This window comes from Leopardus geoffroyi, chromosome C1 (assembly GCF_018350155.1).
Source record: "Leopardus geoffroyi isolate Oge1 chromosome C1, O.geoffroyi_Oge1_pat1.0, whole genome shotgun sequence".
NCBI classification, from domain to species: Eukaryota; Metazoa; Chordata; class Mammalia; order Carnivora; family Felidae; genus Leopardus; species Leopardus geoffroyi.
In genome coordinates, this window is record NC_059328.1 from 153,149,306 (window position 1) to 153,218,544 (window position 69,239).

The window sequence follows — 69,239 nt, forward strand, 5'->3', positions numbered from 1 at the left end:
AATCTGAATAATGCATGCAACATATTCAGTACTCAAGAATACATGGCCTGGTTGATGTGTTACCTACCTCTATTTTTAGGCTGAAATTCCAAAAGACTTGAGTGAGTCCATGCAGTTTACACTGATAACCACCAACATGCACAACTAATAAACAATAAAGATGATGTGAGCAAGCACGTTTTGGGAAATGGTTTTTATAGAAAAAAAAAATCTTTCTTTCCCAAAGAAAAGCGGATATGTCACCCATATAATGATGATAGGAAACAGCAATAAAGGACGAAAAGAGAAGATGAAAGGAAGAGGGCAAGTCTAAAATTTGAATGAATGACAACTCCGATTCTCTGCATATTGTTGCAAAACCCCCTCTCTGAATAATTTTCCCTTTAAAACAATCTGTTTTCAAATCGTCCCTGTGGACCAAGAAGCCAGCTATAAACATGTAACAACTATCAGTTTATGAAGGCTAGGCTTTCCCCTTCAACCTTTCAACTCTCATGTCCAAAAAAACTTCACACATAGTACAGTACTAACAAACAGATCTTGTTGGTTCCAGGAATCTTTTTTTTTTTTTTTTAATCTATTCTGGTCATAATATCCTTGCTTTTTTTGCAGTTGTATTAAATTTAGGATCAAAAACATCAAAGCAGCTTCCACCTCGGACCTAACTTTTAGAGAATCAACGTGACAAGGCAGTCCCTGATAGATGTTTCTCTTGATAAACGACTTGTTCAAAAGAGACATTGTAGCTTTCATTTCCTGACCACAACACACTTTTAATTTGCAACAGCAGAGCTGGCAAAGTGTGAGCACTTGCCCCTTCCCAGCCTTTTAGGTTTGGAGCTCTGGTTCCTTTAGGCCACACACTGGAGACCAACAAAATCCAAAAATAATCAGAGTAACAGAATTACAAAATAGGAACCACTAATGCACTTTATACATATACACAAGGATCTACTTTATAGGCAGACACAGATAGAGAGATATAAACTTTTCCTCCTCAGAATTCTGGTATGTGATAAGGCTCCTGCACGACCATCATTTGCACAGCGAGCATTTAAACGCAGAGAAATAAATGATGTGACTATTATTTAATAGTAAGCAGGGACAGGGGAGGGGGGCAATTTACACACTTAAATCTGCTGTTAAATGTCGTGAATTACATGATTGCCTACCCCAACGTGTTTTTTACATATTACTGCAATGATTATTATTACTACTACCCAGAAATCACCTTTAAGTATCAATACGGTGAACAGTCAAACCATCCAATTTCTGCTTTCAGCACATTGTCCGAGCTCCGATTTAAAATTTATAAATGTAATATCCTCCTCATCACAGGCAGCAGCCCAATCTGCTCTGAATATATATTACAGCTTTAACATCACAGAGGGAAATCGCCCATCTGGCAATCCCATTCGCTCCAACAGCTCCGGGGGAAAAAAAGCTGTGCTCTCTCCTCCTTAAAACATTTCTCAGGGCAAATTATGTGCATCTAAAATAAACAGTCTTCTTATTGATCGCTTCAAAGTCAACAAGTTCCAAATGCAAAATTCAAATCCTTTCTATAGTGTGAGAGCAATGTGTGTTTAGCTCAATAGTCACCAGAGTCCAACCAGAAGTGCATGTCGCGCAACGGTCTTGCAGTGCCTTTCCTTGCATTCACATTTGTGTTATGAGAGAGCAGTAACCACGGCCACATTATAGACCCCTGGCAGCTTAGCCCCACTGCTATTTCTTTCTTTCATATTCTCCCTTTCCTTCTCTGTCTTTGCAGGGTGAATGCATGGTGGTGGGATAAATGTAACCAAAAAAAAAAAAAAAAAAAAAAAAAGAAAGAAAGAAAAAAGAAAAAAGAAAAAAAAAAGAAAAGAAAACACACACACACACACACACACACACAAACAACAACAAAAACCAACCCAGTGTAAAGTGGACATATCCTGTGGCTATGCAAAATACTTTTAACATCTTTCTGCTGTTGTTGTTCTCTATTCGTCTTAATTGAATATCACAAAGTGTACCCACAGCACAGTCACAAGAGCTATTGAAAACCCCCTCTCACTCCATTTATCTGACCTTTCTTTCTTTTTTTGTCTTTTCTTTCTTTCTTTCTTTCTTTCTTTCTTTCTTTTTTTTTTGTGAAGAAAGAGGAAAGAGCGATTTCAAACAAAGTCAATTTCAGTGCTTGATTATTTAATTCTGTCACAGGTTAAAAGTAAAAAGCGCTGACAGGCAGACAAGTGAATGGCAAGGAAAAAGAAACTAATACTGTTTCAGGCATTAAGGACTTAAAGCAATCAAAAAATACATACTTTTTATTTTTATGTAAAAGATACCCCTTCACTCACTCACCCAAAAAAACCACACTCAGAAGAACTGATTACTCCACAAAGTGTAATCATCCAGAGAGCAGATAGTCAAATTGCATTAATAGGTTGAGAAAAAAATTTTCATCCAGCTCTGTGTGTGTGTGTGTGTGTGTGTGTGTGTGTATATATATATATATATATATATATATATATATATATACACACACATACATACTTTCATTAGTAAGCAGTCTTTCCCTACACTCCAGCCCTCTCCCCTCTCCACCCAGCCTCCTCCCCAAAAAAACCCACACTGAGTTTAACTAATTTACATACCATTTGACTTCAGCGGTTATATAGTGTATTACTAGTAACACGTAACTTTGAGATTACTGCTAAAACCGATAAAAGTGGACTCCAGTAATCTATTAATCAAAACTGATATATAAACAAGTGATAGCAAAAGCAAACAAGCATTTTGACAGATTAAAATATGCATATATATATATATTATATATTAGAGGAATTATACATGATAAGCATCTGCTTCCCAAGGAGCGTCTTCAACGGTTTTTATCATGCTATTTAATTTGTCTTTCCTATTTAGATGCAAAGGAAGTAAATTCCAAAACTGACGTACCATAAACACTGGTGCTACTGATCATTTCTTGCTGGCAGCACAAAAAGCTGAATTGGATTTCTCACAAGCAGGAATTCCAAAGGTTGCTTTTCATTAAAGCCACTTTTCCTCTCAGCTATCAAATGTCACTGCCTTGAAACGTGGGCCCTTTCGTCAGGTATTCATTTAACCTACATGCATATAATTAAGGGGGAAAGCAACATCAACAAAAAGGGGATCTCAGATCACAGGAGAAGAAAGAAAGGAAAAAAAGCACATGACCAGGAATGCAAGTCCATGTCAATTTCACTCACTCCCATTGAAACTAACAAGAGCTCCGGGGAGGACGGTAATAGGATCAGTGGATTGTATATACCATTAAATTATACATCTTTCTCTCCCGTTCCTTGCCAACAATACGCCCACCACGCTGTACCCCCTCCAAGATGATGTGCTTACATTTTTCTGCAACCGATCTTCTGACATTCTCACGTTCCCCCAGCCACGAGACTGTAATTTAACCTCAACTTTTTGTGTGAGCAAGATTCTTATTTACACTTCTTATTTACTTAGAAGTTAGTTCCCGAAGAAAGTCTAGCCCCACCCTATGGCTCCGCTTTCTTATTTTTTTTTTTTTATTTTTGAAGTAAAAAGATAGTAATAAGTAAGCCCAATATAGCGGAAAACGAGATTCTTGCTATCGCGAACTCTTAATCCAATACTATTGTTACAATGATTAAGCAGCAAAAATATGCATTATAATGTTTCAGGGCTACTTTGTACAGAGAAATTAGACAGCAGGTTGGCGTACAGAATAGAAGCGAGTGCAAATCAAATTTAATGCTTACGGCACAACTCGGAGATCTCTTTTTATTAGGGGTCTTGCATGTATTTATATTCTTAAAAAATAAAACAAACAAAAACAAAAACAAAATTTAAGCCGATGGTGGAAAACTACGAAGCTCCTCTTACCTGAACGCGCGGAGCAAAAACCCGATAGGTTAGCGTAGCATCGATCCGATGTGTTTGCTGATGAATGGAGGCTAGGGTTAAGTGAAGGTGCCTATGATTTGAAATCATTCCAAGTTTTTGAAGGGAAGACGGACTGCAGCCTCTGCCATGTTGGAATTTCAAACCCAAAACAGCTGCTTGGAAGGAGCCAGCATGCCAGAGGCTGGGCGCAGGCGCAGAGCGCCGCCGAGCCAAATTCAAATCACTTTCACACTAAGAGCCAAAGATCAGTTTTCAAAGGAGAGAGGGAGAAAGAGACGGAGGCTGCCGAGAGGGAGAGAAGACGGGAGGCAGTGGCGAGAGGCGGGCAGTGGAGAGAGACGGGCAGCGGGAGGACCGGGAGGGAGAGGGAGAGGCGCACGGAGCCCGCGGAGCTGGAGGGGGAGAAAGGGAGGCGGGAGGCGAGCGGGCGAGCGAGCGAGAGACGCGCCAGAGATTCATGGGCAGGGAGGGCTCAATGGCCGCGCCGCGCTGGCCGGCCAGCCGCTCGGGTCATGTTACACGGCCGGGGCCGCGGCGGCAGCCCAGCCTCGCCGACGCGCTCACGCGGCCCGGAGGGGGCCCCGAGGTCATGATTACGCGCGCGGGGACCCGGAGCTCTCCCTGCCCGCAGACCCGGGCGGCCCAAGCTGGGGAAAGGGGAGCGGTGCCCGGGGGTGGGGGTGGGGGTGGGGTGGCAGGCGGGGGCGGGGGGAAGGGGCCTTTCTTTCCCACGCGTGACCGGCCGGCCCTTGCGCGCCCCAGCCAGCCTGGGAGGGCCCGGGACCCGGCTGCGCGGCTCTGGCGCCCGCGGGCCCCTCCCTGCCCGCTCCCGGCCCTCCCGACAGCTGCGGCGGGTCCACCCTTCCCCACCCGGCCACGACTCCGCGCGCAGGACAAGATCTGGCCCGGGGAGCCGGGACCTCACCCGCACTCTCCCCTGGGCCGCCAACACCAGCCAGAAAATGACTTCATCTGCCAAGAAGAGGCAACTTCGGGGGGGAAATCCGAATTAAGCCAGTTCCCCTCCCCCGCCTCCTTGTGAATAAATAAAATCCTAAGTGTCTAGGTGTGCGGTCCACTCTGGCGCTCCCTGGCTCCCCTCCCTACCTCCCCCAGGCGGCTCGGGCAGGGGAAGGCAGCGCCTGGGGGCCCCCGGTGCGGGCGGCTGGTGCGCCAGCATAGACGTTAGCCTCCTGCTTTCCCAACCCCCTTCTAGGGAGCAAGCTGGGGACCCAGGAGTGGGAAGAGAGTAGGGGCTTTGTGGTGCTGGGAGCTGAGGAAGAATGAAATGTGCAGTTGAGTGTGTTGCTCGCATCCCAGGGAGCAATGCAGTGCTGATTGTCTGTTGCTGAGATAGCCTTTTGTTCGGAACATAAGGTTTAAGAAACACACACACGTTTTCTGGGGTCTCTTGTTAGATGTAAATGTGCTGCATCCAGACGCTTACTATGCAGTGTAAGCTCAGTTGGTTTACTAATCACCCCGCCCCACCCCCAAACAACCAGGATCATTTGAATGGGAACCTCATTCAGACTTCTAGGCTGCGAGTATTGCCTTCAACCTATTTCATTCTAGACTAGCCAACCATCCAACTGAGATAATAAAGCAAACAATAACATTTGATCATGATGTCTATGAGATAATGTGCCCGGCAAAGTTCTTTAGGAATTGTAATGAGAAAGTGAGTGAGTGAGGTAATAATTTCTCTTCGTTTTCATTAAATATGACTTTAATAGATAAATGGTAAGTTTATACTTTGGCCTGGTGGACATCCAGTCCGCTCCATTTCAAGTAAGCTAAGAATGAAAGAGGCAAATTACATATTCGACCAGGAACCCATGAGGCTGAAAATGTTACCTTTGAAGGCAGGTTGGAAACGAAAACATACTTGTTTAGGACTGACCCTCCTCATAACCGGTGTTCACATTTCCCCCTGCTTCTCTGCTACAGATTTAATAGACTAAGTAGCAGCTCTCCAGATGATGAAATGCAGCCTTTAAAAGATACCACACTTATACTTTGAAATTAATTTCATTCTCCTTTTGTGATTTTCTTACCTGTGAATGGAGAGCCATTGAATGGATGCATTTAGCTAACACAATGAGAAAGAAAAATTATTTTAGTTAAATCTAGGCAGATGACAGAATCTAAAAGACAAAAAGAAGTGATTCAAGATCTTACCAAATATTTCTAAAGAATGAGATTTCAATTTGGAATGGGTTTGACCTTTCTGTGCATTTTTTTTAAACCGGGTTTCAAAATAAAACAGAAGAACTTTATTCTGATGTAACAGAGAACACTGAAGCCCCTTTAGTTATATTTTACAAGATAGCTTTGAAAACGATAGTAGGAAAAGTTGCCCATTGGATTTCACCACAAAGAAATAAGTGTAGAAAAATAGCTATGGGTCACTGTTGGATTGAGTACAGATGAATTAAAAAATAACAACTGTGAAGAACTTAAAATTCCAGTTATTGCCCATTTGGAGAATGACGAGAAGTCTGCTGGACACAGAGCAGATGCTCTGTGCAATTCAAGCAAAACTGCTCAGTCCTTATTTGTAAAAAAAAAGAAAAAAAGAAAAAAAGAAAAAAAGAAAAAGTTCCAAGCTCATCAGCCTTTAACACTAAATTCCTTGTCCTGGATTTACAGTCCCTTATGTAAACTGAAATACCAAATAAAGAATATATGCTGCAATATCCACTAAGTAAAAAAAAAAAAAAAAAAAAAAAAATCATGATCAAGTTAAAGCAATTCATTTTCAATATCTGAAAAACAGAATAAGCCCTGCTTTTAAAAAGGGGCAAGAGAAAGTGTGGTTGGCAGTTTATTCATCGATAAGTACTACTTTTTTCAATGCCTTTGTATATTCATTTGAAATACAGATTATAAAATTCATCATTCAACATACAAATGAATATAATTAACTTTGGAAGCAAAGAAAAGGAAACTATTCAAAAGAGCAGTGCATGTATTTACACAGCATTTCATAATTGTCCAAAAGTACATATACTCTGGGGAAAAATATTTATGTAATAGAATATACATTATGGGATTTGCATGACTAATAAGATTCACAATGGAGTTTGTCACCGTACTATTTCTAGCTTTTTTTTTTTAAGATATGGATAAAGCTTTTCTCCAGTTACTTTTTTTTTTTTTGCAAAGGAAGATGAAACTTGACTTTGTTTTTCAAAACGATGCATTCTTTGTAAACCTAGCACAATGTTTATGGGTTTTGTTGTTGGAAAATGATCTTTAATGACGTGGTATGATGAACATTTTAATGGTCACCATATTTATCCACATTTATTTTTAAAATTTTTCCTCAAAAGAAATGTTTCTGGTTGTAACTGATATCCATCTCTACAATGTACTTTATGAAGCTTTTCTTGTGACAACATGAGAAATAAGAAATTGAGTGTCTGAAGAAAGTGGATTGGCTAGTCAAGAAAATCGTTAACTCAGTGAAAAGCCTTTGGGACCAACTTTTTTTTTCCCACTGCATTAAGCCCATTGCTTATTTCTTTTTTCATTTTAATTTCTTTTTAATGTAGAGAGAACACATATAGTGAATTTCTAATAGACAGTGTATACTGACTTGAGCTTTTTAAGTAAGCCAAAGAAAAATAAGCATCACTATTTTTTTCCCTTCAAAAGTGTGTGTGTGTGTGTGTGTGTGTGTGTGTGTGCGCGCGCGCGCATGTGCGTGTTCCTCTTAAGCTAATTCAGGGAGGAAAGATTCTTCTACTTTTCCATTCTTATTCTCAATACACAATAAGCAACAACAATCACAGTGGAGGGTAAGAAAATAAGCAAGGTGATATTGAATACAATTCTGCAGATGACCATACTCTGGCGTGCCTGGACTGAGGATCATTTGACCCAGGTTAGTTGCAGAGATGTGTACCTATGTGACAGAAGAAAAAAAGAGAAGGAAAATATGAGGGTAGACAGAGCATAGCAAAGATAAGAAGATGAGGGTGACAAGATGTTTTAAAGACAAAAACAAGTTTGGGTGGCTATAATGTTGAGTTTTTCATGAAATGCTAAACACAATTCAATTTAATTTATACATTCTGCTTGTTAGCTTCAAATTCAATTATTAACTATTTTAACAAAACATTAAACAACTAATATCTTCTTCCAAACGATCCTGTTTCCAAAACATTCCATGACTTACTAGCTGTTTATCAGACCTGCACATTGTTTTTCCTATCGCTCACAAAATCTAAAGTAGATCTTATCATAATGCAAATTACTGCTATAATAAATTTTTATGCTTGCATAAAATTGCAGTTTATTTAAGGATCTTCATTTGTGCTTCAGTTCGACTAAGAATACTAAAACATCCTTATGGCCCTTCCTACCCCCCAAAAAACTAGTGACGACCTTGACCTCATTTTATTAAAATTACTCAATTTATTAGATTTACACTTGAATACAGGTAGAGTGGCCCATATATCTCCTTGGTGGCCTAACCCTGCAAGAATAGAGACAACAGGAAAATCCTGTGAGGGATTCACATGAGATGTTTTCTTGGTTATACAAAAGTGTTTTCTTCTAATCACTTGAGGATTACACATTTTCATTCACTATTTTTTAGTGTTTATTTATTTTTGAGAGAGACATAGATAGAATCAAGCAGGGGAGGGGCAGAGAGAAGGAGACACACAATCCAAAGCAGGGTCCAGGCTCCGAGCTGTCAGCAAAGAGCCCGGCAGTGACGCAGGGCTCAAACCCACACACGAACCGTGACATCACGACCTGAGTCAAAGTTAGACGCTTAAGCGAGCCACCCAGGCACCCCATCATTCACTCTTAGAATGGTGGTAGTGATCATTATTTGTTGCACCCTCTGCCTGATTCTGTATGATTCTCAAGTTCATTTAGAAAGTGCATATAGGGGGCGCCTGGGTGGCTCAGTCGGTTATGCATCCAACTCTTGGTTGCAGCTCAGGTCATGATCTCAAGGGTTCATGTTCTCTGCACTGACAGTGCGCAGCCTGCTTGGGATTCTTTCTCTCTTCCACTCTCTCTGCCTCTCTCTCTCTCTCTCTCTCTCTCTCTCAAAATAAATAAAAACAGAAAGTACATATAGTTCTGAACACGTACTGTGGTTAAAAGTATTGTACTAAAAATTGCAGAAAATTTAAAGAAAACTGACATTAACGTTTCATGGATAAAGTCAGATAAATATAGTTCGAAGTGAATAAGTGACTCATAAAGGGGTCTGTCTAGAAGATACGGGTTCTCTGATGAGGGAGAGGACCACTTTCCTGGCCTCTGTAGTCTCAGTCTTCAAGCTTCAGTACAACAAACTGCTTGTAGTCTGCACTCTGCGTTTGTCATGTTGTCTGTTCCCTCTGTGCCTTGCTTTCCATTGTTCTCTCCCGTTTCCCTCCTCTTCTGTGGGGAACTTACCTCTCCTCTAAGAAGGCTTCCTAACCTTTGAGAGAGGGGCAGGGGCTAGGGGCGTCACTTCAGCAGCTTTTCCCTGGGTCCTCCTCAGACTCCATCTCTCTCTCTGTCTCTCTCTCTCTCTCTCTCTCTCCCTTAAGGTCTTATTTAAAGTATCTTTCTGTTTGACCTCTCTGTTAGATTGTAAAGCTCCCTGAAGGCAGGCAGTCATTGTAACTTCCAGCTTTGGTTTTGTTTCTTTGTGTCCCTGCCCCCACCACGGGTGCTTGAAATGGTGACAATCCTGAATAAATGTTTATTGAAGAAACTAATGAGTTGAGGGGTAGAGGAAGTAGGTATGCCCAAAGGCGGTGATGAAAGAAATCATGAGAGCCTTTGCAAAAGAAAACAGCATTTAATCTAGTTGGGTGGAACCTTTGCTCTACACAGGCACAGAAGGGGAAATGGGGAAAAAATGAGAATTGGGGAGACATTGTGGAGAAATTCATTCGGTCCCTGGGTGAGAGGTTTGCATTTCAGTAGGTAGGCAACAGGGAGCTCTGGAAGGTTTTTAAGCAAGAGATTTATGTGGTCCGAGACCTGCTTTACGCAGATACAGCTAATAGAACTGGAAACGGGGAGCCCGGCTGGGGAGTGATTGCAATGGTCTATCATTTTCTGGTCCCTCAAACTGTCAATCCTTCTTGTAGGGTTTGGTGATATGCTTCCTTGCCTTTTTTATAGATGGGTTATTTGTATTGATTGCTCAATACAGCACGTTCATTTTGTAATATTACAAAATGTCAGTGTGTTTAAAGGCATTCATTTAATGTCAAAGATATAAAAAGGGACAATACATTGGAATCGAGTGGGGTTTTTTTTTCCCCCTCCGTCTGAACATGGTCTTTCTACAGTCTCTCTTCTCATTATGTGGCCTCCCTCCTCCCCCCACCACTGCCAGTTTACAATTAGTTCCACTCAGGCTGTGCTTTTAGCTTAGCAGGTATTTCATTTTCGAGAGAAGTAATGCCTGAAGATAAGAAAAGTTCCTCCCTGGAGTATGTTTGAGCAAGCAAAATAAGCCAAGTGAATTTGGTTTTTCTATACTGCATAAAAATATAGACGCACGTTTTCTTCATTTAAAGTATATTAAAGTTTCCTAAACAGGATTTTTAATTCATTTAAAACAGCATTAGGTTAGGTGGGCTGTTGGTGCTTTGAATTAATGTGCAAGCTGTTAATCTCCATAGACCTGGATTTAAAATTAGACAAAGCAATAATTAGTTTGGCACCATCATTTCACTACCCAGAGGGTAATAATGTAGGTCATAAAATACTACAGCCTGGCACAAGTTTTTTTGTACAAAACAAGGATCCAGTATTAGGTGGTGTGAAAAAAAAAAAAAAAAAAAAAAAAAAAGATTGTCACCGGGAAGTACAATGGCTCAGCTTTTGATGTATGTCCCCCTATTCCTAAAGAGACCTAAATTCAGAAATTCTTATCAGGTTTTCCTGTTTAAGGTGAGTCTTTCCCTTCTAAGTGCTACAAAGAAATCTTCATAGCTTCTCCTCTCAGTAGCTGGCGGGATTTTTTTTTTTTTTTTTGTAATATTTTTCTGCACAGCATTTGTGTTTGAGTTACAGAATTAAGATTTTTAATTTGCACCGTGTTTTTCTTTTGCCAGAGTTATTTTCCCCACCAGTTTGCCAGTTTGTTAAATTATAAAATTGGCACACTGTAAACATTTTTAAAAATATAAAAGTGTTACACTCAGGGAAGTGCTTACCATACATAACTTGATTTGTTTTCATGGCAAATGACTACTGGCAATATCAATAATTCAAGAACAGAAACAATGAAAATACAGAGGAATTGCATTTGGATACTTCTTCCTGTCAATCATCTTTGCCATATTCCTATTTGAACACACTGAAAATGAGGAAGACATCAGATCTACCCTTAAGTATGAGTAATAGTTTTCTATTTCCTTATACCGTTCACCCCAACTGAGCTTTTAAAGCGCAGGTATCTTGGGTGTCTCTGCGTAGCTTAATATTTCAAGCTATGGAAATAATGTTTTAATATTGCATTGAAAATATATTTCATGCAATATACATGTACAGACTTTCTATTTTACATAAAGCAATATGCAAGCACCTGTGTGTATCTATAGAGAGTATTCAATGTATCAGATGAGTACATTCACAAATCATTTAAGTTGAGCTTTTCAAGTGATGTGAGCTACTGATACAAACTTGCTAATGATAATTATAGAACTGATGCTGATTTAGTCATTTCAAAAAAGCCACGGAGGCATAATTAGTGTCTGAATGGCCTCAATATTGCATTATTAGGAGGCTAGGGTGAAACTTGAAATGAGAACATCAAGGCTGATAACAGAAAAGAAAACATGAAATACATACATAATTCATTCTGAGATATTATAAAGGTTTATAACCAGAAACAATAATTTGCAGAAAGCATCTCATGTACTGGAGCCAACTGCAATCATTTGGTCAACCTGTTAAAGATCAAATAGTATATTCTTAGCTATTCTCAGTGGTGTCTTTGTAATAAAGTAGCAGCAAACAGACACTGTTTGCTTCTGGTCACTTTTAAAGAATGTTCAGTTTATCAGTAGGGACTTTAATCTCAACCTTAATAGAGTACAAAAGCCGCCTTGTTCCTGTGCTTCTCTCCTCAAGGCCACAAGCCATGTGCATTTTTTAAATTCAAAAGAAGAAAAATAAAATTCTTTTCCTGAGAACCCTAAATACTGTGGGTTTTTTTCCCCAGATAGTAATTTTCATCCACCTTTCCTTTTTTCATACTTTTCTTCTCCGTGTGTGTGTGTGTGTGTGTGTGTGTGTGTGTGTGTGAGTTGATACATAAATGCTCCACCATACTTTATAGTCATCACTGGAGTGAAGACATACAGAATATCTATGAAGTATCCCCTGCATTGGACGCCTGCCAGGCCAGCCATTATCAAGTGACCTGGTGTGCTGGTTGACTAGAGCATTCTAACTCAAAAGCCCTCCTTTTTTGGTACTCTTTCCTGTTAGGGGGCAACAGATGTGAAGAATGACTCCCAAAACATGTAAAATGGAGAAATAGTCTGCAATCTTAGTCACTCTTTCTCATTAGCATAGGTACACAGATAATCAGACAAAGCCATCTCCAAATAGAATGCGTCTGCTATCTCAAATGCTTCCTACCGATGTGGTGGCCATTGTTGTTATTATCAGTTTCCAAAATCAGGTTGTACTGCGTAGGAGAAATCTGGGCTGTAGTTGACTAGTTATCATTGATAAGCATAGCTATTATCTTTCATTTTCCAATGAGGTCTGATACCCATGAAACAATCAGATTTGCAACTATCTGGGTGAAGAGAGGGTGAAGAGAACCATAAGCAAGCCAGGATATGAGTTCTGGAAGAGAGGAATGAATGAGCCCTTAGGAGGACATAGGATTGTTATGTGGGTCAAATATGGTTGAGGAGGCTGGACTATCTTCTGGTCAAGTATTGGAGCCAATTAGCTTAATAAACAACAATCAAGTTAATTTATTGACTCTAGTCTTCCGACCCTCCCACGGTAACTGGCAAACACTGAATGTTTACTATGTCATTGGTAAATTCAGTCATTGACTTGCAGTCCAAGCGTGAGACAGCTGGCAATACCAGAAATCTGTTTTTGGGTTTTTATTTTAAATGCTTCCTACTCACTAATGTCAAGAAGTTACAGAGCTTTTCTATCCCACCATTTCCATACTGATGAATGGAGTAGCCAAATTCATGACTTTCAATAAGAATGCTTTGGGCTCCTAACAAAAGAAGGAACAATCCACAGCAGCTTAAGTGCTAATGAATTTATTATCTCCCATTAGAAATTTGTGAGTAGGGCAGTTCTCAGTTTCTGCTCTACTATCTTGAACATTTTGGTGACATTTCCTCCACATTATATGTGCAACGGTTTCAGATATCACTAGAGACAAGACTACATGCCATGGACGAAGAGGAGTGTTGTTTTCCATATCTCCTCATTTCTAAGGAAAACCCTTTCCCAGAAGCCATCAGGGGATTTACTCTGACCATTATTGGGTCACATTTCTGTGTTTAAACCATGATGAGCAGGGGAGTGAGATGCTGGGAGTGGCTGAGATGAATCATAAACCAGTACCTATTCTGAGAAAGTGGTCACCTATTGATAAGCACACAAATACATTTGAAGTCCTCTCATCAAGAAAGAAGGAGCAGAGCTGTGGCCGCAGAGTTTATAAAATGGTTGTATAGGGCCACCATTCTGTGTAATGCCCCAAATCCCATTGTTACCCCAGTTGTTGTGAATGGTGCTCCCCTCACCCCCCCACCACCCCGGGGTTGTTACACGACCGAATGAAAGTGTTTGCACATTACAACCTGTATATGAACAACAAATAGACCCTCTTTTACTTCCTGTACTTTCTAGCCCAGCTGTATGGGTAGGAATCAGTTTCTTACGATCTAATTTATATCCTTATTTTTAGAACCGACTTTTCCTAAGTTTCAAAGGCTCATAGCACAGGTATGAGGCCATCATTTCAGAAGTGATCAGGAGTCTGGGATGTGGGAACTCCTATTCTGAACATTAATTAAAACATTTAAATGCTTTCCAATTTAAGCAGATAATAGAGATGGTGATTGGTCAAATATAATAGTAAAATTAATGAAATATCAACTTTCTTTTTTTTTTTAATTTATTTTTTTTCAACGTTTATTTATTTTTGGGACAGAGAGAGACAGAGCATGAACGGGGGAGGGGCAGAGAGAGAGGGAGACACAGAATCGGAAACAGGCTCCAGACTCTGAGCCATCAGCCCAGAGCCGGACGCGGGGCTCGAACTCCCGGACCGCGAGATCGTGACCTGGCTGAAGTCGGACGCCCAACCGAAATATCAACTTTCTTTAAAAATTTTAACTAATAGAGCACGTGACAGACTCTCAATAAATATTAGTTGAATGATTGAATGAATGGAGTTAAGTCCACTGAGCTGAGAAACAGCAGAAGAGGTAAAATTAAGATACTCCCTGATAGTCCAACTAGCTATCCTTAGCACCTGGAGAGAAGAGGGAATTAAAAACTGCAACAGAAAAAAATTGCAACAGAAATAATTTGGGATAGACACTCTTGCATCAGCAAAGAAGTAAAGCATTGGGCCGTTACAAGTTCTGTTATGGAATCTGGAGATTTTATTTTATTTTTTTACTTTAATTGTACTTTTTAAATTTTATTTTATTTTTTTTTTGGAAATCTGGGGATTTTAAGGTAAGACTTAACTTTTACCTGTGATGACAAAGTATGGATAGTGAACTCAAACTTGTAAAATGTCATTGTACTGTATTGACAAACAGAAGAACAAGGACAGCTTTTACTTGAAACAATTTTCTATGGAATCATTACCAATGTTTACCTCCCAGAAGGAGGGAGGGAAAGGGGACGGAAAAGTGGCGGGAGAAGAAGCCATGTATGAATACTGAATCATTTTAAATGTATTGGAGGCATGATTTCAACTTTAAAAAATGCCTGCCTACAAATACCGTGTCGAAAATAAAAACTATACTTTTAATTATTATAAGTATACCTTTTAAAGCTAAACAATTGAGCATCATGTTCTTGTCAGACGCCATCGTGAAGGCTACTTGTGCCTCTCTTGCCACAGCGAGAGCAGCGTTTTTCCTTCTTCCCTTTTCCATTCTTTCCTGCAATATTCTTGAATTTTATCTACCTCTATAATTAAACATGCATTAAACCTACTTTCAGGGTAATAATATTCCACAAGATTGCTGTTGGCTGTGTGTCTTAGTGGGTGTAGTATTGAAGAACAACAAAATCTAGACACAAACTGTATGAGATTTTTCTATAACTTCTGTGCAGTCAAAACAGTCACCTTGCTCAATCAAGCTAAACTCAGTCTTTTCAATTTCTCCTAGTCTCTTTTGGAGATGCGCTCAGTTAATTTAGGAATCTTTTTTCCTTTCTCTTTCCCTTCATGTGGGGGGCATTCTAGGGCCTGTTTTTGGCATGGAAGCCTTGGCCCACAGCCACACTCTGTCTTCACTGAGGCTTAATTCATTCTACTCAGCCTTGGTGCCTCAACTCTATCTCAGATATATCTGCGGTAGCATCTATGATCCTTTTGTGTGGCCTTCAGCTTGTGTGATCCAAGTTACATCTGGTCAGGTGTCCTGTCAATACATGCACATGTGCTTTCTTTTCCACTGAAATTCTCTCAGCCTTTTTTGCCTCTCTCTCAGAGGCTCCCTAATCTTTTGGATATTTTCCCACACCACTTTTGGTGTCTGCCCTCTGAGAGTCAGTCCTTAGGCCTATCCTTACTCATGCATTGCTCCTACTGCACAGGCATTTGTGAGAACAGAGGATGGGAAGGGGGCAGAGGAAGCCTGTGTCTATAACTCAGCCCTATCCTCTCACACTCCTTTTATGCCCGAAGCCCTTCCCTTTCACCACTATCTTCTTCCATCTCTTCCCCTTCCTTCAGTCCAGATGGAATTTTTAATTTTTCTCTGTATTGGAAAAAAGAATCCTTTATTTTATCTTGTATCCTTTTCAACTCAATAATTTTTGGCATACACTTTCTTCTTATCATTTGTAAGAAGACGCTTTTCATTTGCAATTTTCAGAAATGTACTCCCTCAAGATCCTTTGTCTTTCCTGTTTTTCAAGATTATTTGTCTCTATGATTGGAACTCAAAGCGGACTCTTTTCTGCCTTCACTCTATCTTCCCTCCCCTGGATCATGGTGAATGGTGCCATAAAGGTAACAGACATAACCGCAGAGGACGCCCAGAGGAAGAAACATCAGGTAATGTCTCAAAACACCCAGCATATTCACATGCCATAATGGAAGAAATTGCCAGAGAGAAACATCTCAAACCTCTCAGAAAATAGGTAATTATTAATTGTTCTCACACAGTTTGCCAACATAGCATTTAGAACCAATTGTTGGATGATATTTTCGTTACCAAGCAGCACTGAACATAACAACAGACATCTCCGCTATGTTTTTTTTTTTTTCCTCATTTTTTATGTGGGCGTTTGTGTCTCCAACATTCTTAAAGTAATCTCTGCGGATGAGCAAATATGAATTCGTTATGGGATATCCACTGAGCTAGGGTTTTTATGTAACTTAGTTCCTATAATTTGGGGGGAAAAGTTATTCTCATCTCTATTTTCAGGTAAGAAGACTGAGTCTCAAAAAGGATAAATAATTTGCACCAAGGGCAGAAATCTAGTGAATGGTGGGACTGTATGGAACATATTATTCCCACTTCTATTTTGTTCCGAAGTCTTTGTGCTTTTTATTACATCTTGCTCTTATCCCTCTCACTTGCAGTGCTGTTTTATGCCCTTGTGCCTTGCTGAACTTAGCTCTAGTATGTACATACCCAGAATCAGTGTCATGACTGCTAGGAAATTGCTCAATACTTTTCAGACTTGTTCAGGCAAAATTTCCCATCCTAATTAGATTTGAAGTTCCTCATGCTATAAAGCAGAGCTGAAACACTGTACAGCAGAGCTCTGCTTGTTTATTGTTCGGTTAAACTGCTAGATCTTGACTACATTTTTTTTTCAAATGTCAACCCCTTATTAAATGGATGGAGGCAAGGGGACAAGTCGGACCGATGTGTTTCTATTTTTTACGTTCATTTTCCTTCATTTGCTTGAGAAATGTTCACGATTCAAAATCTGTGAAGTTTTCAATAATCCAGTTTTCACTCGTTTCTTTGGCCAAACTGAAAATAATAAACATTGAGGGGGCGCCTGGGTGGCTCAGTCGGTTAAGCGTCCAGCTTCAGCTCAGGTCATGATCTCACAGTTTGTGAGTTCAAACCCCGCATCAGGCTCTGTGCTGAAAGCTCGGAGATTCTGTGTCTCCTTCTCTCTTTGCACCCCCTCTTCTTTGCCCGCTCCCCACTCGTGCTCTGTCTCTGTCTCTGAAAAATGAATAAGCCTTAAAAATTTTTAAAAATGACAAACATTGAAAATGACTTCGACTCCTCTACAGGTATTTTTTTCTATTTCCTCTTCTGCTTCTCTTCTTTTTGTTTTCTCCCTGTAACTGACTTTTTCTCTTACATCACAGTCATCCTTTTCAGAAAATAAAGATATGCAATGTGGAATTTATTCAGGTCTGAGGTTAAAATTGAAGCAGAATTATATATGTATATATAATGTATTATAATATACATATACAAATTCAAAGCATGTTTCCAAGAACCTTGATAACTTTAATGTGCTTTTGAAAAGTGAGCACTTCTTTGTCTCCACCAAAGCAAATGTGGAAATCTAGAACTAAATCTCTATCTATGGGTAAATCATAAGGCTGGAGGGGGTATTTAATATTCCTTAAGGCAGCATTTCTCAAAGTGTGGTCTCAACCCCCTATGTTAGATCTGTCTAGGAGAGGTTATTGGTCCCTATTCCAGACCAACTGAATCAGAATCTTTTGGAAGAGAATCATGGAATCTACTTTTAACGTGCCCCTGTGTTGATTCTTTAACAAACTTAAATTTGAGGACTTCTTCCCTATGGCATAGCTCTAATGACTCCCACCCTCAAGCGAGAATCCCGTTTATAAAATTCCAAGGAGTGTGAATCCATTTATACTTGGTCATCTATCCTTCCTTCATTTCCTCCCTCCTTTCCTCCCACTTCCCCCTCCTTTCTTTTCTTCTTTTCCATATACATTGGTAGATAGATATGTAGATGTCAGAGAGAGAGAAAGAATACCCATTATCTGTTATCAGATAACACAAATATGAAACGTAATGATACCTCTTGCCCCACTTTAAGTAGAAAAGGATCTTCCACATTCTTATACTCAGCAATCCCTAGGTACAGCTAAGACTTTGCTTCTTTATGGGGTTGTTCCTTGTCTTCGTGGTTCTCCACTTAATCTCCTCTCAAGATCTTTTCGTCCTTCGGTTGATAAATGCCAATATTGCTGCGCAGAGGTATAAAGTGCATAGGACCATGATGAAGAGACATATTGGTCCCGACGCTGTATCTTTTATCGGGGCATATTATAACGGGCTTAAAACTACATTTTCTCATCATTGGATACCCAAGTCTTTTTATCTGCCTTCATACTCAGCTAGACATGGACTCCATGGCTGGCGAGGATGAAGATTACCTATGCGATGACCTTCAGTCTTCCGAGAGGTAACCCTGTTCACTCCCACACACACGTATGCACACACAATTTGGGCTAAATATCAATAGCTCTTCAGAGACACAGCTTAGACACTATTTGCCCCGTGAAATTTTCCCAAATCACCAAATCTAAAGGAGTTTTACCTCTTATGGTTTGTGCGCTGCATATTGCCACTAAGCACACTATGTTAGTATCTTTTCTGGTCTCTGTCTTAGTCCACACTTCAAACATTTTAAGAACTGAAATTAGTTTTTATAATATCAGGCCCCAAAACAGTTCCTAATTCACAGTAGGTACTCGTTGAAATCTCCTGAATAAATGATTAAAAGTACAATTATTTACCATACAAGCAAGTTTGTGTTGGCATAAGTATAGCTATTACTCTTTGACAACAGGAAATTATTTTTGAATGCCATAGGTGCTCAATAAATATATGTTCAATAACTATTAAGCCAATAAACACATTGTTCAGAAGTGTAGCTAAATTATTTTACCATGGGGGTCGTTACATTCTATTAAACACACCAATCCTATTAAAGGCATACGCTTACACAAGTTCACACCTGTGTATTTTCTTATAATACTTTATTGGGAAATAGCTTGCATTTAATTTCCGTCTTTGCAAACTGAGAAGAGAGAAAATATCTTATATATAAGCAGCTGCCTAGTAAATGCCATGCAGGATGATTCCACTGCAGTGTAGAATCTGATCTCTAATGAGTGTGTGTGTGTGTGTGTGTGTGTGTGTGTGTGTGTATACATACCTATGTCTAAGTAATTTTAAAAGACATATTTCTGCATGCATATGTATCTATGAATGTACATATGTTCATGTATATGTGTATATGTGCGTGTATCCATATAGTTTCCCAAACTATGTAGTTTATGGATATAGATAGAGAAAGGAGAGAAAAGGAGCTATCTAGTTTTCAGGAACTACAGGAGATTTAAGCAAACTGACATTTCTGTGTAGTGGCAAAATGATTTTTTTGTTTAGAACTACTACAGGACTGGCCATAAGAATTAATGTTACAGAGTAGTTATTAACACACATGTATTTTCAACATTTTGTCTCTTTTCCTTTCCTTTTAGTTTCTTCGGCTGTTTTACTTCTTTCCCCTTACTTGCTCCCCTTGCTCTTTAAACAACTCTTCACCTCAAATAGACACACAAAAAGCATATTGAGAAGGAACAATGACTAAATCGTGTGCCTTTGGTGAGGTTCCATATAAACGGCTCTGGTCTAAGGATGCTTGCTAGAATTCAGAAGGGAGCTTGCGTTTACCATATCTTCCTTATCACTATATTCTCAGGCAGAGGAGTCAATAGAGGTACCGTATCTACATCTACAGAAAACACAATCCTGTCCCAACTCCTGAAGCTTCTTGCTGGGCTAAGCCACATGCTATCCAAGATTTGATTGGTCGCAAGTAAACAAAGGCGCGAAGATTCCTGACATTGGAAAATGCATTTGGAAATTTCCATCCAATACTCATCCTCTCCGTGGCAGACACCTGTCTTTGAGCTAAGGAGGGGAGGGGTGCCAGGATTTTATTCTCTAGGACTGCACCTTAATTGTTCCATGTAACCTATGAAGGGAAATGAGTCAAGGTCGTGAACTAGTAACAGCAATCTCTGCTGTGTGTCCTACTCTGTGTCAGCTAATGGGATCTCACCTGATGGAATAGATACAGAGGTATGATTTGGTGCTTCTGACTCAGGGGGATCTGCTCATTGTAGAAAAAGAAAGGCTGCTTGCTTCATTTTGCAGGTTATCACTCTCAGCCTTGATATGCTTGGCATCTGTGTCCTCCTGAAATTGTCTTATTACCTTGTGAATGGGCACCATGCCATGCTAGCAGATGGGCATAAAGAATGCCAGAAACCTGGGCTGTGTATCATTTTTGAGTACTAGTGTCCAGAAATCTATGACATTTTAAATGCAGCTTTTGAGCTTGAAGCACACTTGGAGAGAACGTTAGCACACTCAGGGGCTTGTCAGATAATAGACAGTACTCTAATATGCTGAAGGTGGGGATGTTATGAGAAGGGCAGGTCCAGATCCTGTACTTCCCTCTCTTGATCTTTCTAACACCATCAGGATGTCGTATTTAATTACTGGAAATTTGTTCTAAGAAACACCTAGGGCCATGTCTCAGGTGGCAAGACACTGGAGAAACACCATGGGCTTTGTTGACCACCGACAATTTACTTAACCTCTCTAAGCCTAAGTTTTATCATTTAGAAGAAGTGAATTCAGATAACAAATTATAGAGTGTTAGGTATTTGTATACGTACCTCACAGAGTCCTTGTGCAAATGAAATGTGGCAGTGCTTAAGAAAATGCTCTGTGGCTTGCACAGTACCGTTCAAATATTAGTTATGAGGGCCTTTTTTTTTTTTTTTTCCTTTGACCTGTCAGTAACCTGGCTAACTTTCTTATTGCTGATCGCAGTTCTGAGGAAGAGAGTGTCACGATTGCATTTGGACATCAGAGGTTCTTGCCACTGAGTTGCAGACGAGAGGTTAATAATGAGCTATGTTTTGACAAAAACAGTTTTTCCTAGAATGGAAAGGGCTAGATCTCCATGAAATCTTCACTGGGCAGACTAGCAGCAGGGCAATTTGTAGACCCCATTTATGCCACCCAAGAAAAGAGGCGACCTGAGAAACGTTCTGGTGACTTTTAGGCATTATAGACAGCTGATCTAGTCCCCGTGGATCCCAAAGTGAAATTCTGGGTGTAAATCATTGAGAGCAGCTTCCAATGGGGGTCCGTGCCAGTTGACTAGTTGCTCAGCTCTTTGCTTCATGTTGGTTTTGGCCTTTTGTGCCCAGATTCCTGACAATGTTCCATTTGACTTATAGTTTTTGTGTTTAATATAATTTACTCAGTATATTAACAGAGATGAGAACGATATCATTGCACAACATGGGTCATAGATCTTACATGATAGGAAGGAAAAAATTACTACCTCTACCAAGCTCTATGATCTGAGGTTGAGAGAATTTGGCACTAGCTTCCCAGCCAGCCCTTTTTCAGAATGTGCTTTGGTGATTGATTTTTGTAGACTGGATTCTTCTTTTCTTCTGCCAGTGAGCCAGTTTTGTGCGTGTTGAGTGAGGGGGAGGAGATGAACAATGAAGGGCCTCCCCCACAAACTTCTGTGAGTGAATATAATGTGAAAAAGTGATTTCTTATTAGTGGAACTTATTTCAATGTGAAGTTCATTTATGACCAGTGACACTGAGAAATTGGTACATACTTAAGAAAAAACAAAACAGGGGCGGCTGGGTGGCTCAGTCAGTTGAGTGTCCGACTTCGGCTCAGGTCGTGATCTCGCGGTCCGTGAGTTCGAGCCCCGCATCGGGCTCTGTGCTGACAGCTCAGAGCCTGGAGCCTGGTTCAGATTCTGTGTCTCCCTCTCTCTCTGCTCCTGCCCAGTTCATGCTCTGTCTCTGTCTCTCTCTCTCTGTCAAAAATAAATAAAACATTAAAAAAATGTTTTAAATAAAAAAAGAAAAAAAAGCCCAAAATTCTTAACAAGATCTTATATAGCCGTTTTCTAAGATTTTTCTCATTTTTTATTTTACATACCAATTTAAACATTTTTTAAAAGTTCATATATTTATTTTGAGATAAAAAAAAAAAGAGAGAGAGAGAGAGTGGGAGGGGCAGAGAGAGAGGGTGAGAGAGAGAATCCCAAGCAGGCTCTGCACTGGCAGATGTGGGGCTTGAACTCATGAGCCATGAGACCATGACCTGAACTGAAACCGAATTGGATGCCTAACTAACTGAGCCACTCAGGCGCCCCTATATACCAGTTTAAATGTACGGTGTTGCCCTTTCAGCTTTACGAAGTGTTCATGTCTGAGCAGACACAGTAGTGAAAAGAAAAATCCATATTTTAAGTTCACCTCTATTTACTCTGAGTACATTTTCAGCTGGTAAACTACCAATGGCTAATCCGAGACCAGGGAATCCAAATGGTGATTATGTTCAAATGAAATTATTTCTTAAGTTCATTATCTTCCTTTAAAATTTTTCCAACAATATTTTTAGAAAAATGCATTCACTAGGGTAATAGGGTGGATTTCGTATTGAAACAATACAGCTCTCCTTTTAGGGAACTAATTAGATTGGAGAATAAAAATCATATTAATTATTGAATTAGTGTTAACTTCTTAAGTTTAGGAAAAATTTAAATATGCCTTAAGTAAAACAGCACTGATTAATATTTCAGAAGTATTATTATGACAGGAATAAAAATAAATGATATTAAAACTGTACAAGTAGAGGATAGTTTCAATGCAACTGACATCACGTATCAATTTTCTGTCTGGTTTGACACGTTAATTGTCTTTTTACCACGAAGACTTCCCTCGGGAAAGCGTAACAACAATAACAAAAATAATAAAAAAATTTAAATATGCCCAAATCATTCGTACAGTCTGAGCAATGAGCTTTTTATGTGTCCGACTACTTATGAAATGCTAGAAAACTCTGCAGATCTGGGGAGAGGAAAGCATTTGTTTCTTTCTCTAAGCCTCCTGCCATCTCATTTAGCTGTTTTGACATTATCTACATATTGACATAACCATTACCAATATCTTTCTAACTGTTGTAATAACACATTCTCGTTATTTTAATGTCTCTCGATTGGTGGGTCAGTGTAAGTGATTAGAATAGCGTAAGTGTATGTGGACTTAATACTGTAATTTCATTGTAAATATTGAGTAGTATACTTCCATATAGACAATAAGTCTCTGCTGGCTGTACTCTTCCAGGCAGTAGATGAACTCTGACACTTGTCCATCGACCCCTACCTAATAATTTCTTGTGATTCCGAAATGAAACAACTTTTTTAGAACAGTCTTTTTTAACATTTTATTAGTATAATAAATAGCACTAAATAGCACTCCTTCACTAAGTATAGGCAGGTTGAAATGAAAATATTAGTGGCTGATATTTACAGAGTGTTTTAGGGTTTACAAAGCCCTTTCATCTACCTTATTTTATTGAAAAAGGGACTTGGGACTCAAGGGAGTTAAATGATTTGTCTAAGATCCCATAGCGTGGTGGGTGGTACTGGGTAGATAGGCTTCCTCTGACCCTAAACCTCAGGCTTTTTCCAGTGCTACACCATTTTCCCTGCAGAGTGCTCAAGAGTAAGGGTGTTTGGGTCAGAGGATCTGGGTGTGAATTCTGACACGTAGATAAACCTTGCGCAGGACGTTCAACATCTTAGTCCCTCTAAGTGGGGAAACTCTCCGTCACACTTTACACAGTTATGAGGAGGAAACAAAACACATTACTGTATTGCTTCTAGCACAGTGCTTGGCATATTGTAATCATTACATAAATATGGGTTACGGTTAACATGGAAAATCAAGCGCTTACTTAGGTTTACTAGCCATCGTGTGCATATTTGTGTTTTGGCTTTCCTCAAGGCTTTCAAGTTTCTCAAGAGAAATAACTTTCAATTCATTTATATTCTCTGTGGATGCTAGAAAAATGCTCTTGTAATGAATGTGGCAGTTGAATGATGCTAGATAAAGCTTTTGGAATGGATGTTGAAATGAATGAAAACAAAATGTTTCAATATGGCACTTAATTAAACTATTGGAAGTAATTGGAACCCATTCTAAGCATCTATTCTAGAGAATATGAATAACTAAAAATCTGAATTTTTGTCACTCTAGTCCAATTGGTAGTTGTGCCTTCTGAATTAGGATGCCAAAACTTTAATTTAGTTTATTCACTGATACAGAAACTCTCTGCCTTCACATATAATCATTTTAATTTTTGCATATCTAGGCTTTTCATGTTTTGGCAGTTCTTTCAGACAAATATTCATATGCACCATTGAAACCACAATATGTGATATCTAATTGAGTTTACCAAACAGTTAGATCTGATTGTTTGTAGGTCTTTCACATTTGGTAACATATTTTGTCATCGGCATGGAATCAAACACCCGTCTAAAACTCTTCGACCCACTTTTTTTTTAAAAGACTTTTTGTCATATAAGGTAAGCAAAGTTAAAACGTAACTTCCTCTAGAGATTTGAAGCTGTTCCATCTGGAAGTAGAAGAAAGAAAAAAAAAAACAACAACAACATACAATGTATATGTAGCAAATAGGACAGAGTACAAAATGCTAAACTCACCTTGGTTAAATTTCAAGTTAATAAATGTATATCATTTCTGGGGAAGCCGTAGCATTTGCCTTCCTTTTCTATTGCTAAATGTGAGAATAAAAGCTTTATCTGTTAAGAGTTCATCAACATCACTGCCTCTCCTCTCTGTGAAGCTCTGTGCCCTTGCTGGAGGGGGGGGGCTGTGATATAATAGGGAATAATGACATCAGCTGAGGTAGGAAAAGCAGGAGCAGCCCACTCCGAAGCAACCAAGAGCTTGTTTTCAGGCAAATGTTCTTGGCAACAACAGAAAGGGTGTGATAACAAATGACAACATACGCTCTTTTCAGACTTTGCCCTGCTTTAACAATGGTTTTGGCAAGAAGAGAAACATTGAGATTAACACAAAAATATTAATTCAAATAGAATGAAAAAAATATTTTAAATGGCCAGGTCTTTGTAACCTATCAGAGTGACTCTTTAACTCTAAAGAACAAACTGAAGGTTTGTGGGGAGGGAAGGAGGGAGAGAGATGAGTGAGGGAGGGGCCAGATGGGTGATGGGTATTGAGGAAGGCACTTGTGATGAGCACTGGGTGTTGCGTGTAAGTGGTGAATCACCGAATTCTACTCCTGAAACCAATACTGCACTGCGTGTTAAATAACTAGAATTTAAATACAAATTTGAAAAGAAAACAAAAACAAAAACAAGAAGTCTCTAAGAGGCTACTTTCCTGGTGGCTTCTGGAATCACTAAGAACCATTCCAAACTCTATTGTCTTTCTACGAATCAAAATGATTAGACAGCTGAAGAAACCAACGTGAGCAAGACCCATCAGGCTGGGATGACACCAGAGTCTTCAGAGCCTTGAAGTCCAGACCAGGCTCTTGTCAAGGGCACAGTTGGCCGTGAAGCCCCAGTTGAGGAGTATATGACAGTTCCTTCTTCATTCCTAAAGGCAGGAAGCTCCTGGGCGTCAAACCATGTTCATTTATCTAAACTAGATTTCAGAGGGTTGACTTTCCAGGTTGTCTTCTGGCCAAAACAGCTCCTAATTTACCATACCTTGGGGGAAAATTGTACCTACACACAGCTCTTCAAGCTCCACAGATGAAGGTTTCTTGCACACGCTAACACGCATATAGAGATGCACATATATATGCGTATGTAAAGATCTACTATTTTTAGTTCATTTATATAATCTACTGAATATATGTGGAGTACCGGAAGCTAGGGTGACTGCAAAAGAATACGAGACAAGCCTTGCTTTGAATGAGCCCACATATAACCAAAGAGAGGATTGGAGATTTTAGAAAGTAGGCCCATCTAGTCCTGCTGTGTCACAGACGAGCCCGAGACTCAAAAAGGTTGAATAACTACGCCACACAAATTAGCAGGAGATGTGGGCACCAGTCTCTAATAATGGCAACAGTGATACCTTCAGTGACTCAGATTATGCCCACTGATGCAATCGCTCTAATTCTAACTGGGCCCTCACCCATTGCTAAGTAGTTTGCATGCGTTGTCTCATTTAATGACCCAGCAGGGTCAGGACTGCCGCTGTCCCCATTTTATGGGTCACACTGCTAGCAATGGCAGAGCCAGAGTTTGAATTCAGTGTTGTTCAATCTGGTATCATGTACTCTCAACCAAGGAGCATTCCATATGGGGTGCCCTTTGCTTTACATGCTTGTGAAGAAAGAAAACCCCTGCAAGTCAGTATATACTGAAATGCTGAGAATAACCTAATCAAGTTCCAAAGCCAGGATAGAGATCAAAGTTGTGGTGAGTGGTCAGAAGGAGTACAGACCCGGCTTGTCTCTCTGTACAGAGTGCATGAGTAAAGTTGCAGAGGGGTGCTGTGGGGGAGAGGGTGTGAGGAGCCTGGCTTTATTGAAAGGGGTGTGTTGTGGGATAGCTAGACTGTAGGGATTAATGTGGGCTTCTGACACTCTCGAGATGACTAACCACTTTTTACAGTTATTGTTACTCGTGCAGATTTGCCTGCTTTTAAAAATTAAGGCAAAGGGTCGCCTGGGTGGCTCAGTCTGTTGAGCGTCCGACTTCCGCTCAGGTCGTGATCTCACGGTTTGTGAGATCGAGCCCCGCGTGGGGCTCTCTGCTGACAGCTCGGAGCCTGGAGCCTGCTTTGGATTCTGTGTCTCCCTCTCTCTCTGCCCCTAACCCACTCGCATTCTGTCTCTGTCTCTTTCAAAAATAAATAAACATTAAAAAATTTTTTAAAAAGTTAAGGCACGTATCTCCTTACCTGGTGTTCTAACTGTTCTTAATGTAGATATTAACTTGCTAACTCACAGAAGGGTTATTCCAGAACTTAATGTATTGTATTGCATTGCATGATGTGACAGGGCATAATGGCATGTTTTGTTTCTCATCCTAAAAATAACAAATCAGCAAATGGTCTCCCTCCCAGGCTCTGCCTTCACAGACTGTTTTGGGTCACTCTGCATTTGCTTTTGAGAATTAGATGATTACGAATTGATCAATGGGAGGGAGTAGGACACGTAGATGGTGTTGGAGGAGCAGAAGAATAGGGAAGGAACGGTACAGGATAATTAAGCTCCATACTTCTATTCACCTTAGGTATCTTAGACCTATTTAATTGACCTACTCTACGGCAGAGAAAACATGGACAGTAGTAGAGGCACAAATTTTACCCAGTCGTGCTATGCTTTCGTTAAAACAAGACGAACCAGAACACAAAAAACTTGCAGTATCTAAAAATATTGGCACATTTGCTGTCACTGATAGGGAGCCCAAACGTATAGCTCTGCACCACTGGTTTAAAATAATACCTTAAGTACGGAAGGCTCCCTTGTCTCTTCTTAAGCTAAGTGACTAGTTGAACACGAGTATGGCCAATAAAATCACAACACGGGAAAACAGTTTTCAGAAGCGTGTGCGATTTTTCTATCACCCGTCGGACACGGTGCGTCTTAATGACTTTCTCTGTCACCCTGATGGGCATTTCTGTGTTTCAGCAAGTCAACTACTTCCGGCGTATCCTGTTGGGCCCATTATCGTTCACCTGAAGACAATGTAAACTCAAGGGAAGGTAGAACGAGTCAGCTCGTGAATCCTCTCTGAGAATCAAAGGAGGGGGCTTGGAGTTGTTTTTCATAGAGAAGCTAATTTTGCCATTGACCACTTGACCATCCAACTATATGTAATATGGCCCTGGCTTCAGTACTAAATTGCATACTTAGTGGTGCATATATGACAGGAAGGCTCGTCCAATTAATTTCTATGCTTTTCTTTTTGTCTTGGAAGGCATTTTCTTTTTTCACAGGCACAGCCCTCATTATGTGGGGGGAAGGGTATTTGATGCTCACTGTCAGGATGTTCAAATGATGAAAATATCATCTTTGATATGCTCCACTGAAAATGTCTTGTACGTGGAGTAGAGATGCATATCCCTGGAGAAGGGTGTCCTGTATTATAGAGCAGGTAAACAGGCGGGGGTGGAGGCACTTCACTGAAAATCTCCTGCAGCCCCACGTTAATATGCTTAGACTTGAATCTGATGCTTCCCAAACAGCATAGATGGTGTCCCTCGCTTAGATTCTGCTGCTGACAGGCCGCGAGCTAGAGGGTGATTCTTGCTAGACTCTGCAGTTTTCTGGCTTTCCTTGTTTGACAGAATCCAATTCTCGTGACCTTCGGACATGGAGCAGAACTCATAGCTTCCACCTGGCCTACCCAAGTAAGTAAAGTTATGCTCCTAGAATACCGCTGCCATGGTTAGTTTAATTTTAATTTATTGCCGAGATGGTTTTATGCATATGACTTTATAACTGTGCACGCACCCTGAGACCTCTGAAGGTCAAATAAATAATAAATGCTCATTAAGAGCTTGGTGGTTTTGCTGCAACTGGCCAACAAAGGTGTCATTGGGGATACTTGCATGTGGACAAATAGCGTCGAAGTCAAGTAGGACCTCGGGTGAAGCTATTACAGTGTTTGGCTTTGCTGCTGTAGGAAATCATATGGCAGCAAAGCCTATTCGGTCATTGAAATAGTCGGGCAGTTTAAAACTGGGAGTTACTATTTGTGTTTAATCTATCTTTAATCTATCTGTGTTTAATCTCTCTTCCCTTTAAACTATTGGATTCTTTTCTGGATATTCTTCTTTGCTGTGGGTGTATGTTATGTATGTGTTGTGTGTGTGGTGTGTGTGGGTCTGTGTGTGTCTACACCGGGGAATGGGAGTGGAGGTGTGAAGTGGGGAGGGAAAGAATATGAAGTTTCACACTTCTTTTTTTTTTAATTTTTTTTTACTGTTTATTTATTTTTGAGAGATAGACAGAGCACGAGCGGGGGAGGAGCAGAGAGAGAGGGAGACACAGAATCCGAAGCAGGCTCCAGGCTCTGTCAGCATAGAGCCCGACGCGGGGCTCGAACTCACAAACCGTGAGATCACGACCTGAGCCGAAGCCGGAGGCTCCAACGCCTGAGCCACCCAGGTGCCCCCGAAGTTTCACACGTCTTGAATTTAGAGGTGGCATGAATTTTTACCTGATTTTTATCTGCATGTGAGGTGCAGAACCGGCTGTCAAGGTGACCCCAGGCTGCAGCTGCAGAATTCCTGCCATGGAAACCCTGGCATCTAGATGTTGTGTGTTCGGAGCCCTTCAGAGCAGACCTGTGGCCCCATCTCTGCTCTGTTGTCTCTTCCTCCATATCCCTTGGGTCACTGTCGACTCGTCTCCCTGTCCTGGGGATGCAGATGTGGAGCCGGGAGAATGTGCTCAGTGTGCCCAGCTCCTCCTTCCTGAAAAAATGCTGAATCATTGCATGTTTGAACATGGTAAGATTTAATTACCTGAAAGAAAAAGAAAGGAACAAGAAATCTGAAAATTTCCGCTGATAGCACTCATATAATCTTATCAAACAACATAACCTATTAATGTGGTAGGAAATGCTGCTTTATAAACTTCAGTGTTATCCTAGTTTGCAAGCATGCTTTCTTTCCCATTCAATCATTAGACATATTTATGATCTAATTGTGCACATATATTCTAGTCCTTACCCTAAACATATTTATAAGAAAGAAAGGAAATCTAAAATTGGAACTGATTCTATTGTATCATTGTCTTAAAAGCAACCATAATCTCTTTGGGATCTCAGTTTTCTGGGAAAAAAAAAAAAAAAACACAACAAACAACAAACAAACCAAAAACAAAACAAAACAAAAAACCAAAAAAAACAGAGAAACAGATTCTAGTTTTTGATTCTAATAATATGGAATTCTTCTTGACTGAGAAAAATAACCCTCACAGATTATTTGATCCTTTATTTCTTAGATGTGTCTAAGTCTTACTTTTCTGCTCTAAGAAATTTGTTCATGTCAAAAGTTAAATTCAAATGGTGATGCCCTGAAAATTGAAATCTCTCTCTCATCCCTAAATGAAATCTTTTGTTCTCATCTGGCTCCAGAGCCAGTTTTGGATTGGAGCTGCAATGGTGGAGCAGATAAAGTATGGAAAAAGAGTGGGAAATAAGGGGGAACATTCCTAAGACCCTTCTTTTTTTTTTAAATTTTTTTTTTCAACGTTTATTTATTTTTGGGACAGAGGGAAACAGAGCATGAACGGGGGAGGGGCAGAGAGAGAGGGAGACACAGAATCGGAAACAGGCTCCAGGCTCTGAGCCATCAGCCCAGAGCCTGACGCGGGGCTCGAACTCACGGACCGCGAGATCGTGACCTGGCTGAAGTCGGACGCTCAACCGACTGCGCCACCCAGGCGCCCCAGTAAGACCCTTCTTTGTAAGTCTTTCCAGGGACTCTGCCTGAAGATTTGATAATGTTCTTTCCCAAAGTATCGGGATTAGTTTTTACCCATCCCAAGATCCTGTCTTTTTTGTGTGTGTTTTAGAGTTTGTCTTGATGGTGGCTTTTTCTTTTAAGAATTTTTAAAAAGTTTTTATTTAAATTCCATTCATTAACATACAGTCTAATATTTATTTCAGCTGTACAGTACAGTGATTCAACACTTCTGTACATCAGCCGGTGCTCATCACAAGTGTTCTCCTTAATCCCCATCCCCCATATTTCACCCATTTCCCCCCTCCCCCACCTCCCTTCTGGTGAGATGGTGACAAATGTAAACAACGTTTTTTAAGTTTCTTTATTTTGAGAGAGGCAGAAAGAGCATGAGCAGGGGAGGGGCAGAGAGAGAGGGAAAGAGAGAGAACCCCAAGCAGGCTCCATGCTGCCAGCGCAGAGTCTGACATGGGGCTTGAACTCATGAAACCGTGGGGATCATGAACCGAGCCTAAACCAAGAGTCAGAGGTTTAACTGACCGAGCCACTCAGGCACCCCGATGGTGACAAATTTAATGTTTTTCTATGGACCAAAAGACCACCATTATCTGAATTTGAATTATTAATTTTCCTTATAAGTTTTGTAAGCTAAACTTAAATATAGAAGAATTATTTTAGTTCAGTCCATTCCATATGGCCCTACTGCCTTTAAAGTAGTTGTGATAATGTGTAGAATCTATAGTAATTGGTATATAGTTGTTAACAAGGTGATAGTTTTCAGCCATATTCAAGGTGTCGTTTTAGATTCATGGGCTTCCTGATACCTAGACAAGCATATCCAGGCCAAGAAAATGCAAAGTCAAAAATAAATGCAAACCACCATTCGTGAACAACATTGAGAACGCTAGGCACTCTGTCAGGTCTTTGACATGCATTGTCTCATTTTTTTCCTCATGGCCATTGCATGAAGGAAATATTAAAATTTACCCAGTTGACAGATCAGAAGACTGAGGCTGAGAGAGTAACAGACCCAAGGCAAGTAGAGAGGCTGAGATTTCACACAGGTCTATCTGACCACAAAGTCTGTGCTCTGAACTACAAAGCTTCCACATCTGTGAATCTCAGCATTGATGAAGAGTGAAAAGGGATGGCATGCATTAAAAGCAAAAAGCATTTTCTCCTTCTTAAAGAAAAGCAGTAAAGAAACTGCAGTGTAAAAGGGTAGGGGACCACATATTTCTGCCAGGCAATCCCTCTCCTGTGAATTTAGATCCAATCCACTATCAATATTTTCTGGCAATATTTCTTTCCTTTTACCGCTACATCATTCATAAGGTTCAGTGTTTCCAGAACTATAACACGCCAATCCTTACCATGCTTTCTCAGCACTATTTGTGTTTTAAATTACTGGAACCATTGTAGCCAATCACATTAGAAGACAGACACTGTTGTTAATTCCAGGCAATATGTGAAGGGGGTAAGAACCTGCTACCCAACCATTTCCCAGATGTTTGTCAAACTCGTCTATTTTTTCTAACTCGCATGCAAACAGGGAGACCTAGAAAAATCTGTCTTTTTCCTTTGGTATTGACCAAGTTCTAGGAAAAAAAGTGTTTTCCTAAACAACAACAAAAATACTATTGAGTGCTTGTAGTTCAATCTATAATATATTTATTTGTAGCTTTTCTGAAATGTGTCCCTTTTGTGTGGGACTTTTGACTTGATTGCTTTTTTTTTTTTTAAGCAGCACTGCTCAGCATTGCTCTTTAGACCCACAGACTTTAAAAATATCCTAAAATGAAGCAAGAGAAAAACTTCAAGGAAAAGAGTTGGTATTAGAAAGCAAGATGGGAATGGCAGAAATTGTCCTTTAGAAGAGCTCTGATTTATTTAGATCCCTAATTCAGCTTCCTGTAGATGGATATTCCTTTAAAATAAACCATTCCTTTCTCTTTTTTAAATTTTTTTGAAGTTTATTTATTTTTGACAGAGAAAGAGTGCGAACATGAGCTGGGCAGGGACAGAGAGAGAGGGAGACAGAATCCGAAGCAGGCTCCAGGCTCCGAGCTGTCAGCACAGAGCCTGACTCGGGGCTCGAACTCATGAACCGCGAGATCATGACCTGGGCTGAAGTCAGACGCTTAACCGACTGAGCCACCCAGGCACCCCAAGAACCCATTCCTTTCTAAGTATTAATTTCCTCTTTTATAAAATTGTGATAATATTCCTTCCACACTTATATCACAAGCTTCTGATGGTAAATAGGTGAGATAATTGGCAGTTCATTTTAGTTAGAAAATTCTAATTTTACTAGGAAAAATTATAAAAATTCTAGGTTAAAAGGTAAAAGAAATTTCCATATATGAGTGAAGTATTGCTCCTACATTTGAACTCTTGGGCAGACTGGGCTTTGGACAGGGAAACTACCAGCCAAATTAAAAAAAAAAAAATTGAGATGGAAGGGTTGTCAAGGAACACATTGAACAGACACAAAACCATTCCATGCTTTGACAATGAGGTAGATATTGCATATCTCAGGGAAAGTATTTTATTACTATTATTTTTGACACGAGAATAATAGTAAAATATTTTCCTGAATCTTTTTTTATAGCATACAGCACACTGCCTGGATTATCGCGAGTACTCAATAAATCTCTGCTAATGTGACAAATCCTCTCTCTTTTAGTTATTATCTCTTTTGAGAAAAGCAATGGGATATGCATTTCCAAAGCCTATATAGTTAGTGAGCTGTCAGCACAGAGCTGCATTGGTTAAAAACGTGGGTTTTGGAGCTGTGTGATGGGGGAAAGCACAAAATAATTTTGACCCTCAGTGTCCTCACCTGTAAAATGGGGCAATGATACCCATACCATGGCACTTATGTATGAATTAATTTTGGATAAAACATTCATTTATTTATTTTTAATATTTCTTTAAGAGAGAGGAAGAACAAACAGGGAAGGGGCAGAGAGAGAGGGAGAGGCAGAATCCCAAGCAGGCTCAGCACTATCGGTGCAGAACCCAACACGGGACTCAAACCCATGAACTGTGAGATCATGACCGGAGCCAAAATCAAGAGGTGGACACTTAACCAAGTGAGCCACCCAGGCGCCCCTAAGTTGGATGAAGCATTTAAAGTGTTCATTGCCGTACAGACTCATAACCATTGCCCACTAAAGTATAGCTGTTATTATCCATGGTGGTAGTGTTCACGTTCTTATGGTATTTTCTTCCTTCCTCCCTCCATGCCCCTCCCCACTGGCAACCATTTGTTTCTCCTAATCTTTTTTGTGGTACAGTGGATTACATGCCATGACAAAATAAACTTATTTTTGCCATTAATGGGTCTCCGTTGGTAGAGATGGCATTGCTTCAGTGACAAGAGTTGGAGTGGATCACTGCCTGGTAAAGAACAATCGCCTGTATCTCTGCTCATCCCCAGGCAACAACCAGAGCGAGCTGGTCCTACTTCATTGTTCTTTCTTCTTTTCAAACCTAAGCAGAAATTGTAATGAAAATATGTCGTATCCATTTCCTCAGGCTATGATAACACAGTACCACAAACTGGGTGACTTAAGACAATAGAAATCTATTGTCTCACAGTTCTGGAAGCTAGAAGTCCAAAATCAAGGTGTGGGCAGGACCACCCTCTGAAACCTAGAGGAGAGAATCCCTCCTTGCTTTTTGTAGCTTCTGGCATTTGCTGGCAATTGTTTGTTGTTCACGTTCCTTGCCTTGTAGATCCATCACTCCATCGCTGCCTCCATGGTCACGTGGCCATCTACTTCCTGTGTGTCTCTTCTTCTCTTTATGAGATAGAGAAATAAGATACGAAATACCAGAAAACTTTCACTTCTTAATGAAAGCCAGACTAATAGATCTAAAGAACTGAAGGATCTTTTGGCTAATGTATTTATTGAGCTCTTATGTGTGCCACCACATAAAATATTCTTTAAGTATCAGATAATCTATTGATCTGCAGGGACTTCACAGTTGAGTTGAAGGATTTGGGATATAATATGAGTTCAGAAACAAGTAGGAAAAGCATTTTCTCCCTTAAAACACAGTCAAGAGCTAAGAAGTGAACAAAAATACCTCTGGACGGACCAAAGTGGGGACTCAAAGTCCTATGCATGTAATTTCCTTGCAGGTAAGCAGTGCAGTGATAGCCTATTAGCTCCTATGCAGTCTATCATTGGCACAATCACATATCCACTTGATTGTTTCAGTCTATCACAGGTTAGTGAGGCATATTGAAAGCAATGAGAGCGACAACTTGAAAACATGACAACAGGAAAAGAAGAGATGGAGAAAAAAAGAACTAATGGGAGAACTGACATTTTGTGACTTCCTGGGACTGCTTAGTGTAGAGACAACCCTGTATGCTTTGTATGGTCTGTGAACCTGTTCATTACATTACAGTACAGTAATTGATGTTCAACGTAATCATCCCAAGATATTGAGAAACATTTAGATTCTGATCAATATAGTCTATTTATTTGGACAGACAGATTTATAACATTTTATAGAGTTTGCTCCAAAATCATTAAAAAGTTATTAAATGATAAACTCAAACAATTTACAAACAGTTCTGCAATGATGCAGTCCATGAATATTTGGGGCTGGTTTTACTTAAGAAGTGCAAATGAGTGCCAGATACATGTTCAGAATTTCAGTGCAGAAGAGGGAGATTAAAACACTGGCTTAATCTAATCGAAACTAGACACAGCAAAACCACTAATGTCCAGGGAAACCTCCCCCTCCCCCTGACTTTACAGTTGGCTTTGGCTACGCTTTATTTATTTATTTATTTAAAAAATTTAATGTTGATTTATTTTTGAGAGACAGAGAGAGACAGAGCGCGAGCAGGGGAGGGACAGAGAGAGGGAGACACAGAATCCGAAGGAGGCTCCAGGCCCTGAGCTGTCAGCACACAGCTCGATGCGGGGCTCAAACTCATGAACCGCGAGATCATGACCTGAGCTGAAGTCAGATGCTTAACCGACTGAGCCACCCAGCTGCCCCTTGACTAAACTTTAGAGTTATATCAGGAGTCTAGTGAAATAGGCTCTGGCACATTCCCCACAAGAACGGTCCATGGGGTGAGCCCACAGTCATAGCTGATCCTGTAGACTTCAGACCCTGGATGGTTCAGGAACAGACTAGGCAGTTTAGCTGTCCTCTGGGTCAGACTATAGAGTTTCGAAGGGAGACATTACAAACTCAAATGCTTTGAGGGCTCTAACAGGCAAAATAAATGAATTACGTGTATGAGCAATCATTAGGAAACAAATTGGGACAGAATGTTTCCCTCTAAAAACACTATCATTTGTATTTTCTTTATAATCTGTGCTTTTAAAATTACCCAGCCTGGAACCGAATTCAGATCTAAAGCCTCCCGTTCAAAGCCTTGGCATCTAGCATCAACCCATTCAGTTCCAGACCAAACATGACCTTGGTTTCTTAGGGCTCAGGCCTCCTATCACTCTCTTTAATCTATTTTTACCCAGTGGTTTGGGTATTTTAGAAGGGAGAAGTGAGAGAATATCTACTGGTAATGTTTTCCAAAGAATGTTTTTAAGGACACTGGTCCTGTGAGGTATTCCTAAAAGAGGATCTTGTTATCAAACAATTTGGAGAACAATACATAACTATATCCCCTCTCAAATGATAACAACACATATTCACATATTAAAAGCTCTGAGTAGTCCTTCAGTAAAGGAAAGAGTACAATCCAATATTATGTCTAACTCAGTGCTAGCCATACTTAGCTGGTTTCTGAACGTCTGTCCTTCACAAGTACATCACAAAGAACTAATGTTGCTTGGAATGTGATCTGGAAAACACTAAGGAAGAGGCATTGCCTCTTATGGAACTCTATATTAAATTGTACAAGTGAGAAAGGCAAAATTAATTTTGAACGTACAAAGAGTTCATGTAAGTTTTTATATGTTAAAAGAGTAGTATTTGTTTAGAGTTTTCATACAGGGAGGAAACATCTACCAATGAGGTTGCACTCTGTCCCTCCAATAAGTGCTAGGGAAACATTCTTCGGCCCCTTTTTCTACCTAAATATGTGCTTCTCCCTCAAAGGCAAGTGACTTCTCTGATTTGGCCTAATCCTGGTTAGCAGTGTGTGAACTTACTCTTAGGCCCAAATCTGGGAAAAGGCTATATTCTCTTTCTCTCCCTTGGACCACTTGCCTGTCAGAGACAAGGACTCTCTCTTTCCTCCTCTTATGTTTGGACCTTCAGAAGGGCGGGGCCTCTTCACTCAGCAACAGAGAAATTCCATCCTCTCTAGTTCAGTTTTACTTGGGAGCTCCCTACATTAGACGATACAGCTGACCTGCTTCTTGCCTTTCATGCCTGAATTCTCTGCGTACCTGCTCGGATGGCCATTACTTAGAGGTGAAGAGGAACCAGTGGTAGGATTCATGCAGCAACCTTTAACGCTATGCACAAAAACAAACAAACAAACAAACAAACAAAAAACCTGACAACAACAACAACAAAAAACAACTCTGCCAACCCATTACCCAGGTCATTAACATGAACAGCAGAACCTCTATATGCCCTGCTGACCGTGTAGATCATGATTCAGAGAATGGATTGTCAGAGAGGCCACTTAATTCTTCAGGTTCCTTTTGGCTTTTTTTTTCCTTTCTTTTCTTTTCTTTTCTTTTCTTTTCTTTTCTTTTCTTTTCTTTTCTTTTCCTCTCTTTCTTCTTTCTTTCTTTCTTTCTCTCTTTCTTTCTTCTTTCTTTCTTTCTTGCTTTCTTTCTTTCTTTCTCTTCTTTTTTAACCATAACTTTCTGAAACTGGTTCGGAAAGAACTCTTGCTTCTCAGGCTATAATTTTTGGGGGGAAATGATGTAACAGGCTGCTCTATTTCTAATCTTGAGAATATTTGGTTTGGGATGTATTTCAAATGTTGATGTTATACCGATATGAAAATGCCTGTTAGTGCTCAAGATCCAGGGCAAAGGTCATTTCCACCAAGCTCAATAGAAAGTAATAAACAATTCTGAAATATTGTCTTAAAATAAGAATATAAAATATTATGACTTCTCAAGCCTTCGAGTCTATGTTGGCTTATTATTACCAACCCAGCAGGTATAACAAAGACTCATGCCTTTGACCTGACATTTAGGCCACCTGGAGAGGTCCACTCCTATTCACCAGGCCTGGCGTATCATTCTTTCAGAAACTCTTATTCTATGCCAGATACATCTTAATTGTACTAATTCTTTCTGTTGCATCAATATGTCAATAAAGATTCTCCATCTTGCCCACTGCATTTGTAATATCTGGAACTGTGATAAATAATGCATTCCTGATGATACATTGAGGCTATTTGTATGAAAGCACTACTAGGGCTAAGATAGCTACAAGATAAGACCATCATTAATCTGAATTCATCGGACCTTTGTGAGGGTTTATTTCTGTAAAAATAACAGTGTCTTCGGGTTTGGTCTAAAATACAAAGAAAATGCAATCTCTGCATCTGTCTCGATGCCATGTAGAAGCAAAATGCAAAACTCTTTAAGTACTTAGCAGTGACTTTAACTACCATCCCTGTATTCTTTCCCTTGGCAGAAGCAAAAAATTGTTATATGAGCTTTATCATCCTCTAGCTACATATTTCCTTCATAACTAAAAACCATTAGCTTGTTATATAGCCTAATAATAACCTGTATTACACACTGCTGTTGTAACAGATGACATTATGTAAATGCAGATTTTTTGTCTTTAGTTTCCATTGTTACAACGAGTGACATAAAATCGAGATAACCGAGTTAGTGTTTATTGTTAGAAAAGACAGAAGGAAGTCCAGTAAGAATCTTGGCACATAATTATTTTGCAAATTTTGTGTGCATAGTGGAGGTTCACACTCTCTGCTTATCTATCCCCAAGTCCTAGGCCATTTCCAGAAAAATCTGAGAAGTAGGGATCATGTGCTTGGGAAGATGGTCAGAACCTTCCCTGCATGCCTTTTTCACCTGCTCCAATGCTTTATCGATCTAAAATGTGATTAAACAGTAAATAAACTTTCCCATTAAAATAAAACAACTGCACTCTAAAAGCAAAGATCATCTTTTGAGTACCGCACTGTAAATAATATCTTGCTAGGAATTGTCCCACTTAACCAGTGTGCTACCAAGTCTCAGGTCTCTTGAATGTGCTGACACTGCTCAGGAAATTTTGGTTTGATTCCCAGCATTGGCAGACAAATTGGGGATCATAAACCCTTGTATACAGCAATGGTTTTCTAGATCAATGGGAGACACTCAAGACAAGGAACAGAGTAACAGGAGAGAGGATGGATTCACCTCTCTGTAATCCACAAACCTTTCTGATGCCCTTACAAGGATTTTGAGTGCATTTCTGCCAGTATCAGCAATGGTGAAGTTCACCTTCACTAAAATCTAATTCCAGCACTAACTGGCAGGCCAGCACTAGTGAAAATAACATTCCGGTTTCCTCCATGACCTCAGTCCCGACATGATAACGGGAGCCCTCAACAACTCATTTCTAGCTTGGAATTCTTGATGGTTTATTTAGTTTGACTGACTGTCGGAGATTGCCATTATGAATACAGTTGCTAGGGAAGACCTGCCGTAGTGCTGTTTGGCTTTTAAAGGGGTCAGGATTTTGCAACATCTCAAATAACACTTATGGCTTAATGTCTGCAAACAATGCAGCATTTAACATTTACTATGCATGAAGAGGATCATAGTTCATCATTTATTATTCAAAAATTATGTAAAATATTTTTATGATGGAATATGAAGACTGTGTTCAAAATATTCATGGGTATAAACAACACATAATACAATTTCCTTAAAACATTGATATGTAATCAAAAAGGTATTTTGAGTTCTGTGACTTGGAGCCCAATTTTAAATATTTCAAAATTCAGATTTTTAATCATATATCTTTCAAGCAGATTAGGTTGAACTGTGGTACTCCTCAACGAAGTGAACATTCATTTCTGTCTCCAAAGAAACTCCAATTGGTAATGGTGGTTGGTTTTGTTAGAGCTGAAACATGTACATTTCTCACTTTGAAAATTGATTTCCTGCCCCATCTTCTCATCGTACGTATTTTAACAACATGTTTGGTGTCTCATGAAAGAAGGTAATTGTGAATATGGGTTCTTAGAGCCTGGAAGGAAGAGAAGCCATAGTGGTCCAAAGAGACTGTATGAGTAGTGTGGCCAATGGGACTTGTGGTCCTTATTTGTCGTTAGAGTCTTAAAACTCCTCCCACACAGGAGGGTAGAGTTGAAAAAACATAAAAGCCAAATGACTTGGGTGGGAATGAGAATTGGTCCAGTAAAAATTGTCTATTAACCTGATATATAAATGATACAAATGTCTAGCTACTGATTGTGTAATTTTGTTAGAAGAGTGTAGTCTGTTTTGTTAGAAGAGTGACCCCAATGAGTTTAAACGCTGCACATTTGAGAGGGAGCCTACACACAGCCATCGAGAGTCTTGAATCCCTTTGTAGACTTGATCTGTTTGTTTTGGAAATGAATCATTTCCAAATTTTATTTTAATTATGTGGGACACTAGATAGTACATCCGACCAAAGCGACAAATTCTTCATAATATTGAAACTCATTATAACTCACATTAAGTCTTTCTAAGAAGATGTGACAATTTAGCTTCATCGGAGAATTTTAAAGATCGTGAGTTAATGAAGTAAGCCTCTTCCCTCTTTTATCTGCCTTTCCTCCTCTCTAGCTGTTGTCTTCGTTTTGAAGACACTCTTTACACTAGTGTCGTCATCTTCTGTTTGAATTGTTCTTATTTTCGCTTCTCCTGGCGCTGTACATTTTTAAACACTCATGTGCTTAATAAATATGTAGTAAGTACCAATTACATACAAGCATGATGCTAGGTACTAAAAAAAGTTCTCTTAATTAAAATTTTTACTTGCCCAAAATAACACAGTCGGCTAGAGGTAGATCCAACACTGGAAATCAGATCTTTGCACTCGATCAGTCCCTAGGATACTTGGCAATTTTATTTTATGAACATGATTCAAACTTCTGCTTAAGTAGAATATTTCATGTTTTGACTTTGGAGTTTTGTTTGCTCCCAAATTACATTTATAAGGTTTGAATTATTGGCTGCCACTGACTTTAATTAAACTCATTATGGCCCCACATGTCTGGCACTTGTTAGGGAGGAAAAAAAATAAGTTTAAAAATGAGCCAAGTGACTGGATACAAGCACTCTCAGCAAATAGCCACAATAAGCCATGCTGGGCCACAACTCAGCTAGCAATCTGTTGCTTGACCCTCACCAATGTTTTTTATGCTAAAAAAATGCGTGTTCATCTTCCTTATTCTTCAATATAGCCTGTACTCTGCTCAGGTGAATGGCTTCAGTGACTCGGTTTGAATGGAGATGCAGGCAAAATCATTTTCTTATTTCTTTTATGAAGCATGGGCTCTCGACGAAGATAAGCAGTAGAGAAACAGTACTGGCTAATCAGGTCCTTCTTAGTCCACGTCACCAGAATATCTAAACGTTTGTTCAGCAGACAAAGGAAAATATCAGCCTTACAGGCTCTCTGATGGCAGTAGGTGCACACTGCTCGCGTCATCCAGCAGGCTGGCCGAATGTCTTGGATTAATTGGGTGTTCCTTATAGTGTAGATAATGCTATTGGGACAATTAAAAAAAAAAAAAAGAATTCCTGTGTCCAAACTCTTTTATGATCTGAGTTGCAGAGCGGTTTTAATTTTTTCACTCCGGAATGCATTGATGTATTTATTCATTTAATATTCCAGCTTAAGTCCCACCGATGGTAGAACAGAGGCCTAGAAAGGCAAAAAGATTTAGGCAAGGTCCCCCGGACCAGGAGATGACAGAATGTGATCTGAACTCAGGTGACTTGTAGTAAAAGGCTCTTTTCCCCACGTTGCACTAAGTCTGGGACTACTGTCAGCATCAGAATACGTGTTTTGCTAACAGGGACTGTGCGCTCCAGGAGTCCCCAGCCCATCCCATTTGCCAAGGGGGACCAGGGGGCGGGGGAGGCAATATCCAGTTGTATATCGCTTTATAGATTTTAAAGTTTGTTTACTCAAAGAAGTCTCACTCTCATTTATTTTTGCATGCATTTATTCAACAACTAGTTACTGAGACTTTTTCTACCAGTGTCCCGTGTTCCTACCCCCATTAGATATCTAGCCCTGCTCCTTGTCTTTCTTTCCATTTCATGCATCCAATCTGAGCTCTATAAATCTAATTCTATGAGCTCTAGGTGATTTCTCAATCCTTTGTATATCTTTCATCTTCTCAAAGGCCTAAATGAGAAAATAAGAAAAGTGATGAGATCAGGGAATGATGCAGAAATAAATTTACAGGCTACGATATTTAATGATTATTAGTTTCTATGAGTGTCCTGGCTATAAATCCTTATTATCCCCTCCTCCCTCTTCCCAAATTGAAAGGATTATGTGTTTATTTTATGGACTCAGAGGGTAAATGAAGGAGCATAAGTTTGTGTTAAGTTCTTTAGTGGCCAGGAGGAAAAGAAATAGTGGTCAGGAGTATTAGCCATGGAGAGTCAGTAATTCATACAGGAAACAAGTAAAGCTGTGTGTGTGTGTGTGTGTGTGTGTGCGTGTGTGCGTGTGTGTGTGTGTGTGTGTGTGTGTGTGTGTGTAGGGGAGGAGTGAAGGGATGAGATGAAAGGTAGAAAAGCTACAATAATGGTGACTGAAAAAGACAATGGCAATGGAGGTGCCAAGTAGTCTCTTGATCAAAGGCTGACTACCCCAGTCTACTGAGAATCCCACCGTAGCTTGCAACTTTGAGAAATTCTGTATCACTGCGTGGGGCAGGCATATATTGCCAAAGTCCCAACTTGGAATTTTGAATGTATTTTCCCATAGAATATTATTGAAAGTTGTTAAATTCTTCAGTGCTATTTATATAATATATCAGGTAAATGGTAGATTACATAAGAATTGTTTCCTTGGGACATGTGCTTTGACTTCTTAAAAGCAGATTAACAAATTGGCTTTTGGAACACAAACCATTCCTAGAGAGGAGCGGACCTACATTAGATTACAGTGTCATTTCTAATTGTAGCGTGTTGACATCTTGAGTCTAGTCACTATTCAATTAAACACAAACATCATGGTATAAAAGATCAACAGGGATTTAATCATTAAGGAAAAGTTGATATTTAACATGATACAGGCTTTGAAAAAAGTGGACTTTGTTTCTTTAGTACAAAAGAGGGTAAACAGAAAAGACACACTCATTAAATGCTTACGGCTATCAGGCTATATGCTAAATGCTTTGTATTATCTCAGTTAATTTTCACAGCAATCAAATGAAGTGGTCATTAGTATTCTCATTACCAGATGAGAGAACTGAGTCTCAGAGAGGTTGATATTTGCAAAGGTTGAAGTGAGAAATTTTTCCTAACTTATGTTTATTTGTTTACTTGTCACTATATAGAGTGGAATGATTTAACAGACTGCTTATTGTTATAGCTCCTTCCTTTCTTGGTTCTTCCAGTGACCAAATAAACCACAAAAGAATCTAATTAGACTTTTCAATTTGCCTAGTTTAATGGCAACGATGAATTAGATCATTATAAAATCAACTCAGTTCTCTCATTAATTATAGCCAAATATATGGAACAAATTTTTTTAGAATTCTTTAATATTTATTTATTTTGGGGAGAGAGAGAGACAGAGCATGAGCTGGGAAGGGAGGCAGAGAGAGGGGGAGACACAGAATCCAAAACAGGCTTCAGGCTCTGAGCTGTCAGCACAGAGCCCAGAGCAGGGCTCGAACTCACGAATGGTGAGATCATGACCTGAGCCGAAGTTGGACGCTTAACTGACTAAGCCACCATCAGTTGCCCTAGAACAAAGCTATTAAGAAATGTTTATATGAGCATAGTTTAGTGCAGCCAAAGTTCAGAAGGAAAGTGAAAACTAAAATAATCCAGAGTTTTCACACTTTGTTTCTTTTTTTAAATTTTGTAATTTATTTTTTATTTTTATAATTTACATCCAAGTTAGTTAGCATATGTTGCAACAGTGATTTCAGGAGTTGATTCCTTAAGCCCCTTATCCATTTAGCCCAACCCCCCTCCCACAACCCCTCCAGGAACTCTGTTTGTTCTCTATATTTAAGAATCTCTTATGTTTTGTCCCCTCCCTGTTTTTATATTATTTTTGCTTCCCTTCCCTCAGGTTCATCTGTTTTGTATCTTAAAGTCCTCATATGAGTGAAGTCACATGATATTTGTCTTTCTCTGACTAATTTCACTTAGCACAATACCCTCCATTTCCACCCACTTGGTTGAAAATGGCAAGATTTCATTCTTTTTGATGGCTGAGTAATACTCCATTGTATGTATATATCACATCTTTCTTATCCATTCATCCACCGATGGACGTTTGGGCTCTTTCCATACTTTGGCTATTGTTGATAGTGCTGCTGTAATCATTGGGGTGCATGTGCCCCTTCGGGTCAGCACACCTGTATCCCTTGGATAAATACCTAGCAGTGCAATTGCGAGGTCGTAGGGTAGTTCTATTTTTAATTTTTGAGGAACCTCCATACTGTTTTTCCAAAGTGGCTGCACCAATTTGCAATCCTACCAGCAGTGCAAAAGAGATCCTCTTTCTCTGCATCCTCCCCAACATCTGTTGTTGCCTGAGTTGTTAATGTGAGCCATTCTGACAGGTGTGAGGTGGTATCTCATTGTGGTTTTGATTTCTATTTCCCTGATGATAAGTGCTGTTGAGCATCTTTTCATGTGTCAGTTGGCCACCTGAATGTCTTCTTTGGAGAAGTGTCTATTTATGTCTTTGGTCCATTGCTTCACTGGATTACTTGTTTTTTTGTGCCTTTTTTTTTTTTTTTTTTTTTTTTTTGGTGTTGAGTTTGATAAGTTCTCTATAGGTTTTGGATACTAACCCTATATCTGATATGTCGTTTGCAAATATCTTCTCCCATTCCGTCAGCTGCCTTTTAGTTTTGCTGATTGCTCCCTTCACCGTGCAGAAGCTTTTTATTTTGCTGAGGTCCCAACAGTTCTCTCTTGCTTTGGTTTCCCTTGCCAAATGCCAGAGCTGCCACTGTTGTCTGAACTATTATAATTCGTGTGGTTGTAATAAGATACTATTAATGTTAACATGTTTTTTGAGAGGCAGAGACAGAGCGTGAGCAGGGGAGGGGCAGAGGGCGAGGGAGACACAGAATCCGAAGCAGGCTCCAGGCTCCGGGCTGTCAGCACAGAGCCCGACGTGGGGCTAGAACCCATGAACTGTGAGATCATGACCTGAGCCAAAATCAGACGCTTATGACTGAGCCACCCAAGTACCCAGGTGCTATTGACGTTAAATTTCAATTGAATTGGGGCACTTGGGTGGCTCATTCCGCTGAGCGTCTGACTTCAGCTCAGGTTATGATCTCACGGCTTCGTGAGTTGAAGCCCCGCCTTTTGCTCTCTGCTGTTAGCACAGAGCCCACGTCAGATCCTCTGTCCCCCCTCTCTCTCTGCCCCTCCCCTTCTCATGATCTCTCTCTGAAAAAAATAAATTGAATTTTATTTTTATAAAATCTATATCAATGATCTTGGGTGGTTCGATGTACAGTGTTTCAACACTTACTTTGAGCACTGGTACTCAATGGTATAGATAAGACCTTTATTCTGCTTTTAAACGGCATTCCTATGCTTACCCCAGTTGCCATTTTAATAATACAGACAAAATTCGATACCAGGAATGAGAGGTTACTAGGGAAGTTATTTTATTGACCATACAATACCTTTCAAATATTCTTAAATTCATATCCTGTTGTAAACTCTCAGCAACTATAGCAAAAGTGATTTGGTTCAGTGCTTCCTCAAGAGAAAAAGAAGAAAGAGAAGTTAAAGGACATATCGGGCTAGAAAGTTTAATAATGATGACCTCTTAGGAAACTTTCAGCAGGCCTCACTGGGCCACCAAAATATGCAAAGGTACAAGTAAGAAACATGAGTGAGGCCTAGCTAACGTGCACCATCAGATCTCCTGCATGAGCAACGACGGATTACTGTGTTTCTGGTTTTTTACAAGGGCTTCTGTACCAAACCCTGTAATCCCACACAGCTTTTTCCCAGCTCTTGCCACTTCCTTTTTCATGACATATTTTATTTTTGACCCTTTTCCCCGCACTGTCCTCTCCAATACCCTTTTCCTTTCCCCCACTTAATAGTTTAGAAAGTTTCTTGATTTCAAGATGAAGGTCAGAAAAAATGATGATTTCAGCTCAAGAATTTTATTTATTTTCTAGGTAGGAGCCAAAAGCACCATCTAAAATCAAGCAACTGGAAATGCAATCTTAGATGCATCATTAGAACAAATATAGCTTCTATCATTTTATGGATGAATCAGATTTCCCCCTCTCACTAATCTAATCAAAGGCATCTTTTTTGTTGTTGCTGTTCTCCCACACATTTCTCATCCAGTGTGAAAATGAGTCAACTGGCGGATGCATTTAGTGTGCTTTTATGAAGAAAGTGTTCTTGTCTAAGAGAAGAACTCAGGAACAAGAAAACTAATGTTTATTCACTCATCATATTTAATATTGTAAGCCCAGTAGGTTTTCTGATATGTGACAATTTTCTTCTCATTTGACAGCCTTCTCATTTGCAAAAGACTGTGCATTTTGTATTCATTCGGCAACATGTGCATTGTTCATATTTTTCCGCAGGAGAATTCTAATGTTTATGTGCTGCTTTGCATCATGTCTATGTCTAAAAGTTTCCAGATGAATTTAGGAATATGTCACGTTGCAAATCTTAGGAAGCCTACAAAAGAGATGGGTGGTTTTTTTCTCTTTCTACCATATTTTCTTTGTCAAATGACTTTGATTTAGTGTTGACCAGAGGCTTCTTGTATTAGTTTATCCTTTCTGTCTGTACTAACCCCTTTTTGGAATCAAGAGTATAGGATGGGCCAACGTATTGTGTCATTTCTGAAAATAGTGACTTATTGGTATATCTGACAATCATGTTGCAAGGTTTGAAACAGAAGTCAAATCAGTTGAAACTAAACTGATTTCTCCAGATGTCACCTCGCAATATATGGAACCCTCGTTATTTTATTAGAAAACATTAATACAAACATATAAGAAGAGGTGAACCATCTACTAGTGACCTATATAACACCTATATTAATGACCAGATTAAATCATTAACGTGTATATATTATTGTTCTCAGATATAATTTTTTAAAATTGCTTGCTTTTATTTTTATTTAAAAAGTTCAAAGAGTGAGTCATATGTAGAACTGTTGAATCGCTATATTGTACACTTGAAATTAATATAATACTGTATATTAATTGTACTTCAATAAAAATAAGTAAAAGACTTCACAGTTTATAACTGACAAAAGAATGCTCAGGGGAAATATTTTTGAAATCCTGTAATACATTCTTTTTACAATTGGAATTCATGGATCCTAAGATTTTTTTCATTGTTATGACTGACTAAACTTGCAGTCCTCAAAAATTTAAGCAAATCCGGGGCACCTGGGTGGCTCAGTCAGTTTAGTGCCCAACTCTTGATTTTGGCTCAGGTCATAATCTCACAGTTCCTGAGATCGAGCCCTGCGTGGGACTGTGCGCTGGTTAGTGCAGAGCCTGCTTGGGATTCTCTTTCTCCATCTCTATCTGCCCTGCCCCTCTCCCGCTCATGCACCCATGAGCACACCTGCTCTTTCTCTCTCCCTCTCCCTTTCTCAAAATAAATAAATAAACTTAAAAAAAAATTTAAAAGTTTTAAGTAAACCCTTTCATCTTAATTTTGGCACATCCTTCATATTTTAAAGATTGCCATCCATTGTTGTGGGGTAGAGTGATATTTACAAAGGACTGCCATCTTTTTTTACCTGTTATCATTCATACAACTTAGTCTTCAGTAGAAGCAGAGGCAAATTTCTTCTTCTTTTTTTTTTCAATGTATGTGCTTAGTTTTATTCAATGGTGGTTTATTTAGTTTGCCTTTCAATAAGTATATCTAATAAAAATTATCTTTAGCCTTTTTGTCCCACCGCTGGCCACATATTCATGTCAACATTTGAAACTAACATTAAGTCAAAAGAGTGAGGAAGAAGGGAACCGACATTTATTGAGCATGTCATCCATGCTGGGTCCTTTCCACACGTCTCATTTAATCTTCACATGCTGTGCTGTGGGTATTATTTCCTGAGTCTGGGAAATGAGGCACAGAGAGGCTAAGAAACTGACCCAAGACACCCCAACTAACATTTTCAGAGCCAACTTTGCCCGTTTCGTTTTTCTAAGTGTGTCCTGCTATAACACACTGTATTCATTTCCAAATGGTTTTTCCCTTCCAAATAATAAAGCTTTATGGTTTAAGTATAAAATTCCCTGTTCTCTTTGAAATTTTTAGCATTTAATGTTTATTTATTTTTGAGACAGAGAGAGACAGAGCATGGACGGGGGAGGGGCAGAGAGAGAGGGAGACACAGAATCCGAAGCAGGCTCCAGGCTCTGAGCTGTCGGCACAGAGCCCGATGCGGGGCTCGAACTCACAGACCGCGGGATCGTGACCTGAGCCGAAGTCGGACGCTTAACTGACTGAGCCACCCAGGTGCCCCTGAAATTTTTAGTATTTAATTCCCTCTCTCTCTGTCAAAGTTAGGCAGTCTGAGACTTTCCTATACTTACTTTATACTTAGACTTGCATTTGGAATGTTGTGATAGTAATATTGTAAGCTGCCAAAAATATCATTGTTCTACATTTATTTCATGTTGCACTCGCTAGATGCTTATGATGTCACTTAAACGTATGGATTTTGGAATCATGGTGCTAGAAAGGACATTAGAAATCAGCCTTAACCACCAAGTCTACGTTCACCATTGCAACTAGGTTGATCCTTTTAATACTTGTTAGATTGTGTCACTCCTCCTCAAAAACCATCTCATCTCCCTCAGAGGTCAGTCCATAGCCATCACTTCAAAGGATCTTCAAAGCTCTTCTCTACCTGCTCTTGACCCCTGCTTTCTGATGACACTGACCTCCTTTTCTTCTCTGAACAAGCCAGACATGTTCTCACCCCCATGGTTTTTGCATCAACTGTTCTCTGGGCTTGGAACACTCGTTCCTCCAGATACTGGTATGGCTCACTTCCTTGTCTCTTTCAGCTCAAATGGGACCACCTGATTTACAACTGCATATCCTCATCCTCACTTGCCATGACTCTGACCTGCTTTTCTCCATTCCGTTGTACTCAATAAACCCAACACAGGGTTTGTTTGTTTGTTTGTTTGTTTCCTTATCTTCCCCTAGCAAATTACAAGCTCTGTGACAACTGAAATTTTTGTTTTTGTTTTTTTTCACTGAGTTCTTGCCAGCACCTGGGACAGTGCCTGACACATGGTTAGTAGTCAATAGATATTTGTTCAATGAATAAATAAATGTAAGTCCAACACCCACTGCTCGTAGAGGACACCACACTGGGTTCAGTGAAGGGTCATGGGAAAATAAGAAAAAAAAGACATAGTCATATTCCAAGCTTGTTAGTAAGGGCAAAGACAAATATAAGTCTGAGTCAGTCACGTCTTGACAAGTGAACTTGTTTCTATTAAATAAGCCACTTGAGCAACACTCCGTATTGTTCTAAAATAAAAGATGCTGTTATATAGATCTGACATATGCTGTTCCATGGGTGGGGAGGGGGTGACTGTGGTCACATGTATAAATCCCATACAATCCACACAAGTCTTTATTACTTTTATCAGTTCATTTTTCTTTGATCTTATAATAGTGAAGGAAAAGTAAAATGTATAAGCATTCATGAAGTAAACTTGAACCAACCCTCTTTTACCTACCTTAGCATGGCTAAAAATTGAAACGTAACAAACCTCTTTCATTCAACCTTCTCCTGATCCCATCACTTTCTAATGAGAAATGTAGTTTTGGTTCTATCGATCGGGTGTGGAGTAAGGTGGGGAGAAAAGATGTGGTTTTAATTAAAAATGAAATAACACTGTGATTTATATTCTTTGTCCCCATGTGAGATATGTCACTCCTTGACTCTTGAACTTTCTTTTGTAAATAATTTCACAGGAACAAATTCTATCCATGTGTTGCAAAGAAAGCCTAGGTGTATGTACGCTTCTTAATGTTATTAACTTCTTTTGCTGGAGAGTAGGATTGTAGCAAAGGGATGAGAACAGTTGTTAAAACATTTTTACTTTTATTTTCAACTGTGCAATTTAAAATTATTTTTAAAGGAATATAAACTCAATTTTTAGTGTATCAAAAGCTAATTTGGCAAAAACCCATATGTTCCGTTAAGGCATATTCTGCATATGCGACTAACAGTGATGGGGCCGTTGAATTTGCTCAGTAAATATTTGTTTGATTGAGTAAATAAATGCATGAATGATTTTTTTTTTTTTTTAGTTCCCAGACATGAAACAGGAAGAGAAGAAAATGAAACTGTTTCATGCAATTCTAAAAAAGACGTTAGCAGCTGGAAAGAAAGAACATGGTCTACGTAGTGTCCCACAGAACGGGGAAAACCTGGACTCTTTCCAGAGTCAGCCCAGGAATGCCAAAAGACCTGCAGGGCAAGAACAGGGCAGAGTTCAGGCTTGAAGCCAGGAGGCCTGAGGCAAAATCAGAGCCCCAACTGGGACAGTAGCCATAGGCAAGATCGTGGGCCTGCAGGTAAAGTTCCAAGGGCCAAAGCCAGGTTAAGGGCCAATCATCCAGTCCTGCATATAAAGATGGGCAGAATAAAAGGGAAAGTGTGACATGTCCAGATTCAAAGTCTCATTATGTTTAGTCATTTGAGAATTATTAGATGAGGTATCCTAGAAAATTTCTTTGTGATATTTATAGGGAATGTGCTAACCTTTAGGAGAATTATTTTCCAATTATTTTCCAGTGTGGACTGATACCATGACTATGTCTGCTTCAGTTAAAATCAATAACTATCAGCATTTGCCATGTAAACATTTGTGTATTCACTGTCTTCCATTGAGTTGATTTTACTTTTGTAAGCAACGTTTCCTCATCAAAATCAGAATGTAGATGACATGGGAAAGCATGAAAAATCTGTTTCCCACCCCCCCACAGTAAGACTTTCTAACCCATGCTCAGACTCATAGTGCCCCAGGCAACTGTGTGGGGGTTCCAAAATGCTACTGAGGGCTTCCGTCTTCTTTCCCATAGTGTTGATGAAGAGTTTACCATTTGGGTGAATGTATACATACTCGGGTGATTAACAGAATGATGCTGGACAATTAACTGCAGAGAAGCTTGAAGATCCAGCCGCTGATGCCCTATTAAAGTTGTGTTTCTTTGTGTGCAGATGAATGTGCCTTTGTGGATGGGGATGTGGTGAGATGAATCAGGAAAACCTTGAATTCAGTAGTGTTTTGTGGCCAATTTTAGGGCAAGAAAAGCAAAAGAAAGGAATTGGGCAAAGATACAGAGTCCTAGAACAAAGAAAATACGAACCAAAGTGGCATTATCTCTAGTGTTATCAAGTTACTATAGCAGATAAGCTTCGTGGGACAGGCAGGGGAATAGAGGGAAATTCCTTGTGTTGCTCCATGCACACATTCTCTGTGGATCCCGTGTCATCCAGGCTATGTCCCAGGCAGGAAAGATGCTTAAGATGATTAAATAAAAGGGTTTCCCTGCTCGTGTGATACATAAAGCAGTCTTTTTGGAACCCAGCCAGGACTCCCCCCTAAAGCAAAGACCCACAATCCAAGAAGCAGCATTTTCAACTCCTGAGAATGTTTTCTACAAACAAGTTCCGTGCTTGTGTGCTCTAATTTCTCTGCGTAGGCATAACTGAGGCTCTTACAAATGCCCAGAAGCCAATGACGTTACACATAGCATAGAGCAGATGATGATATGCTTAGGTGGATTTGTAACTAATGGGACATTCAAACTCGAGGGGTGAGGATTAGTGTACTGATACTAACCTTTGGGAAGATCTTCAGTGGTACGCCAGGAAGCCCTTTTGGCAAGTTTTCAGATGACATAAAGCAAGGTGGGATAGCTAATACACTTCAGACCAAATCAGGAACCCCTTAAGTCAGAGGGTCTAAAATGACACATTTGAATTTGCAAGGTTACATGATGCCATATATAGAAAATATATGGATGTTAAAAGACCTCACACACATACACAAATGAATTCAGTTGTCAAGGATATATACCTATCTGAGAATTTATGTTATACATATTTGAATAGGTGACTATTAAGGGGCATGCGTATGAGAATCCAGGAATAAAGTAAAGTTAATAAACTAAACTAAAACAAAAGAGCGGCATTATAGGGTTTAAGAAGAATAACATGCCAAGTGTTGAAGAGTATTAACATCACAACTTTTTGTATTTGAGGTCCAAAGAAAAAAGAAAAAGAGAGAAAAATAAGTGAATTTATTAGAAATTAATATGAGGTCCAAAATGTTGGTACACATATAGCTGAGAATCTATTCTTTAATGGCGATAGGATTAAAGAAACATTGGGTTTTTAGTTGGCTGCAGTTTAGGTCATCACTGAGATGTGGCTGCCAAAGAAAAACTAACTCTGGCTGCTTTCAAGGGAACATCATGAACGAAGAAGATTATAGGATACCTCTACTCATAAAATCACACCATGGTGGTGATAATCAGTTCTGGTTGCCAAAGTTTAGACTTCATTCTACATTCAGTGAAGAAAACCATGTCATAGGAAGAAGCTTAATATAATCCATCAGGGTATGAAACTTAGTTCACAACTCAGATGTGCAAAAAATAAGTATGTTTTCATCATCTTCTGTTATAATTTCTTCCCTTTTCCCTCTGCTTTGCTGAGTTAGCGGAAAGAATTTCAATCTAACTAAGGACCCCACCACAAACTGTTATTCAATTGTGGGGTCTTAGGAATTGCCCTTATGTCAATGCTGGAGGCTACACATTTTTCAGCCATTGTCATACAGGTAACTGATGAGATAGTCATTGTTCACAAGGGCCTTTTTCAACTTAACTATACTTGGCTGTTTTTCTGTCACCTTGAGGCAGGGAAGCCTGGGGTGAAGCTGATTCTGGCATTATCTTCTGACAGACCACTCAACTCCTCTGCTTGGCATCTGGTTGCCTCACAGGTTGTCTTAATGGGAAGTGGGGGTCCAGGCCTCTGCTTTTGGGAGCCATAAGTTCTCTCCCTCTGCTCTTCTCCCCCAGATCCTAGGAAATATTTTAGTAGGAGGGAAAATCTTTCTCCTTTCATGTTCTCCAAGACCTAACCTTTAAAGTGTTAGGCTTTTAAAAAACAAAGCCATAAAAATGTCTTTTACTTTGCCATTTCTTTTTCCCAAAGTCACATGAATACAGAGCTATCTCCTTCAATGAGAAAAGGGAAAGAAAAGAAACACAGCAGAACAAAACAAAAAACAACCAAGAAAGATAACTTACTTTCTTTTTTAAAAAAATCAAAAAAACATATTTATATTTATTTTTGAGAGAGTGCCAACGCACCCCTGAGCGGGGAGTGGGGGAGAGAGGAGGGAGAAGCAGAGAGAGGGGGAGACAGAGGATCTGAGCAGGCTCTGTGCTGACAGCAGGGAGCCCAATGGGGGCTCAAACTCATGAACTGTGAGATATGACCTGAGCCAAAGTCTGATGCTTAACCGACTGAGCCACGCAGGTGCCCCAATTATTTTCTAGCCATAAAGTAAAGAACTTTGTAGTGGCAAGAGTTATTCAATTATATAGGAGGCTGCCTTGGATATGCTGTTATCATCAGAAGATATGTTTCCACTGATTTACCTTTTAGCGATGTTGTAAAAGTGTTTTAAGCATTGGATGCGAGATTGGATGAGTCAAGGTTCCTGGCTTGTGTGAGAGTCTAGGGTAATGGTAATCCTACTTTTTACCTTATCAGATGTTAAATGGCAGGACATGGTGACCAGGAGGTTACAAAGTATCTAATAAAAAAGGGAAAACTTTAAATTCACAATGTTATAGGAAATGCAAAAGCCTATTACATGGCACGTGATCAAAATATTGGGTAAAATTTTATTGTAGTTTTAAATAATGTCTCTTTGAGAAAATAAAACTATGTATTATCATAAATGCAAGTAAGCTTAAAGCATACCTACAAAAACCATAACCTATTTTTAGGGCAAGAATCTTGACTCATCAAATATTCATGCTAGGTTATAAGCGAGAAAACGAAAGCCCTTTAAAATAAAAATAAAACTCCACGTAACAGAAATATTTTGATATGTATAAAGTATATGGACATTTTTGCTTTCTCATTTTTAGCTGCCTCTCTTTAAAATAGTCACAAATATTTTCTTCTCCAAATTCTTTCACAGATATGTGTGTCATCCTTGCACAGAGGCAATGCTAATCTTCTTTGCATCATTCCAATTTTTAATATACGTGCTGCCGAAATGAACACTCTCCAAATGTTTGCAAATAATATGTATGTACTATGATTTAAAGTACTCCATTAAAAATAATATGAGAGAAATATGAACAAAGACATAAGTACACAATTGATAGTGAATTAAAGTTTTGAGATGACTGGAAACGATAAGGTCAACCTGAATATCAATTTGATCTGATGTTTCTGCCCCACCCCTTCTGCAAGGAATCTAACTTACAGTGGCTTACTGCTTTCAGTAAAAATTTGGCAAATGGCCTAATGTTCCATTTTTTTTAATACAAGATTTTGATGTTGCTAATAGGAGCTGGAAGCTTCAAGTAAAGCAACCGAGGTGGTGATTGGGTATTTAGATATCATCTGCAATCCTTTCCAAACAGAGTATGTAATGGTAGCTGTGAGAACCTATGAATCTGAACGTTGCTTTACATTTCCTGGGCAATAAACTAAGTATTACCCGCTTCGCTACCCAAAGATGTAAACCACTGCATTTTCTCCTCAGTCTTTGTGTGTAGCTTTACTTGCTGCTAAGAGTTGTGATTTCCTCTACCTACTTCTCATTAGAATGGCACTAGTCCTGGGGCGCCTGGGTGGCGCAGTCGGTTAAGCGTCCGACTTCAGCCAGGTCACGATCTTGCGGTCCGTGAGTTCGAGACCCGCATCAGGCTCTGGGCTGATGGCTCAGAGCCTGGAGCCTGCTTCCGATTCTGTGTCTCCCTCTCTCTCTGCCCCTCCCCCCGTTCATACTCTGTCTCTCTCTGTCCCAAAAATAAATAAACGTTAAAAAAAAAAAAAGAATGGCACTAGTCCTCAGAAATGGTAGTAAAATGGCCTTCTGAGGGGGAGTGCAGCACTCTTAACTTGGTCTTATTACTAAATTACTTTGAACTGAGCTGTGTAACCAGTTTCTGTACATTGATTTTATATCTGTGACTTTGCCGAATTCACGTATCAGTTCTAGCAGCTTTTCGGTGGAGTCTTTTGGGTTTTCCACGTAGAGTATCATATAATCTGTGAAAGGTGAAAGTTTGACTTCTTCCTGGCCAATTTGGATGCCGTTTATTTCATTTTGTTATCTGATTGCTGAGGCTAGGACTTCCAACACTATGTTAAACAACAGTGGTGAGGGTGGTCATCCCTGTCCTGTTCTTGATCTCAAGGGGAAAGCTCTCAGTGTTTCCCCATTGAGGATGATATCAGCTGTGGGCTTTTCACATATGGCTTTTATGATGGTAAGGCATGTTCCTCCTATCCCGACCTTCTTGAGGGTGAATTGAGCTGTGTAAAAAAATGGAATTAATAAAGAAGATATTTGAAAGCATTGAAAAATGCACACACACACACACACAAATAAAAACTAATCACTTTTTTTTTTCATTTTCCCCTTTCAAAATTGTTTACAGATAATCCATATGCTTTGCTGTTTGATAGGTTTTTCTTTCAGTCTCTTGTATCAAGAGAGTTCTTGTGAGGAAGAAAGGCTTGGAGTTTGGGTGAGATGTGCTTCAAATAACTTTATTCTGATGACGAAGGGAATATGCATATCAAGTAAGCCAAAAGGAAGCAATACCTTTTAAATTCAAATTACTGTCTTAAATTCATTTATTCATTGAGTGAGAAAAGGAAAAGAAAAGAAATACAGGCAAAAATAAAACAAAAACAACAAGAAAAGACAGCTTTCATACATGCAATAAATATGTATTGAGCACCTACAATGTATCAGGCACTATTCTCTGTACTGGGGATAAGACAATGAACAAAAAAACTACAATTTCTGCCCTCATGAAGCTTACATTCTAGTGGGACACAACTGACAAAAAAAAAAGAGTCAAACATATGGTATTTAGATACAATCATTTTAGCTGCTGGGCATAATTTCTCTTGATGTTTGCCATTTTAGTTAGTATGCATAATTTCAGTATAGATCTGTACATACAAACATTTTCCCTCTTGCCTGTCCTTACATAATCTTGCTACTCTATAAATGCTGTTCAAACTCGCAAACACATATTGAGCTCTGAGAGTGCCGGATTCTCTGATAGGTGTTATGAGAGTTATGTAAAAATAAAGGAAATACCTAAATGTTATCTGCCTTCAAAGAACTTTTAATCCATGGTTGTTAAGAAATAGCATTTATCCCAGTCAGAATATTCTGAAGTGTGTACATTGGCAAGGATGGATTACAAAAAACCTACTTCTTAAAGAAGGTGCCATGGGACTTTATACTGAAGATGAGTCCTGAAACTCTAGAATGGAAGATTAGAGAAAAGAGATTTTATCAGGCCACAGGAAAGGAATGACCAAAGATATAAATGATTGTTTAACACTGGGGAGAAAGGAAAAATCTGACTTCCTGTAAGCAGAGGATAATTTATGATGCATCATTGAGTGTAAATCTGATTGAAGAGGAGAAATCATTGAAAGTTTTAACTCAAATTGAACATCAAGATTCAGAGTTTGACTCAGCATATTACCGAGACTCTATTAATTTGGCCAAATCCTTGTGTATCCTCTAATTGTATGTGTGTGTTGAGTGGGAAGTTTGTGAGTTGATGAGTTCTAGTAGATGGTTTGTCAAGGATAGAAAGTTTGCCAAGGGAAAAAAGTGTCTTGGAATTGCTTTGGTTTTAAGAAAGCAAACTGATGTACAGAAATTAATATGGCTTTCCCAGGTCCTCAGAACAATTCTTGAATGAAAGATCTCAATCCTAATTCAGTGGCATTGGCCTAAGGGTCCAGCCTAAGAACTCAAGAGGAATAACCCAAAGAATATGGCCTGCCCCACAAACACTACATTCAAGTCATCAAGTGTTTATTAAATTAGCCTCTTTTGTACTTAATATTCTTCTGGGTGCTGGGAGATAAGAAAGGTGAGTCAGTACCACTTGGTTCTGCCTCATTCATTGTTCAACGTACACTTACTGAGCAATTTCTGTGTGGAAAGACTACCAGCACTCTACTGGGGCTTGGGGGTGTCTTGGGATGCTTCTTTAATAAATATCCTTTGCAGATAATTACCCACCTCTATACCCTGACCCGTCTCATCCCAATTTCAGAATATTGAATGCTGTGTGAGATGGAATCAAGTTTTGTCATTTGCATTTAAGTTGAAGAAAATGGCAACGAATACATGAGATCTTAGGAAACAAGTGCTTGTTCCCATTAGCCAAAAGAAAGTTGGCCCACGGAGGATAGATCCCAACTACTCATTGTCTTGCAGGTGTTGCCCTGCAGAGTGATGTCTTTGCTATTTCCTGAGAGGACAGTTTTCTGGCCTCTTGCCAGCTCTCACTTTAAGTCCATTTGTTGTGGACTTGGTGATATCATAACAGTTAAGTGAATTTCACAGTTCTTCCAAAAGCTGATGGGATGTCAAATCTGAGTTGCTTCTATATTTAATGTTTTCCTCTGAAATGTCATCTTATGTGTGTCAAAGTAATAATGAATATACAACTAAAGGAACAAAGGAAAGGATCAACAAAACAATAGAAAGCTTATAAACATTGAGCACTCAAGTGAAGTTGAAGAAAGGTAGTTGGAATTGGAAAACGAATAAGATGAATTTGACTGACAGATCTGCTCCATATATATTAAATATGTGCTGATTTAAAAGCCTACTTTTAAAAGTGCCTACTACACTTCTCATATAGCAGATCCTGTGTTAAGTCTTTTTTTAAAGATATTGTTTTGTTACATCCTTACAGGAAGTCTGTGGAATAATTAACACAATGTTCATTTTGTATTTGTGAAAGTGAACATTAGAAAAATTAACAAGTCAGACAACTAGCTAATGACGATGCTGGTTTGGTGTAAAGAGCACAGCTGTCTGTCCTGTCACAATGACTGTAGAACAATATTTTTAAAAAGGTGAAAATCAACCTGCGCTTTCAATAGAGTTCATGATAATAGAGAAGACACACACAGCAACATGAACTGTCTGAACACATTGTTTGGCTTTAACCATGTATTTTAATTGAATCCATATTTCATTAATTGAAAATTGATCCTATGAAAATCATAACATTGATCAACATCATCCTAAACCCACATGAAAAAGCCAGATAGAGAGAAATTGATCATGTAAAACATTTGTGTTGCCATGTAGGGCATTTAACGTAGGTAGCCTAGTAATCAGTTCAGTTAGAAGTTGTCCAAGTGCTTGCTAATGATTGATTTAGCATCAGGTCAAATAAAATGCCAATACCCTTACTACCAAAAATATCTTAAAGAAACAGTAATTTAGTGTTTGTTTGACCTTCGTGTGATAGATTTTGCAGCAGTGAAAATACCTTTCCTTGTCATTCTTAGAATGTTGAAGATAAAAAAAATCTGTAAGCCAACACTGACTACCCCATGGTAAAAGCTGTTTAGCGACATAATTTATAGGGAACATGTGATAGTTTCCAGGAGTGACATGCGTCATCTTCCCACATGAAACTATGTAGAATGCAATTTTACAGCTGGGTAAATTCTCAAGGCAGGGCACAGAGATCTGGCTGTGGGATTGCCCATTAATGTCAGAAGGAGTCAAGGGGCTCTATTCCTCATGGCCCTCTTAGAGAATGCACCTGTGTCGGCCTGCTAAGAGGGGAGTCCTTTCCTTTTCTGGAAATTCTGAATGCCACTGTTAGCCGATATCATATACAGATGGTTATACAACTTTAGGTTGGTTCTTAGATTTGTCTATGGCCAGTCATGCAGTGAAAATGGAGAAGTCATGCATTTTTTCCCATATAATTTTAGACTTATTTTACTAATATAAATGGCCAGCATGAGCATAAATATTTGACATTATGTGAAATAGAAGTCATGTAATAGAAAACCCATGCAAAGAAGTAAGTTGTAATGTGATGTTATATCATTATAATGCTTATAAAACTGTGGTCCATATACATTCAGACCTAGGATAGTACTGTAGTTAAAAAAGCAAAGTGCATGAAATAATGGGTAATTCAGATATCTCAAGTCTTTACTTCCTATTTTTCCACATAAGGAAGGTGGCACATAGGTCCTTGCAATACTTTTTTAAATTCCCATTTTTCTTTCTCAATTTATTACCCTCAAACACTTCAGCAGCCTCTAAGCTGCTGCCCTCTAAAAATCCTCCACTTCCTGTTGAATACCTGTGTTGTATATCCTTTCTTTCCACCCATTCTCTTTCAAAAGTCCCAGAACCAGCCTGGTTAGACTGGATCCGCCTTAGATGGTGCCCTGTGGGCAAGAAACTGAGAAGGCCATCCCATGATCCTCTTCAGCAGAAGGTAAACACAAAGCAAACAACAATTACTGATTCACAACCAATAGTACATAATAATAGAGATTTAAAAAAAAACACCCATTGGATATCATTCGTGTACTGATTTTTTACAAATGTTATCAATTCACAAATAGTTTACAACATGTATTTTTAAATGCCCACCAAGTACAGGGGACCCCAGAGAACACGAAACTGAAAAAAATGCAGAGACGTCATTTTTGCCATCAAAGAAGGAGTTTAAAATTTAGATGATAAAAATATTCTGGAACAGATGATATTGTATGGCATTATGGTAGCTACTAGCAACCTGTAGTTATTAAGCACCTGAAATGTGGCTGGAGTAACTGAATAGCATCTAATTATATTTAATTTACCTTTATTTTTTTAATGTTTTATTTTTGAGAGAGAGAGTGAGAGAGAGGGAGAGAGAGAAAGGAGGGACAGAGAAAGGCAGAAAATCCCAAGCAAGCTCCGGGCTCCCAGCACAGAGCCTGATGTGGGGCTAGAACTCGTGAACCGTGAGATCATGACCTGAGCCAAAATCAGGAGTCGGATCCTTAACTGACAGAACCATCCAGGTGCCCCTAATTTACCTTTAAATGTGAATGGTCATCAATTAATATTTGAATACTACCATGTTGGACAGAGATGACCTGGAAACTCCAAAAATCTAGCTTGTGAGAAAAATTCCGAAAATTTGTAAGTGGGGTTCATGTTACTAGATGAGTACAAACAAAATTCTTTAAGGCTCAGAGAAATGAAGCCCCTCAATTGAGAAAAAATTAAACCAACAGTTTAATGTAGATTTGAATGATGAGGCAGCATCATTTAGATAGTGCAATTGATTTTATAAATGGCTTTAAGAGGAAAAGAACACCTGCTGTGCATCAAGTATTTTATATACATGAGCTCATTGAGTTCCCACAGCTAGAAAATATTGCCTCTACTTTATAATTGGTGGAACTGAGACTCCAAGGTTAATTAACATACCCAAGTTCACCTGGCTAGCGAGTGGGGGCGACTAGGTTTGAAGCCAGGTGTACCTGACTCCTGATCTCAGCTGTGTTACACTCTACTGTGCCGGTGAAGGCGTGAAGGGGATCTAAAACAATTCAAGACGAACACAACAGGATGACCCGAGGGTGGCAATGTCATGGTCACGAGTAGTTGAATCAAGCAGAAGGTGAGCTCAGAGGCGGTGGATGGATGCATAAACTAGTCAGAGAAGAAGATAGTAGTGAAGATCTGGAACTGAGGGAAAGGCTGAGGTTCAGGATGGGAGATCGATTTAAGATGGATGTAAAATCTGATATTTGATGTAGGAGTGGGTGGTGGGTCAGCTAAAGAAAAAAGGCACAAAGAAAGGTGCTTATATTAAATTTCAGAAAACATGTCTTTTGGGTTACAGGATGAGAAGGGGAGCCAATAAAAGGATCAGTGGAGTTAGAAAAGTAGGAAGACATAATATGCAGTAGTGGTCCCCCGTGTCATGTACTCTACGAGAGAGCAAGAAGGGTGAGGAGCAAGCAAGAAAATGGAGAGTTTCCTGCTGAGAAGCACAGTGACCTTGAAAAGAGAGGAAATGCAACTATTTAGGAACACTCTAGTTTCTTCCAAATGTATACTTTCCAAAGGCCCTTCCGTGTATCCCTAGGCCTACACTCTCCTACACACCCAGCTCTGTTTTCAGGATTTTAGGGAGACAAGAAATGAGTACTTTTTAAAAATTTTTTTCATGTTATTATTTGTTTTTGGGGAGAGAGAGAGAGAAAGAGAGAGACAGAGTGAGTGTCTCTCAGAGGGGCCGAGAAAGGGAGACACAGAATCCGAAGCAGGCTCCAAGCTCTGAGCGGTCAGCACACAGCCTGACGTGGGGCTCGAACTCATGAGCCATGAGATCGTGACCTGAGCCGAAGCTGGATGCCCACCAGGCACCCCAGGATCTGACTACTTTTTAAGTAGAGCTTATGACTTTCAGGAGGCTGTAGCTGGCTTTTCTCCCTGTCTCCACCCCGAGTTCTGCAGCTGCGACTTTGTAGCACTTAATAAAAATTAGTAGGGTGAATGAATGAGTCTAGAAAATTTTTTCCTGGCATATTTTAGCATTTGGGGAAAATATTCATTAATTATTGGACCTCCAGGGACTAAGTATTATTGGAAACACACACACACACAATCTAACAAATGTTACATATTATTCTTATTCCTAAAGAATTCGGATTCTAAGTAGAAGAGAGAGTAAAACCAAAACACAAGATTATCAGGTGCTATGTTTTATGGAACATAAAACTGACCGTGAGCCAGCGTGCAGTGGTGCAAACAAACTGATTTTTTTAGTTTATTTTTGAGAGGGAGAGACAGAGCGAGCGAGCACATTCCTGTGTGAGTGGGGGAGGGGGAGGGGCAGACAGAGAGAATCCCAAGCAGGCTCTGAACCCTCAGCTTGTAGCCCCATGCAGGGCCTGAGCTCACGAACCATGAGATCATGACCTGAGCCAAAATCAAGAGTCAGATGCTTAACGGACTGAGCCACCCTGGCGCCCCAGACAAACTGACTTTAAAGACTGAACTACCCTCCTCTCTGTGTAGCTCCCTGGCTCCCATCTCCTTCCATGTGAACCCAGGACATCTTTCTATTTTAGCAAGTGAGTGAGTAAGCTTTGGCAAAAGAGAACCTCTAATACCTTGTCCAAGGGGTATAATCAATCAGTGTCTGTTTGGATTGGATGGATTTCTTGTCATATCAATTGTTGAATATTTTGAATATCACCCTGTAGGTGCTTATTGTTAACACTGCATGAATTTGTAAGAAGTTTTAGAAAATCAGGTAAAACAAATAACAGCGTGTGCTAACTATACACAGATTAAATATAACACCAAATTACTCAGGAAGTATTGGTGACGTTAATTTCTTTAGGTAAAAATGATTATGAATCATGGATTAGCCATGGGTATGTGAGTGCATCTAAATTTGATATTCCAATACTATTTTTGGATTTCAGCATGCAGTTTCTCAGTGCACGATGATCGCTTGTCTAGCCCTGGCTTTGCTCTTAATTAGTTTTATGGCCTTGGTTAAGTCACTTTACCTCCTAGGTTTGTTTACTTCTTTGAGAAGTAAGTGGGCTGAAAAATTGTATCAGAATGATATCGTAGGGTAGGTCTATGGAACTGGAATGTATAATGCTAAGCAAAATAAGTCAGTCAGAGAGAGACAAATACCATACGATTTCACTCATATGTGGAATTTAAGAAATAAAACAGATGAACCATGGGAAGGGAGGGAACATGAGAAGAGAGGGAAGTGGATCACAAGAGACTTTTAATGAAAGAACTGTGGGTTGACGGAGGGAGGTGGGTGGTAGATGGGCTAGATGGGTGATGGGTACTAAGGAGGGTGCTTACTGTGATGAGCACTGGGTATTTATTGTATGTAAGTGATGAATCACTGAATTCTACTCTTGAAACTCATATTGCACTGTATGTTAGCTAAAATTTAAATAATAAAAAAGAGTGATATTTTATACACGTATCCAAAAATTCCTATACCAGTGGCCCCAAACTAAGGACTTCTATACAAAGAAATCCCTAAGAAGGGCAGTCTTCAGGAAGGATAAAGAACGATCCTGGATCCATTTCTTTACAGTCTTTTGGCTCCACCCTCTACATGTGTGGACTTTATGCTCAATGATAGCGGAGTAAGAGGGACATTGCTTCCTGTGTCTTTCTTAAGCATGAAGAGTACTCCTTCCTCCACCTTGTAAAGAGATTTCCCCTGAAATTTCTGGCCAAAGTTGTGTCATATGCTCCTCTCTAAACAGATACCTGGCAAGGAGAATAGGAGCATAATGATTGCCTTAAACTATACCATTCTTGCCCTCTGGCTGGGGATGAGTCCAGCTTTCCCTGAATGTGGCCGAAAGAGATCCTGGGTACCCAAACAAAATTGGGATTCTGCTAGGAAGAAGGAAGGAGAGAGTGAATGCTGTGTAGAGAGTTATGATTCTGATTCTCTTTTTAGCAAATGCTTCTCCTTTTAGCAAATTAAATTATTGACCTATTTCCATTCTCCAACAGTCCTCCTTCCCTGCCTCAAATGTTACCTACTTGGACTTGAACTCTCAAACCCCCAAACAAGGATCATCTATTATATACACAAAAGTCGTGCAGAGGACAATTAAACATATCATTCAAAGTTTGTTCTAACTCCAGTCCTTTCCTTATCACTCCATTGCTTCACGAAACTGTAAGAGGAAGAGTGGGTTAGTTCAGCGGGCTATTGCATCACACTAATCATGGCAGGGACCATGGATTTAATCCCCATATTAACTAAACTGTATTGTTCCAGTTGTCTTTTACCAACAGTCTGCCAGATGCTGAGAAGAGTTCCTGGAGGACAGGGCAGTTTGATGTAGCTGCTACTGAGTGGGTAAGACATACTTTGGCAAAAGTCCAACAATTAGGATTTCACACAGGTGGACTGCTTGACTAGCACTCTAAAATAAGTGAGCTGTTCTTAGCCAGTCATACTGTTTCACTGTATTCTCACAAAAAGGCAAATTCAGAGAAGATTAGTGAGGTGTTGAGAAAGTAGGGGGATGAAATCCACAGATGAGCCAATACTGTCTCCTTAGTTCCTTTCCCCTGGACATTGTGACTGGGTTTGATGGTTTGTATTCTGATGCCTTTTTCTGATTTATTTCAGAACCTAACCTGTATCTATCATCCTAGGTCTATGGAAAAGTCATGTTATTAACTAGAATACTGAGTTTGCAATCAAGTATCATCTACAGCTGATAGTGGGTCCGGAGGCAGGCTCAGGGTGAAGTGAGCTCCTCTGTAACCCCGTGGAAGATTCAGTAACAGGCACAAAACACAGCTCAAAAATGTCTTCTAGAACTGGTGGTGCTCTTACTCCCCAAGGAAACATGTAATTTCTTTTTTTTTTTTAATTTTTTAACGTTTATTTATTTATTTATTTATTTATTTTTTCAACGTTTATTTATTTTTGGGACAGAGAGAGACAGAGAGTGAACGGGGGAGGGGCAGAGAGAGGGAGACACAGAATCAGAAACAGGCTCCAGGCTCCGAGCCATCAGCCCAGAGCCCGACACGGGGCTCGAACTCACGGACTGCGAGATCGTGACCTGGCTGAAGTCGGTCGCTCAACCGACTGCGCCACCCAGGTGCCCCCGTTTATTTATTTTTGAGACGGAGAGAGACAGAGCATGAATGGGGGAGGGTCAGAGAGGGGGAGACACAGAATCTGAAACAGGCTCCAGGCTCTGAGCCATCAGCACAGAGCCCGACGCGGGGCTCGAACTCACAGACCGTGAGATCATGACCTGAGCCGAAGTCGACTGCCCAACCGACTGAGCCACCCAGGCGCCCCTGAAACATGTACTTTGTTCTAGTAGATTATACCCTGGTGATTCTACCTCCTAGTCAGCTTGTTACATACAGACAGATAGTTGAACAGTTTCCCATAGAATGTATTTCGGTTTGGGAAGAGGTATTTTATACTGGAGTAATTCAAGCTTCTTCACATTTGAGATATGGTTCTGGTAATATGATTATTGATCATTGATTTCACTACAGATCAAAGATTCATAGTTGGATCAAGGATTGCAATATTGTAAGACATAGAAAAATGTCTTCTAAATTGTCCTCGAACAAGTCAGCTCCTATGGTCCTGGATAAATTTCAAATCTTGAGTGACTTATTACCCTTTTCCTTATATTCTCCCTTCTTTTGGATTGAGGGTTTTTAAAAAAAATTAAAAAAAAATCTGTTCCAATATATGTTCCTTTGTTGACTTATTAGCTACAACTCTTTTTTTTTTTTTCCTTTTTAAAAGGGTTGCTTTAGAGTACAAAATATATTCTTTAACTCACCACAATTTACCTTGAAGTAATATTACACTTCACATTCTGTCTTTCCGGTCTTTGTGCCATTATCATACGTTTTATTCCTAAATATGTTATAAAAGCAAAAATATATTGTACTTTACTTTGCTCTTAACAAGTGAGTTATCCTTTAAAAGATAACTTTAAAAAAGATCATTTTAAAATGTAATTTAAAAGATTGAAAAATTATAAAACATTTTTCATATTTACACATATGTTAACCATTTTGGCGTTCTTCATTCCTTTGTGTATACCCAGATTTCCAGCTAGTATCATTTTCATCATGCCTGAGGAATTTCAATTTTCTTTGTAATTCAGGTTTGTTGGTGATTAATTTTTTTCAGCTTTTGAATGTCTAAGAAACTTCTTTGTTTCCTCTCTATTTGTGAAAGATATTTTCACGGAGTATAGATTTCTACTTTGACACATCTTTTTTTTTTTTCAGTACTTCAACGATAATTATCTACTGTCTTCAAGTTTGCATTATTTTCACCAAGAAATCGGCTGCCATTCTGACCTTTGTTCCTCTGTATATGCCGTCTTTTTCCTGTGGTGAATTTTAAGACTTCTCTCTTTAATGTGTGTTTCAAGCTATTTAATTAACTGCATTTCAAACACTGTAGTTTTGGGGGGCTTTTTGCTTGTTTTTAATGTTTATTTATGTCTTTTGAGAGAAAAAGGGAGAGAGAGAGAATCCCAAGCAGGCTTCGTGTTGTCAGCAGAGAACCCAATGTAGGGCTCGAACTCACAAACCCTGAGATCTTGACCTGAGCTGAAGTCAACAATTGGACATTTAACCGACTGAGCAACCCAGGTGCCCCTGTTTCAGTGTAGTTTTATTCATGTTTCTTGTGCTTTGGCTTTGTTGAGCATTTTGAATCTATAGGTCTATAATTCTCAACAAAATTGGAAACTTTTTGGCCCTTATTATTCTTTTCCTTTATTAGCCCGAATGCACATATAAGGTTTTCATGGTGGTAGAAGACCATTATTACACACAGCAAATAAGTGTGTAGTTTCCCAGAGCCCTGATTTCTTAACCTTGGGATGAAGCAATGAGACCTTCAAGTTATTCTACATATACTAGTCTATATTGTAGGTGAAAACCCCCGAAAACAAACAAACAAACCTGAGTGCTTTGCTGTTTGGGAAGGATGTTTTTACTCTCTCTAGAATGTATATTAATCTCTCCAGGGGGAAAGATAAGACCACTGTCTCTAGCTTTACAAGGCCTTACGTTCTTTGCGGTCCCAAGGCTCAGCTCCCCTCTGCTCCCCCGCCCCACACCTCATATACATTTCTCTAGAATTCTCTTACTATCTAAATTATCTTTCTAAATTTTCCCATGTTGAACATTTCTGTAAAATTTGTAAAATTCAGAAAGCTTTAACTCTGCAAAAATTTTAAAAATATATATATTTTTTACAATTCCACAGGGGATTGCTGTTTTTGAAGAATAATGGATCATATGAATATTTACATTACATTCATATGTTACTATAATTAGTATGTGAATTATTGTTGTTATTATTTATTAATATTATTATTATTAGAGCATTTCAGATAACAACAGTCTTCAGCACTATTACTTCATCTGGAGACAGAGTGATTTGGGAAAAGAAAATTAATGAAATGTCTATGGAAAGCCTGTAGGACCAGCTGGTCCCCAGAGACTTTCAAGCCTTTGGTCCCCGGAGACTTTCAAGCCTTTCATTTATTTCCTCCAGGGTTAGAGGTATGTCACCACTCTGAATTCTCTTTTGAACAGTGAATGTGCATCACACTGGTAACTCACCTATTGGTCTGTATTGGGGATTCAGAAACTGTTATCCATCAGCTTTGACATTAGTCTTTTTTTTAAGTTTTGCTGTTTGTAATTACATGCTATTATCTGTACATTGTCTTGTCCCATGTTCTGAATTAATTATTGTTAATCTCCAAGGTTTATACTAAAAGTCATGTACTATTTTCTATGCCACTGAAATGCCTGGTTTATGTCCTTCCAGGCCTTTTAATTTAATTTTTTAATTTTTTTTCAATTTATTCAAACCAAATATCAATTATTTTAAAGAGTTCATCCATTTCCCCCACTCCCCACACATTTATTTTTCAAATTGTTGTTTTCTGTTTTCCCTTTTGGGTGACTCCAATTATAGTTACATTAGCTACTTGAAGTCCCACAGCTCACTGAGACTCTATTTATTTTTTCCCAATATAATTCCTCTGGTTTTCAAGTTGAATATTTCCTTTTATGATGTATTCATGTTCACTAATCTTTTCTTCTTCATTGTCTAATTTGTTGGTTCTACCCAGTGATTTTTTTTTGGTCAAGTCTTGCATATTTTTTTTATCTCTAGAAGTTTGATTTGGGTCTCATTTTATCATGAATGTCTTTGTGATTCTCCCTTTTTTTCTACTTCTTGAATATAAAAATATAGTTATAATAAAGGCATACATCACTTTATTGTGCTTTGTGGATTTGCAATTTTTATAAATTGAAGATTTGTGGCAACCCCATGTCAAGAAAATCCATAAGCACCATTTTTCCATTAATATTTGCTCATTGTTTCTGTATCACATTTTGGTAATTCTTATAATGTTTCAAACTTTTTATTATTGTTATTATATTGATCTGTGATCAATGAATATGACTTACTGAAAGCTGAGATGATAGTTAGCATTTTTAGCAATAAAGTATTTTTTAATTAAGGTACTGCATTTTTTTAGGCATAATGTGATTGCACATTTAATAGACTATAGTAGAGTGTAAACATAACTTTTGTATGCACTGGGAAACAAAAAATTATTTTTTATTGTGATAATTGCTCACTTTATTGTGATAATTGCTTTATTTTGGTGGTCTGGAGCTATGGTCTCTCAGGTATGCCTATAACTTTTGATGTCCTTGTGTACTAATTATACCATGTGTGTCATTTCTGGACCTACTTCTATTGATTATTTTTTTTCTCTCTCCCATGTGTCATATTTTCCTACTTCTTTGCATGTCAGGGAATTTTTGATTGGATGACAGACATTGTGAACTGCACTTTCTTGGGTGTTAGAAACACTTATATTGCTGTAAATACTCTTGAGGTTTGTTCTGGACCTCAATTAAGTTACTTGGAAACAGCTTGATTTTATAGTCTTGCTTTTAAATTTTGCTAGGTAGGGCCAGAGCCGTCTTTAGTCTAGGGCTAACTTCTGCCCATTACTAAGGCAACACCTTGCCGTGTACTCTACTTGATGCCCTGTGAATGATGAGTTTTTTACATTTTCTCTATGGGAATATAAATTAATTCTAGTCCTGTGTGAGTTCCAGAGGTTTTTCTCTCTGCTGCCTTTGAGGTGTTTTATCCCCTACCTTGGGCAATTTCCTCATGTGCATGTGCTGGTCAGTACTCACCCAAAGCCTTCCAGGGAGCCAACCCTCTGCAGATCTCTGGAGTATGTGCTCTCTTGCTCTCTCCCTCTTTTATTGAAATATAATTGACATATAACATTGTATTAGTTTCAAGTCTGTGACATAATGATGCAATATTTGTACATATTATGAAATGATCACCACTATAAGTCAAGTTAACATTCACATTAGATAATTCACATTACAATCCTATTACAAAATTTCTTTTCTTGTGAGGAGGACCTTTAAGATCTATTGTCCTAGCAACAGTCAAATACACAATGTAGTATTTGTAACGACAGTCACTTTGCTGTACAATGCAGCTCCGAGACTTATTTTGGAGAGCTCTGTCTTCTCTGGTACTCGGTCCTGTGAACTCCAGCCACTTTGGCTTCCCAACTGTGTCATTGCCTCGATTCCAAGAGCCTCCTGGGCTTCACCTGGATTCCCTCTCTCTGTGCTGAAACCTGGAAACTCCCGTGAGGCAGTAAGCTGGGAAATCATCAGGATCACCTTATTTGTTTCCTCTCTCTCAATGATCATTTTTTCTGCGCTTCCTGATGTGCAATGTCTAAAAATTGTTGTTCCATATATTCTGTATGACTTTAAATTTGGTTTTTTTTTGGGGGGGGGAGGGTCAATCTGGTGCCTGTTACTCATCTTGGCAGAAGCAGAAGCTGTTGAAGATTTCTTGATGTGGAAGTTCTGGCCATAAACATATCTGTTTCCATTGGAAAAAAAATCTCAACTTTAGTT

At 39.3% G+C, this 69,239-nt stretch overlaps 1 protein-coding gene and 1 pseudogene across 2 annotated transcripts in view; both read right to left on the reverse strand.

Moving 5' to 3' along the window:
• FIGN (fidgetin, microtubule severing factor) overlaps positions 1-4,415 on the reverse strand; it is a 134,683-nt gene extending 130,268 nt beyond the window's left edge. Inside the window, exons 1-2 of one of the 2 annotated variants that reach the window (XM_045480029.1) lie at positions 3,901-4,415; positions 2,950-3,119 (exon numbers count right to left, since the gene is read on the reverse strand). In XM_045480029.1, coding sequence (XP_045335985.1) covers positions 2,950-2,974 — 25 coding nt within the window. In that variant the 5' untranslated portion in view covers positions 2,975-3,119; positions 3,901-4,415. The remainder of the gene's footprint in view (positions 1-2,949; positions 3,120-3,900) is intronic. The other variant, XM_045480030.1, reaches the window with a different exon arrangement.
• Positions 4,416-53,819: 49,404 nt separating this feature from the next.
• Positions 53,820-53,935, reverse strand: LOC123600163 (annotated as a pseudogene).
• Positions 53,936-69,239: the final 15,304 nt, after the last annotated feature.